Raw genomic sequence first — 59,099 nt, 5'->3', positions numbered from 1 at the left:
TCTGATTTTAACTCATCAAACTCATCATCCTGCTTAATACTATCCGATACTCTCCTCTCCTCGCACTGTGGCCAAGACACCTTTAGCCATCAGTAGATCGGTCTTGTGAGTCTGCTTGACCGGCAGTGAGAATACCATTCCAGTACACATTGCACGACGTGTACTTCCTTACCTCCTTCCAACCTTCCGTTTGTCACCTTAGGTCGCATAGTGACAGACTTATCTTGCATATATATTTCTCCGTTTATGTATTTATGGTTAGGTTAGGCTACACACCGTTAGCTTGTAGGGCTACACTATTAGATAAATTCAATGGAACGATCCTCAAGGTCTCACCGTTGGGGTTAATAGGGTAGTTTATATTTTTATCTTAACTTTATCACAATTTCATGCACAGCAGGCGGTTGGTATTTGCTGCATATAACACGACACACTAATTGTCAGACAAGCACTACCACCACATTACTACCACATTGCTAACTGCAAGCTATTCATTTTTAGTCCTTCGAGTTTTAAATTGAACCTGCCGTGGTCCATTTTGGTTCTTCGAGTTTTAGTTTGAACCTGCCGTGGTCCATTTTGGTCCTTCGAGTTTTTGTTTGAACCTGCCGTGGTTCATTCTGCCGTTGTACACTTTGGTACTTCGAGCTTTAATAGTAACTGGCATTTAAATTCGCAGTCCTCTTTTCTCCCTAGGTAGGAACGATATTGACTGACAGACATTTTGACGTACAGTGGGCTAGCGTAATCAACAAGCGCTATTTTGAATGCACAATGATTGCACATTAAAGTACCATAGCGCTTAACTGACATCGAGCGGTAGCGGTTCGGGCGCCGGCCTCCCACCAGCGGTACTCACCGGCAGCTTGAGAAGTCGCAGTATACCGTTTGGAGGAAATAGAATACAGTTAAGCGTTGATTTATACATAGAATAGGGAAGATAAAGTGATAAAAAAGTACGCCAAAGCTCACAAACAGATTTCACCATCTCGTGAACATAGAGGCTATACAGCTACTAGACAATACAAATATAGTACGTTGACTACAAAAGTAAACCTTTTAAGTTAGTGTAGTTAAGTTGTAGAATAAACTAAATACTAATGCCAGTGTTAATTAGACTATGATACATAAACTAAGTGTCTTTTTCTTAACTAGTTGTATAAGATATTTTGTAGATGGACAATTTTTTTTATAATAGCAAGTGACAGGACGCACAGGTCGTGCATGTGGTGGTAAACGACACACCTATCCATACCAGTTGCAGCGCCATTCAGGGCTTTAAACCGCAAAGATCTTACGTTCACTGCCACTGTGCCCTTCACCCTGAGACATAAGTTGACAAGGCCCATGTGCATGTAATTTCACCAGCACCCTTACCCTTCCAAATCGAAGCGCAGCAAAACTAGAGCTCCTTGTGAGAGAGTTCATCCAGAGACGTACTGCCACCTTATCTATTTCTGCGGCCAAGCCGTAATGTGAGCATTACTACATAAGACTTGTCAACTTATGTCTCAGAGTGATTGTCGAGTGGTACTGCAACTGTTATGGACAGGTGTATCGCTTACAACCAGGCGCACGACTTATTCGTCCTATCACTTGGTATTATAAAAAAAAATGTGCAACCGACCCACACAGTGATTAAATCCTGACGACAAGCCCAATGTCCATAAAACAAACTTACCAACCGAAAATTGCTTGTAACTGTTTGGTAGTCCAGCGGCAGAGTAATTCACCACACTGTTCCTGGATTTGATACAACCCTGACCGCTGTTCATGACAAGACTCGTACAGAAACACCCATCGCACTTGCAGTACAGGACTTGCAGACTGTAGATATTTGCCTCTCTCAATCTCACTCAACTCATCTGACATGGTGCCCTGCCGACTACCATTTTTTCCGCAATTTGGATAATTATCTTGTATACAAATACTCAATTATGAAGTCCCGTGAAGCAGTTCAATATAAAGTCTAAACCAATGTGGATTCTCCTTTTCAATTTTCTTCGAGGATGGGATAAATGAGCTTTCAGCAAGATGACAGATGAGTAAATTTATTAAATAATTATATCTTATATAAAACGACAATATCATTCGTTATTTCCATTATATTTAAGAAAAAAATTGTAGCTTATTTACTATAAAATCGTGAACTTGGCAAGTTTTCGCACATGCGTCATACTTTTATTTGACAATGCTACGGTAAATTTTATCATAATATTAGATTTGTAGATAAATTACGTTCCCATTTATAATAAAATAAATGACATGTATGTGAATCTTGCCAAGCTGTGTTCTCATCTAGTAGAATTAATGAGTAGAATTATAATTGTAAGTCAATGAGTAGAATGCATTTTTCTCGTATCACAATATACTTGTTTTTCTCGGATTTGTATTTAGAATTATTGAGACAATTTAAAAAAGTTTAAGATTTTGCCGTAAGCAAGCAATAACCATAACTTTATTTTTAAACATTTGAAATGATCGAGATATCACGCTTAGAGAAAAAATATTACAGCTTTAAAATCAATAATAATCAAACAAATAAAAAAATGCCTGATTTCCCATGCAATACAAAAAAATGACGGGAAAATAGAAGGAAAAAGAGAGAAACGCGATGAAACCTACTCGTCGAAGACGGATCCCAGCCCTCGGTAAATGTGTAAAGTTCCTAATCCAAATTGAGCAAGTGTGGTCGACTAAACCCTAACCTGGACGCTCGCCTGAGAGGAGGTCCGTGCCCAGCAGTGGGACGTATAAATGGGTTGATGATGGTACATTACCAAACAGTCACACCAATTACTTAGTCTTGAATTACGGAATCCTGTACTATGAGTATTAGAACAACGGATTTTGATCGGAGCACTACCAAGAACACTGACTAGAACCATTTAGATTAAGATTAAGATTAAGATTTTCATTTCCCAAATTCGTGTTTCCGGGAATCGAACCCGAGACCTCGTCAACCTGCGCTCACGGTGTACGACGTTGGGACACTGAAGTCGTCTATTATAAATATTGCTTTCATTTAATCGAAGGCTTCTATCTACTTTTGGTGAACAAACAGTATCCTGTCATACCAACATGCTGCAATTTTCGATTCAATTAATGAAACCAATGTAATTTTTGTTCTCTAAAAATTTAATGTGTCAGCGCCATCTAATTGTGAATCTAATGTACTAAGCGCTTCGAAAGTTTTCGATTGCTCAGTGTACGTGGGGTGTACTTGCATCGGCAAAGGCGAGAGCGAATAAATTCCCCAGCTATTGGATAGATGGAGCTCTACATTTCTCTTACTTGTAAGCAGTAGTATAGACCAAATAAAACAATGTAAAGGAAAGGCTTACCTACATGTGAAAATTTGAGCCTGCTTAGGAAATTAATTAAGTTATAAAAAGCTATTGAAAAACACCATAATTCTTTGGAAGCTCATTGTACTCATGAACACAAACAACTTTCATTCTACATTTGACAACAAATTCAAACAATGCATGTGAAAGAAAGATTTTGATTACCATGAAAAACGTCATTGATATTAAATAGTAGCATGTTTTAAATCAAACGTTCGTTTCAGGTTTACTAATAGAAAATTGTTGCAATGTCTATAAAATTAATTCATTAAATATAAGGGCGAATTTGTAAGTATTATAATGTAGCAAGATGCGTATAATTTGTAATTTCGACATGGTAACAATATTCATTCAATAATAATTTGGAACACATAAAGTATTAACTTGATTTATGATACTGATTTGATATTGAAAAATTTAGATAAAGATAGATTTATTTTATTATAACTTAATCTAGTACAAGTGCAGCAAATCTAAAGGAACATAAGCAATAAAAAAGGATTGTGCAATCTCCATAAAGCTATACAATTAATTCTTAGTACATAATAAATAGTGTATAATCGTTGCAATGCCTTATCTAAGTAAGTGAATAGGTACCCGTATTTTAGGCATTTTGTTTGTGCATACTTTCTGTATATTAAAGCTTAAAAACAGATTTTCTATATTTATTTAACAATAAGTTAAAAAGTAATTTATTATTAAAAGTTTAATTAATTTTTAACAATAAATTTGTTGCATGTAGTGAAACTGGAGAACAACAAACGGCACGGTGCACACGCCGCCTTATATGTCGATGTAACGACGCTAACGGCCAACGAAAATAGCGACCAACTCACGTAACGGTTAACGATTTCGGGCCAACGGCGACGTCGCAATTCTGAAAATAGGCTTCAGCTACGATCTCCCAATTTTTAATAGACGATTGTGCTCAATTTACGCGTAGGTTGGTATAAATAGAGCACTGAGAGACGAAGCCTACTAAACTCAGTCGGCGTAAAGTAGCGGAGGCTTCCACACCGTTATACTGTTGTTAGCCAGATGGCAACAATTTTCCAAAGATTTTTAATTTTCATCGTCACCGTTAGATGGGGTGGTACTGGTACCGTTGCTAGCTGCTATGGTGACAGCGCTCTATAGTTGTACACAACACCGACAGATAGCGCTACCTACATCGAAAAGACTGAAAATTAGGTGAGTCACTGTTTGTTGTTTCTTTCTTCTAGAAAATTATTTGTCCGTTGTGTGCAGTACTAGTTCTTTGTAATTTATTATATTCGGTTTAGCTTTGGTCTATGAAAGCAATTGCTATTCATACAAAATATTTTTTCATGCAGTGTTTTGAAGGTAATAAATCTCACTTAAAATAACGATATTTATAGGTTTTAAAAACAAACTTCGATAGTTTATTTGCAACTCCATTTCTGCATATCGTACTACTATTGTGTTGTCGTATTTTCATTTCAAAGTAATCTAGGGCAAATAATTTTTCATGCTTAGGGAAGTACGAACAATTGGTGTAATAAAACCGCAAGTGATCGTATATTAATACAACTGCTTTTTTCATGTGAAAATCACAAAAACTAACACGGAATAAATGATACGTGATATTTAATAACTCTCCTATTTAAGAATGAAAAAGTTGTCGTCCACATTCGTTCGTTTGTCATTTTGCAGACGTGGCCTTATTATATCAAAAGTACTAATTGCTAAGCATATTTCCATATTTTTTTACATTACTCAATTTTAATGCTGATTTAGTGACTGCTTTTGTATCCTAGATGTTATATTCAGGCAATCTTGATCAATTTTTATCAATATTTATAAGTATTCTTCTTAGTGCGGTTTCCACACAGTTCGTCGAATGGAACTATTTAAACAAATGGTTATTTAATTGAAACTGTTCCGACGAATGTTTCCTTCCTGGAGTTTCGCCACTCCGCGTATAAATAAAGCTAACAAACCATAAAACGGAACGTTTCTAGGAATGTACAGTGTGCATTGTTAAATATAGTTTAGGTTGCGGAACTCATTCTACGTTTAATGGCATTTTTTATATTGTTAGAGGTTGTTTTTGGTTATGTATTGGGATGCATAAGTTAGAAAAGTTGTCTCGAATATATATAAATATGTTTCAATGTTTTGCAAAACTTTAATTTCGTTTGGAAAGCGCTTCCTGAATAGAGGGATGATTTTTGTTATCTGTATAATACTATACATGCCTTTAACCTAGAGGTATACGAGGTTTAAAATAGCATAAGTACCTACTGAGATTTTTTTAGAACGAACGGCCATAGTAGCGGTCGTTCAGTCGCCAGTTTGCCGACCTTAATTAATAAAACTATATTCTGCGACCAAGTCAGTCTGTTGTCACTTCAATTTTCATTTATCACCTCGCTTATAGTCTTGCAACAGATGTTTAGGCATGAGAAATGTCGACTTTGACCAAAAGACTTAAATCCCAACATGTTGGTACATCCAAACCATAACATAACATAATTGTACGTGAGTGTACTTTTAGTCTGGTTATTTATTAGCTAACAATGTGCACGAACTTTTGGCCAACAAAAATCAATATCAACCATTAATCAACTTATAAGTAGCTCATGTTTATTTATTTACAATCTTTTGCATCTTTCGGGTAATTTTAGAATTCACTTTCAACCAGTGCTATCTTATAAAATGCAGATCTAAGTGTCATTTGACGGTCTGTTCGTTATCAAAATCGTGTTTTTTCAAGGAATTTTCTAAAGATTGAAATAAGCAAGTTTTTGTAGCAGTAGAGCTCACACCTTTACGATTTTCCATTTCTAGCGTTTTTCATGAAATATAAAAACTATCCCACCTATTCATGCTGAAAATAACAATAGTCAATAAAATATTTTATATGGAAAAAATATATTTTGTTTAATATCTAATGATATAAACCTCACGGACTTTTACGCCAACCATTATAATTATTATTATTTTCTTGGAGGCATGTTCGTCAATAGTTGTTATCCAGTTGTAATTTGGTTTCATTGTTACATTTCTTGGTCATGTTTATAAAAATAGTTAATTAAAATAACAAATCTAGTACATTCCGGACTAGTGTTTATAAACAATGAGCAGTAGCATCGTTCCTTCGGGAATTTGCGATGAAGTCATACATCGGCTGAACAGAACGCTGATAGGGTTATATTTAGCGCATCTCTCGTGCTTGTGTTACTTATTGCTAGATCAACGGAGAAGTGTCAGGATTAGAGATGTACGTCGATCGTAAAATTGTCTGATGGTTTTTCGACCGGGCTGCGGCAGCGACATGTTTGACGTGAATTATGGCTGTAAGTGGCATACATTTTTCTGATGTTTAAAATAGCACCTAAACATTTTTTTAAATCAAGCTTAGTAATTATGTTGGTATTGTTACTAAAAATAATTAACAGAAAATAATGTTTTAAAGAAATAATAACATAAAAATAATCGCTCTTAATTTGAATCTTGTATGAATAGAATGTACGTAGACTTTTATTAGCAGTAGAGCTCCTTGCGAAAGAGTTCGTCCAGGATACCATTGCCACCTTACCTATTTCTGCCGCCAAGCAGTAATGTCAGTATTATTGTGTTCCGGTTTTGAAAGGTAAGAGTGCTGGCGAAATTACAACCACGTGGGACTTGTCAACTTATGTCTCAGGGTGACGGGCGCAGTGGTAGTGTACTCTTTGCAATTTAAAACTCTGAGTGGCACAGTAACTATTATGGACAGGCCTGTAGCTTACCATCAGGCGCATAACTTGTTCGTCCCGTTACTTGTTGTTATAAAAAAAAGACAGAAACGTATTTAATTTCAATTGTACGAAAATATTGTATTGAAATATATTCACTCAATGACAGAGAAACTTATAGTTTAATATTAAAATAAAATAAATAGTCGTCATGCCGATTTTACGCCGATCGATTTCATCGACGTTTCCTTCCTTTCCATTCCTTCTACCACGAGTTCACGGTGACAATTGTCATTATGGACCAAATATTTTGCACAATTTTGTAAGGCGTAATTTACAGGTATTGGGACCACAAGAAGGAATTGTACTCCTTCTTGTGGTCCCAATACCTGTATGTGTCTGTGTGTTTTACACGGTAGCTAAAGTCCACCTTAGAATTAGGATAATATGGAGTCCATTGACCTACTAAGAGTCAACTGTAAGACTGTCACTATAAACTCGTAGTATTTTTAGTAGGCATTAAATTAATTTTTGAAAATATCATCGTGACAATCACGCACGGAAAAGTAAATCGTTCTGTAAAATCGAACTACCTATATATTTTATAATATTTCCACGTGTACTTTATTTGGTAAAACTATCAACAAGATGTTGTTATTCTCCACAAGTGGGACAATGTAGCCAAAAACAACAGCCGAGCTTTGATATTATTTACTGTTCTTGTGAAGAGTATCTCCGATATGTATTACTAATAAGAAATCAATAGAGACGAAAAACAATCTTGATATCGATTCCTCCTACGTAATCTATCGTAAACAACAAAAATACGTTAATTTTTTCATAAATTTCTTTATTTACAAAACTTTTATAACTCAACTTTTATATACAAAAAAGGAGGAGGTTCTCAATTCGACTGTATGTTTTTTTGTATGTATGTTTCGCGATAACTCCGGTATTTGTGAACCGAGTTTCATGATTCTTTTTTGTTGGAAAGGGGGTACCTCCATTGTGGTCTCATTTAACTTTGAAGAAAATCATCCACCTCTAAGGGTGGCGTTCACACATGAAGATTAATTTTTATAAATAGCGTATAAATTTTATTATAAGGAGCAATTATTTTAATGGTTGATTTTGGTATTCTCCAATTCAAGGCGTTTTTCTCTCTCAATATACTTTGAGTAGTGAGAACCGATTTTTATTATCTCCTGTGTCAAGTCCCGTATAGTGGAGAACTAGGGGATGAATTCGGGTTTGCGCACTTCCCGGTAACCGATTTCAATAAAACTTGGTAATTATATGTAATTCCACGTACTTTTGAGGTCGGTTTTTTAGTACTCTGTACTGAGATTATTATGTAGATGGATGCTCAACCGAAGAAGCTGTGGTAGCCTAATGGTTTGACCTACCGCCTCATAAGCAGAGGCCGTGGGTTCGAATCCAGGCTAGCACCTCGGAGTTTCTAGGAATTTATGAGCGAAGTATAATTTGAAATTTACCATGAGCTTATCAGTGAAGTAAAACATCGTGATGAAACCTGCACGTCGAAGAAGGTTCACAACCTTTGAAAAACGTGTGAAGTCCCCAACCCACGTTGAGCCCACGTGGTGAGAGACGCGTGCCCGGCACTGGAACCTACAAATGAGTTGATAACTATAGTAAAATTATAAGATTTGAAAAATAATGAATATGTATCAAATTTAATTGGAATACCTCAAGAATGGCAGGTGTTATGTTTAGTTCTTTCAATGCTTTAAAACGTTTTCCAGTAAAGAATTTGGGCCTACGATTCTTTTAGAGGGAGGATCGATATTGTTTAAAGAGTTTAAAATACATTAAAGGCCATTAGCTAATTATTCCTACACAGAAAATGAAAGATTTTAGGAACTAAACTCGTTTGTTCCATAGGTCTTTGTTGTAGAGACTGACAATTATTGTGACGAATGACGATTTCTTTTATTTCACCCACGACCTCCAAAACGAGCAAATGACACACAAGCATTCCAAAATATTGTGTCTTCATTGAAATTACTTTTGTAGATAATAATAGTGTTGTATGGTAGTGTATGTTGGCAATGTTCCGCCGCTATGTTGTTCTCATAGTGGTCAGTGGTTGACGCACTCAGCCATCGTTGGTGCGTCATTGATCGCTAAACTCGTCTGTCTCTCTGGATAATTTGACGCCAAAATTTTCCATAGAATACCATATTTGTTTATAATTAAGGGAATAGGAAGATATTAAGAATGCACAGTTTGGGGTGAAAGTTTCCACTAAAGTAGGCATTGCCATCAGCGAAGGAAATTCAATTTCTTTACTTCTTCATTTAAAAATAGTGTAAAGGTTTATTAAAACCAGTGCGTTCTACCAGTTGTGTCCTACGCAGCTGAGACGTGGACATTAACAACAGGCCTCGTCCAGCGTGCGATGGAGCGAGCTATGCTTGGGGTTTCTCTGATGGACCGAATTCCTAACGAGGTCATACGTAAGAGAACTAAAGTGACCGACATAGCTTGCAAAGTCAGTAAGCTTAAGTAGCAGTGGGCCGGGCATGTCCGCGTGTGTTGATCGCCGATGGAGCAGACTTGTCCTGGAATGGTGAGCACGTCAAGGAAAACGTAGTGTGGGACGCCCTGCGGCAAGAGTGACGGACGACCAGAGCAAGGTGGCCGGCAGTGGCTTGATGCGGGCGGCACAAGACCGGGAAAGTTGGCGTGCTCTAGGGGAGGCTTATGTCCAGCAGTGGATGCGTGTAAGCTGATGATGTAAAGGTTTGAAGTTAACGATATAATTCAAGTTATAATGCAATTTTATATATTTGTTTAATATTATGTCGTGTTCTATAATCTTCTCACTTCACACTTCTCATCTCAACGTGACTTCATCTCTATATATGTGGGATGATACAAATAGATTCATCTTTACGACAGGTTATATGTGCCTGAAAGTTTAGAACGATAATGGCGTAAGGTTACCGAATTAAAACGCGGTCTGTGAATTTCTGTAATGTGAACGTTCTGAGAAGCGTCGACTCCAGCCGACACCGCTGTGTGCAGCCGCCCGCGCGCTCCTGCGCACCGAAATAGCTAAGAACATGTGCGTCCGCCTTCCATCCGTGAACGAGGCAGGAAACATGCTTTCATACTTTCTTTTTCTTGGCCTCCCATCTCTCCTACTATGAATGGTAACACCAATCTTTATGTGTTAATTACACTCGCATATAAATTTTAAAAAACTTAATGACAATGAATTTTATTAGGTTTTTAAAATATTTAATCACGTTTTCTGCACTTGTGCGCAGTATCTAACAAGAAATATGATATGCAAAAATATTTTTTTAAATGGGTAACGAAGTTTTTGTTTTTCAATACTGCTATACCCGATATAAATTTGAGCACATGTTCCAATATGAATACGGAACATGTATTTATACTAAAGTAGGGCGAATTAACTATAGAAACAGAAACTATACAACAGCGTGGTACAGTCAAAGCTATCTGGTTTCACATAGTAACAAAATTGTATTCACTAAGCTTAGTACTAAAGTACGTAAAGAAACATTAATTTAGTTGCTGTCTCAACTGAAGGTAACGGCAGTAACATCGGGCACTAAATTGTTTTTATGTGTAAATGAGTACAAGAATGACATGCCAAACTACGGTTAGTAAAATATGCTTTCATCACTATCACTATTACAATAAATCTGACAGTGAACTTTTAATCAGAGTTCGTAGTGAACATTATCACTGATTGTTATCATGAAAATTATCACAATAATTATCTTGATAAATATACCTTGCTAAATTATCTTGATATTTACAAAATTTATCGGAACAAAAAAATGCTACTGCTAGCAATGTCATACCATGTGTTTGTGTCAGAGACATATCCAAAAGTATCAAAAGTCTAAAAAAATTGGTGTTTTGTCATTGTTTGTCATTTTTACTCAGAAAATATAGACTTGATATAGACTAAACTATGAATCAAATAGATAATTACCAGAAAGTTATCAAAGAAAATTAATGTCTTCATAATTTCAAACCATGCTTTTAATCATTATTAATTATGGAATTACTGTAATTGAAAATAAAAATTTTAAACATTGAAACACTTTATTTAAAAAAGCTGTCATGGATAATTTTGCTATATTTTTCAATGTTTTAATGAAATTTTAATTGTTTTTACTATTATAGCTTTTTCTTTAATTGGATCATCTTCACGTTAATGTATATTATTGATCTTGACTTTTTTCCGCTTAGAATGCCAAGTGGGTTATTATTGTAGAGCGGCCGAAGTAAAAGCGGTCATAACGTAAACAACATTATTATAACGCCAACGTTATTTAAATAAGATCAAATTCGCTGTGAAGCCGATGATATCGGCCAATAGATTATAATTTTAGACGCTTGTTGTCTAAGGACATAACGTTAGCCTAGGTTATAATAAGGGGAGTTTAGAACAATGACTTGTTTTATACTGCCGTCCTTATCATAAACAACGTGATCAATATTTTAGCGAAATTTAGTTATTAACATAATTTGGAATCTGCAAAACGAGACTTACAACCCCCTTTAAGCGGTATTTTTGTATGTTATTTAGTTTCAGTTTTGTTATGTATCGTTAATTAAAATGCCAATATGTAAGTGCCAATATCTCGAACGCAATGCTTTGATTATGACAACGAGCGCAGTACCATACTTCCACAATACGTCTAATCGCGTCGAAAGGAAATATTAGTTAAGTCGTATAATGAAAATTTAGAATAGTACCCACCTATATCTAGCGAAGCTTATTACTGAGAAATGACGAATGCTAGGTAATCAAGCGTATTGTAATATTATGTATTTTTTTCTTTTTCTTTTATCTTATTGTTAATATTATTTTCATACTGTGTAAGTAGATTTATTAAAAATAAATAAACGAATTAATAAATTACCCTAGACTTAACTAGGTAGAAGCTATAGTCTTGTAATATTATATTCCAGTATTCGGTATTAAAAAGATAATAATAGATGTTATTGTGTTTTAAAACTGTAGTATCGTTAGTTGCATATAAATATATAATAATAGGTAAATTTTATCGCAAGTATGTGTCAAACAGATATTAATCCTAGTTTACATGCGAGTACAGAGAGCGTGGATTGATTGTTCAAATTTCAACAGTGTATCTAAAAGTGTTGTATGAAATTTTAATATGGCGTGGGTGCGCGGCTGCCCACCGCGGATGAGTAATGCTGGCCGAAGAGTTGGGCTGAGTAACGCCGGTTGCGTGCCGACTCCGGGTTTTCATGTTATTTTAGAGGCTACCCACGCACCAGCCATGGACAGATCCACCACACCTGCGGCTACATACTTATCCAGTCGTAAATACCTGAACTCAACGATTATATAATTCCAGATCCAATGCATTACACCTTTTTGTAAAAAAAACTTTTTTAATCAGTTCCTGATTGCTTGTAACATTTATTTTTCAGTAGTTTCAGGTAAATATTGGTAAATGCCTGAAAATACTCTTCTTTCAAATAATAGGTGAATAATTCTATGTTATGAGCTAAAAGAGCTAAATTGGTCTGAAACATGGTAAAAACATTCTATAATTACAAAAATTTGCTTAATGACAGCGTGTTATTAGGATTTGGCAGTACTTAAGTCGGTAGTGTGGGGAAATTATGCGGTACTACAAAGAGATGAGATCGAGATATGGGTTGGTTTGACAAGATGCCAGATTTCGAAATCCAAAGACATTGTTTGACAATCAAATCACGACCGTAATTTACGTATACTGAACGGTGTAATAAAGTTCAAAACAAAAATAACGCTTCTCATTCTCCACGTAGAAAGTGCGAAGGTTACGTGCGATGGTCTTTCGAAGAGCATAACGCCGCCTTACTTTCGCAAAACAAGTATTTTAAAGCCCAAAGTTACTGAAATGCAAAAAATGGATTGTATGTACAAATTTTGCCTTCATATTCACACACTGGCTTTTACCTATTCTTAAAGTAATGCAACCAAATTAACACCATTGATAAGAAATTTAAAATAAATAGAAAGTTTTTCCATCTCCTGAAAAATCAGTCTTTATAAGATACGAGTTTGAGAAAGTAAGGCATCGAAAGTAGCTTCGGTTTTGTATTCATATTACATTTTTCGTTACTTTGACATTGTTAGCGAATCGTGCCATTAATTTATTTAATTTTGTCAGAAAATTACTATATTTCATTACGAATTATGTTTCATCGAAATAAGAAATTTGAAAAAAAGGTTTGAACGCCGAGAGGTTGCCGCAATTACGAAAAACATCTTCGACGAGAAAGGACGTGGTTTTGTTTGGATTTATAGTGAAAAGATATAATGAAATCTATAACAAGTTTATAACAATTATAACAGTAACTGGAGTCTCTTTTTCATTTTTATAAAAAAGAAATATAAGTAATATGTAATAATAAGAAATATTTTCATACAAATGAAAAAGAGACTCCAGACTCCTTCTTTTTTATGTCTACTATGAAGATCTCTATTACTACAGAATTGTCGAGGTAGAACTAAGTGACTGATATAGAAAAGTATTAAAATTTTGTACGAACTACCTTTTAATATAGTTTCAACACATATATAGATAGATGCTTCTCTCTACATCTTCGATCTACTTTAAAATCATGGTATTATGCATTCTTATTGAACAATCATAATTGCAATAGACTTATAATACAATAAATACACATATTTCAAACGTAGCCTGGAAGAAATTGCTACTTAGCAATAAGGCTGCTGCATAACGTACATTATCTTACTTTGTGATAGTTAAATTACTGTTCTCTGTTGTCATTGTAATTTTTAATATGCAATGAAGAATATTTCATTCATTCATTCATTCATTCATATTTCAGAAGATCTGTTGTTATACTTATTCAACAATCAGTGAAACGTTTTTAGATATCGGTAATCGATAATAAATAGTTTAAGTTTGAAATCTTGAAAATAAATAAAGTTAGATAAGTCTCGTAGAAATCCTTTCAATTCTTACTAATTAGGACCCCAAGTGTGCTAATTTTTTTGAAACCACTGGTCATTGTAATTTCATAGAGACTCCACTGAGATTATATTACAATTATTATTATTCTGCTAAAATCTAGTTGCAATGGCAGTTGAGTCAGTGGAATGGCAGTGATGACATTCATTCACTCAATCAGACCCCCAATCAAAGCCCTGACCATATGGAAGCTCGCATTGTGTTGACCATAACATTTCCTTTTAAGAATTAATCGGTTTTAAGACGGGAAGGACAATCTAAACAAGTTTTGCTGGCACCACCTTCAACTTTCTGAACATGGCGACGTGTTTTTGTCGTAGTTACCTCATATAGTGTACAAACAAGGTCAAAAAAAAATGGACCTACAACAAAGAATGTTAAAAAAAAGATAAAAGACGTAGATTAAGAATATTACGGAATGTTCCCGTCCACTCTTAATATTTAAAAATAAAATCGCATCAGACCAATGAGACGCGTGTTATAAACATTGATGAAGTAACAAAATATAATCGTGTGAAGAAAAACATGCTATACCTATGATTATAGGTATAGCATGTTATATAGGTACTAAGGTCGATACGATTTATTTTTAAGTTTGCTTACATTTATCATTCAGTTATTTTTACAAAAATATTAATAGATGGTCAGGTGTGCACAACTTGGCAAGAAGAGCAGCTATGCTGAGATTCTATTTCATGATTCATGTCACACGGTACTGGACTAATTGTAAACGTAATAATGAATATATTTTGTTGCTTATTCTTCAGATGATGAGTTCATGTGCCTTTATATTATTTGCATTAAATGTTGTGCCCAGTTTAGTTCGGACAGTTTAGTTGTTCTCGACATCTTCCGCGAGAAGTCAACTACATAATCGACCTTACTTCTACAGACAGATTGCATACAAAACAATCGATATTTATCAATCTAGACTTAAATTATCATCGTGCTGCAACAAAAAAATGTGCATGTAAAACAATCGTACATTTACCAAGTTGTGGAAGTGCCCCTCAGATCTTTACGATTTAAAGCTCTGAGGGGCACTATAACTGCTATGGACAGGCGTACCATCAGGTACACGAGTCGTTCGTCCCCTCACTTGATATTATAAACAAACAAACAAACAGACCAAGCTGTAAAAGAAATAAAAACAAATTGTAGCATCCCATTAGACCCTCTTCAAAGGATGTTATGAAAAAAATATACATGTTTTATTATTGAAAAATTGTTAAGAATGTTAAATTTCCTATTTGTTATCCTATTAAGGAATATAATTTTCTCATACAAAGTCTGAAACATACTTTCTTACTCTGTGCTTACTTCACAAAAGGAAACTATAGTTGTAATTTCATGTTTCTAGCTTCAGTAATACTATATGTATATATGAATCTTTTTTTTAAATAAAATAGCTGTATAAGTGCCCATCTCACCTGGTGGAAAGTGATGATAAGGTCGACGACGGGGCATGCACACCTAAATAATGCCTATTCACTTTCGCCTTGACAAGACCCAAGTTACAACGTTCAGGGAATAAGTCTGCAGGTAGGGAATTTCCCTACGAGTACATAGCCGTTCGCCATATAAATGTGGAAGCGTAACGCTTCGTGCGAATCTTTGGAGTATCCACAACATAAGGGTGGAACCCAGGCCTATGTCTACTCCCCCGGTATTGGTTGAACATAGAACTGCTGCTAATTGACCGATAGTTGTTGTGGCAACTTTTCACAACAGCAAGGATAATAGTAAAATATTTATAGTTATTTATAGTAAATTTATATTGTAATCTCAAAATTGTATAGAACATGACTTCTTGTTTGCTATAAAATAAACAAAAGAAGTATAAACGTCTGTTTGTCTAAATGAAAACTAGTTGTTGCCCGCGACATCGTCCGTGTAAAATTTTTAGATGCATTACATACTAATAACACACAAAACATACAAAATTAAAAATATTCAAGTTTGCAAATGTAAGGAATATGATCTTCCATGGAAAAGGTTTACTGGTAAGCAACATACCTGACCATAACAGTTGTAGTGCCACTCAGTGCTTTAAATCTCAAAGTTCTGAATAGTACTGCCACTACGCGTGTCACTCTGAGACATACACACATCAAAAAAAGTTTGCGATCACTTCGAAAAACTGAAATCTTTTTTGTTACTGTAGATTATATTATGATTTTTTCTTCTTTTTAGATTCTTTATTTAAAAATAAATTAGAACATAAAACAATGACCCCGTTCAATTGTTTTTTCGTATAAAAAGGCTTTCAGTCCTAGCTTACGCTCATTCAGAAATCTGATTTAGTCAATTATAAGCGATTCAAGATATTTTTCGCGGAAAGTTGTGATTGAAAAAATGCCAAGAGGATTATCAGAGGTTTTACGAGCTAGAATAGTAACTTTGAGGGAAGAAGGATACACCACGAGAGTAATAGTACGCAGACTTGCTATATCCCAATCCTGTGTCGTGGCTACGTTGCAGAGGTATCACGGAATGGGGAATTTAGCTGACCGACCCCGCAGCGGTCGCCCAACTGTTTTGACAGCTGCCCAAAAGCGCTATATTAGATTGCTGGCAGCCCGTGATCCAACAATCAACGCCACTAAAATAAAAGCAGAAGTCAGGGCCGCCTCTGGGCTTGAAGTTAGCACGCACACCGTTCGCAATTGCTTGCACCAGGCTGGATTACGAGCACGGAGGTCTTGGCGAGCTCCGCTCGATTCCCGGCAACGTCAACAACGAAGATTGCAGTGGGCTAGACTTCGGCAAAATGAAGAAGGTGAGGACGAAAACATTTGGCAAAACTGTCTCTTCGTTGACGAATCCCGAATCAGCACTCATCCAGATAACCGACGTGTCCGTGTCTGGAGAAGACCAGGCGACCGTGAAAGACAAAGAACTGCCACTGGAACAGTTCAGCAAGGCGGAAAATCGGTGTCCTTTTGGGGTGGCATTATGATTGGAGCTAGAACGCCTTTGATCCCGTATCGGGGCTTCATGACAGCAGACATGTACAAAGCAGTTGCTATTGATGATATCGTCAGACCATTCCGAGTAAACCATGGGTACCAATATGTACTGGTCGATGATAATGCGCCCGCACATCGAGCTCAACGAGTCAATGCTGCTCTTCAAGAATACGATATCACACGATTAGACTGGCCTGCCGGCTCGCCCGACTTAAACCCAATAGAGCACGCGTGGGATGCTCTTAAACGAGCAGTATGGAACCGTAAGCCACGTCCCCAGACAGTTCCAGAGCTCAGGGAAGCCGCTATTGAAGAATGGGATAGGTTACCCCAGGAAATGCTGGATAACTTGATCCTCAGCATGCCCAGGAGGATCTTCGCATGTATTCGAGCCAGGGGAGGAGTTATTTTATATTGAATTCACACCTTTTAATAATAAATTGTTGTTTAAGTTTAATTAAACAGTCTTTTTCTTTCTATGAAATTTCTATCACTATTACATTATGATTAATGGCTCAATTTTTTAAAATAAATAATAAAAAATAGTTTTATATTTTAATTTCAAACAGGGTATTCCTATTTAAAGAAAGCATACAACATAGATTTTTTCTTGATAAAGTTAAATTTAAAGAATTATAGGAGCTTATGCTATTGATCGCAAACTTTTTTGATGTGTGTAAATTGTCAAGTTCCATTTGCCTGTAATTTCACTAGCACCCTTACCTTACCCTTCTAAACCGGAACGCAATAATGCTCACTTTACTATTTGGCTCTAGAATAGTTAAGGCAAATTTCCCTGGACGAACTCTTTCACAAGGAGCTCTACTAAATATACTTCGACATCCCACAAACTTACCCCTTTTTAGAGGTTGTTTTAAAAACCCTGATACACGTTTTGTTTATTTCATATTTGAAGTATCCAAACCAAGTTCGAAGCAAATCGCTCCACACGTTAAAAAGTTACCATACAAACTTTAATACCTTATTTCATTCTGTAGTGATAATTTTGAAAAAAAAAAAGTCCATATATTCCATTTGCATTATGGAATATTAATACTAAGTTCATCTTTTTTACCTCATTTCACCCTTTTAGGGGTTGAATTGCGAAAAGATCCGTTCTTAGTACGCCTCAACACTAAATAAAAGTTACATACTCTCAAGTTTTCATGATTCTAGGGCTTACAGTTATTGCTGTGTATACTTCTAGCAGGGAAATACTCCGGACCGTACTTCTTTATATATATATATATATACATATGTATTATCGTATCGTATATAGTATCGAAAATTATCGTACATTTATTACTTAATTTTTTGTTTTGTTCTGATGCTTTTAGAATTATTGGTTAATTATGTTCTTAGCGTAATATTCAAATCATAATGTTGTGTTAATATTTGTATTACTACTAAGTTACTAAGGTTTAATATAACCTATAATATGTTTTTTTTTTTATAAAATTTGTGCGCATATGACCTCCACCTCATCTGATGGAAAGTGACGATGAGATTAACTATGAAGTATGTACACCTAAGTAATGCCTATTCACTCTCGGCTTGAAAAGGTCCAAGTTATGTTAAAAGTACGTCGATTAAAAAGGTACATATACATTGAAAGTGCCTGAAATGTATTGGGCCAAGAGGTAGCTGGCTTTCTGTATGAGTAGAGCAAAAACTGGGACACGAGCGTGACGCAGGTATCAACAATCTACTCGATACAAATAAAGTGCAACTCAGAAGTATTTCGATACCTCCCTCGTAAGTTGTTGTAAGTCAAAATACCATTTCTTGCTTTTTAACTGCATTATATCCTTTTTATGGTCCTATATTATAGGTTACATGTTTGAAAGTAAATATAACACTAAGTGATTTCTTTACTTTTCGTTGTTGTTAGATCGATTTTAGAAGTCATTTAGCAAAATGGGGTTTTGCAAAGAAAAATAGTCTCTACTTCTGAGAAACATGCTTGAACTAGGTCGAGACAATAAACTCTAGACGGGTTTTTACAAATGATATCAATATATAGTTCGAACAGTTTTCAGCATTAATTGACACAGTTATGGACAATACTCAACCACAAACTGAAATTGCGCATATCTCGCAAGAACTACCGATGTCACCGCCCGCACCGCAAAAGGAAAAACGTTAAAAACTGAAGGAGAAAGCGGTAATTTGATCAAAATTGTTCTCGTTAAATCATAACCAAAATCAAGTTAAAGTCATAAGTCAACGTTCTAACTATCTAAACATGAACACTATTGTAAACAGAGATAGATTCCATAAATATGTACTTATTTATTAGCTGTTACAGTACATGTACAATAATGTATTATTATTTTATCTATATGTAGGTGTAAGAATTATGACCTTTTTATTACTGCAACTTTAGTATAGGTACTCTAATGGACCCATGGGGTAAATTTTAATTAAGTGCTGCATATAGGATAACATCTTCTATCTCACAACAATGGTATTCTAGTCTAATCAGACTAGAAATGAGAGTTGTGCGTTACAGTCAGTGCACATTGTTTACGGACGTTGTACACGTTGTAACTACTTTTCATGGTTAATAAACCAACGTTTCTGTCAAGTTGGTAATTTTTATAGAACCGGTGCTGTGGTTCTAATGCTCACAGCTATTAAACTCAGACTTAGCTTCCACAGTTGTTGGTCAATACAGAGCAAATTTGAGTAGTTTAGAATAGTCTAAAATTTTTGTGGTTTATCACGACTCACGTTTGCGATCAGGTCAGATTGGTGACGGGCGATCTTCTGGACCAAAGTCTGTCTGTCCTTATTCACTTTTCCGCAGGTGAGATTATGAACAATCATGAGCCTATTTCTAACAACAACAAAAAAAAAACAATGCTGTTTCTTGGACGTAGTTTACGTTAAGCATTGCATTAGTACGGACTATAAAGGTATTTTTACAGATTTGTTTTTTAGACTATTAAAAAAGTGATTGTTTTAGCAGTTAATAAATAAATACTTAAACGTTTAATTAGTATTTAATAATAATGGAAAAAGTGGATTTATGTAAACGTAAGCGAAAACCTCGACTTTCTGTAGGTACCAAAGTCAAAGGCCAGGCCAAAGTACTCATAATTTAAAAGCATCTATAACCATGTAAATGATTACCGTATAGTACGAATGCCTTTTCAAACAGCGCCATTATTAGCGAGTATGTAAGTAAGTAGGCATCCGTGTCCTCTAACAAAAGTATTAAAACATTGTTTACAACTGTTACTTGTTGCAAAACATTCTTTTACTTCGGAGTGTTTACACATTGTGTTACGACAAGTCTTGAACTTGGCACTATAAAACAGGGTGCTAATCAACCAACTTACAATGTACGGTGGTGTTTTACTGCCGCGTGTGGTAGGCCGTAAGAATGTGCAACGGGGAGTCTAGGTAGGTTTGTGGCAGGACAGTTGGGGTGGTGGTGAGGGCGGCGGCTCCACGCCCCTCCACTGGGGCCGTGTGCAACTCGCGCATAGACTACGGTCGCGCTGTGCCCTCGCGCATCATTCGACCTCCGCGTACCGCAGTCTTGGCAACTCAGCCCTGCACTGTACACGCGTTCGGGAGCTCGACTCTCGTAGCGACTCGACGAACAGGTCCGTGCTTCAGTGAAAGTGACATCATTCTGTCATATTGTAATCGCAACACGACATAATCGCGAGTGATTCTGGAGTTTCCTCCCAGTGCAGCCTATTATTAGCGGTGCATCGCCGCGATCCAGCAACGTAACTTTACCTGAACGATCCCAAATTAGGTGCGCCGGAGAAGCGATCCACGCGCCGCCCGCCCTACCTCGCGTAAATTCTTGACGTCTAAGGCTCATAGTACTCGGAGGAAGCTCGCGAAGCTAACACATCGTCGGTATACATACATGTGCTTGTTGAGCAATAAAGTGTCCGTTTGGATGGGATTGAACTGGTGCAGGCGACTTGGGTTTCAGCCAACCTGCGATGCACTAAACTAGAACACATTCTAATGATGAATACAATATTTCATTATAAGTGTTAAAAGTACAATACTGTTACATTTTTTTGCATTGCAGCTGTTGCTACCGCAGCAACAGCTGAAGACTGGCGTAACATAATCATAATATAACGTATACCTAAGCAATATCATACTCGGTCCCAAATGGTGCAAGTTTTGACTCAGAAAATATTGAGGACGTGCGAAGTCGCCTGCACCAGTGTTTAGTTAAATCTGATTGGTAGTAAGTTTAATATTGCATTGAACTTGTGACGTGTTTTGTTGCAGGATAAGTTAAGCGAGCACAATGCCTTTCAAACCAGCAGATAACCCCAAATGTCCGAAATGCGGCAAGTCCGTATACGCCGCGGAAGAACGCGTTGCCGGTGGCCTCAAATGGCACAAAATGTGTTTCAAATGCGGTAAGTACTTCGAAAGTGATTTAAACAATCATAAATAAGTAAACAATCGTTTTCTGCAGTTTAAAAAAATTAATACTCACTACGTTGCTCCTATTAGGGATGTTATTGCATATGTAATGGCACAGTAAAATAAATTCATTACTCCAGTTACTTTGATTTTCAAGGGCATAAAATCACGTTTGAATAACAATTGAATTGGTTTTTTCAAACGTGACTATAAAATCATTAAATTGGGCTTATTTAAACGCCAAATAAAATAAAAAGTACCTCTTGAAACGAACTTAAAATGATTGTAGTACCTAAACGTTTCTTCGCGAAAAAAACTATATATTTACCATTGACTTTTTATTTGTAAGTCAATGATATTTACCATTATAATAAGATAATAGACTACTTTCAACATTCTTACACTATCGATTATCAGGCATTAACATTTCAATCAGAAACAATCACAACCGATGAATTGAAGGTTTTTAAAACAAAATTAACGTCTCTACGTACTTATAACCAAACCCCTACAAGATCCCCACAAAATTATACCATGGTAGGAAAACAAACTTTTGCAATACGTCTAACACATACAAAGTTTGAATCAAACCAAGATTGCTTATAACATTCACAGGCCTTTGCCAGAAGTTACTGGACTCGACCAACTGCTCAGAACACGAAGGTGAACTGTACTGCAAAGTGTGCCACGCGCGTAAATTCGGACCTAAGGGCTACGGTTTCGGTGGTGGCGCTGGCTGCCTATCTATGGACACCGGCGAACACCTTAAGGATGGGTAAGTAACAGCCCTCTCCGCACTCCCTGCCGCCCGCGTCATTGAGGGTCTTTCCTTATCTGTGGTCGCATAGATGACCGGCCATCTGGCCCGTACGTAACAAAATTAACCGCGTGTACATAAACGATGCAACCTACTTAGTAGACAGCGCGCGCTGGCTGTACATTACGCGCCCCGCTGACACGTGCATGACCACTCTCCGTTTATGTCGCAACAGGGAATGATTGCAAGCAGCCATCCAGCAGAGCTAGCGGGCTGCCGACACACGTCTCGGCCATCCAGCGGCGCCTCGCAAACGCACGCCATACCATACTTTAAATTATTCTAGTTAGGATTATTTATTATTCGCTATGCTTAATTTATTTTGTTTATCGGACTATTATTAATAATTTATACAAAAATAAATAAAGAGTCGACCACCATTCACGAGTTAGATGTCTGAGAAAGCGGTCGAGGCTGCGCACACGTCGGGTAAGGGCGTGCGTCGCCGGCTCGAGCGCGCTCGCTCCCTTCCTCCTTTCCCTTCCAAGCGGGCCGACCCGAACCAGCGGAGCAACGGTGAGAAACCATGTTATAAGCCTCAGCACGGCTTAGCAATGCTCCTGACGCACCTAGATGGCATGCGCCGACAGCTACCTATTGTTATCTAACTTTCTATGCTACTGACTCTCTCTCTAACCCTAAGCTAACGCTTCCGTCTAAGCTGTAACTGTAGCCTATGTATGTGATGGGATAAGGAAAGCGCCCTCTATGTCGATATTTATAGTGCTATAGAAAGGCCGTAACACGGGCCGAAGCGGAGCGGGCGGCCGGGAGTCCTTACCTTCTCCCATTACGGCGGAGGTGCGCCGTCGGTATCAACTGCTTCGCCGCGATCCGTTTGGACGATGTTAGCGTAGAAGCAGCAGGAGGCTATTAACAACTCTTCCGTCACCGTTGTTAAGTTAAACGATAAGTGGAATGAATCTCACAAGTGTTTTACGTGCAGGGTACAGACTGTCCGTACCAACGGCGCTTGCTTGGAGCCCCGCGTGATAGCGAAGGCGCCGCCCGGCGAAGGATGTCCGCGATGCGGAGGCTACGTGTATGCTGCCGAGCAGATGTTGGCCCGCGGAAAAGTGAGTTGTACTGTTTTCAGTCTGTTCTCCTCCAAAAGTACCACTTTCGTAGCTTTGCCACCATTGAATGAATATTTAATTCTTTGTGCACGATTTAACTTTAGAGCTATCTCAAGGAGAAATTTCTTGGGAACCTGTTCAAGATGACGTTTCAAACTCAAGTACATCAGTGGAAATTATGGATATGAAAATAATAAGTTTATTCTTATACCGTAGGGGTATCACAGGCGTTGCTTCAAATGCTTAAATTGCAACAGGACACTAGATTCAATGATGCATTGTGACGGACCAGACAAAGAGATATATTGTCGAGGTATCGGAATGTTTCGTTTGTTACTCAGAAGTTATTTCCCTGGTCCTGTGCAGAATCATCATGAGTAATTGTAATAACGGCGTGTACCTGTAGGCTAGTGTCATTGTTTCTTGCATGCGGCCTCACACACCCTGATAGTTCGTTGTATGTTCAGGCGTGGCACAGGGAGTGTTTCAAATGTGGCGACTGCATGAAACGACTGGACTCCACGAACTGTTGCGAGGGCCCTGACAAAGACATTTACTGCAAAGGTTCGTTTTCTTCCTTCTGTAACCATTTTCAGCTTCCATATTGTTGCTACTTAAGCTGTTCAATATTTCTATCATTGTGTATTAATAATTTTCCTTCCTGGTTTTAATAATTGTTTTGTCTGTAGTTTGTTATGCCAAGAAGTTTGGTCCTAAGGGATACGGTTACGGAAAGGGAGCCGGTGTTCTGCAGAGTGACCCTTACGCCAATGGGTAAGAACCACTTGAGAAATAAGTCAACTTGTACTCATCTGGCGAGGGCACAGCTGTTATATTGCTGTTATATTATAATATTTACTTATATAAGTATATATGCTGTGTACTCCTCAGATGTAATGTATAAATAATGCTTCTTTGCTTTCGCTGTAGGATGCTACGCACAAAGATTTGGCCCTAGAGGTATTGGTCACGGGGGGATGTCAACCCTGGGGCTTATGTGTGATGTAAAGGATTTGGAGTGGCAAAGGTACTTGAATGGTGTTACACTCAGGACCCCAGAACAACGCAGTCTGTAGTACTGTGGATTTGTGATCATGTACACGTAAACTAGCTTAATCGACTAACGTAATATTTGCTTATAGAAATGCTTTAGCAAATGATTTTTCTTTTAATTCCAAAATGTGTTAACATTACCGATTTACATGATCACTACACCCTTTACTAATACCGCATATCAAAAAATAAAGGAACATCGCGAGCCCTCAGCAACATATTACGTGTCTCAGGTTACAAGACAGGTTCAGGTTATTTCCATCACATAGTCACTTTCATAAAAACAGCTTATAATACAAACAAGAGATGGCAGCATGCCAACGTGAAAATAGAACGCGCACTCCGGTCTCGAACGGACTAATTTTAATATCGGCGAGACTTGCCCCACGCGAGTTTTCAGCTTACAGCATGTAATAAGCCGTAAATCCCACCCACACCTCATCTTCATTGGGTCACGCACTTACCCACGACAATTCATTCGGAAAATGCAATTAGAACACTTTGATGCATATAATATACTCCTACCTATCTCTTTTGCACGGTATTAAATAAGAATGTAAATTTCATGTTCGTTAGCAGCAGTACGTGATATTTAATTACTCAATTGCAATGTGTTTCACTTTCTGATGAAAACATTGAGTTCGTGATGCGTGTTTTCAGTTTTTTTTAGCATGAGATACGGTTGTTAATTTTATGATTTGAAATATTTAGTAATTAAATTCTTAGTTTAGTTATGTCTTTACTCAGTTCTTCGTTATCATAATGGTTTTTAGTAAATCTTCTAATTTTATTGAACAGTGATCAAGCTCCGAGAACCACAGTGATCGACACCGCAGCTATCCAAGCGCCCCCTGGCAAGGGCTGTCCTCGATGCGGCGGTGTAGTCTTTGCCGCAGAACAGGTGTTGGCCAAAGGTCGTGAATGGCATCGCAAGTGCTTCAAGTGCCGAGATTGCACTAAGACCTTAGACTCCATCATCGCTTGTGACGGACCTGATTCTGAAGTCTACTGCAAGACCTGCTACGGCAAGAAATGGGGACCCCACGGCTATGGCTTTGCCTGTGGCTCCGGTTTCCTGCAGACGGACGGCTTAACGTAAGTTTCTAATTACTTTCTAGCATTCTTTAGCTCTATAATCTTGTGAAGAGTAAATAAAAGTTGATTGTTATCAATATTTTGTATTAATTCAAAGTTTGTTCTTTCGAAGTTCTGTAAGTTGTCAATTTACAGTGAGGACGAAATCTCGGCGAACCGTCCTTACTACAACCCGGACACCACGTCCATCAAGGCGCCAAAGGGCCAGGGTTGCCCGCGCTGCGGTGGCATGGTGTTTGCTGCGGAACAACAACTGGCTAAGGGAACTGTGAGTATTCTATTGGGGGTTCATTGAAGTATATCTAGGTCAGTTGGCCCATAAATAATTTGATGATAATATTGACGATATATCAACAATAAAATGTTCCAATTTAATTTGCTATACAACAATCCTGTCTGAAGGATTTCTGAGTACAAATAATTTCTAATATTGTACAAAATATGTAGGTTCTGTATAGTGTTAGGTAATGATGCAGCTGGAAAATGTAAATAATACTTTTTAAGTATCCTGTTACTTTTTATTTAGATGTGGCACAAGAAATGCTTCAACTGCGCCGAGTGCCATCGGCCTTTGGACTCAATGCTGGCGTGTGACGGACCTGATAAAGAGATCCACTGCCGTGCTTGCTATGCAAAACTTTTTGGCCCGAAAGGTTTTGGCTACGGCCACACCCCCACCCTCGTCTCCACTGATGCTGAGCCCACAGTTACGTAGTTAGTAAATATTATTATAAAAATTATTACAAAAAGCTAATCTTAAAACAGTTGTTTCAAAAGACTCTTTTGAAGTACATATTTCAGAAATTTGCTTTACCGTGTGAATATCAGATGCAATAATATGATTTGAAAATATGTTAAGTATGACGTAGCAACTTGTCATACTTTTTAATGATTTAAATAAATAATGAAGAGAAGTTTTGGATTAAAGACACCACATGTATTGAGTACCATTAATACCAGTTGTATTTAATGACACAAGAATTTTCTTCAGCATACAATTAGAAAATACGAGTCAAATATTATAATAAAATGGAATTTAATTAATTTTTTAGCACTGAACAGCTTCCCTTCACTGGTCAGAAAGCAGCCAAAGGCATGGGCTGTCCAAGATGTGGTTTTCCTGTCTATGCTGCGGAACAGATGAACTCCAAGAATGGCACATGGCACAGAAGGTGCTTCACATGTGCGGATTGCCACAGATCTCTTGTGAGTATATTTCTATATATCTGTGTGAATTTCATTTTCCGTACTATTTGTTTCATATATTAAACGGGTAAGGTAGGTGCTGTGGTACCACATGCAAAATAGACGCCATGACTTCGAGCTGCGGAAACCAGCATCTTATAACATACCATGGATCCTGGAATATAACTAGCTAGATGTAGAAATATATGCATAGGTGGAAATCTGTAATTGGCTTTATGTTTCTTTGCCTGTTTTTATTAAATAGTTGAAGCTGTTGGTTTTCCATGAATAAATAAATATCACACGGATTAAAATTAATACAGATTACGTCAATAAAAAATAGTATTAATGTTGTATTTAGGCCGGTTCATATTTAACACAGACACTGAATTAAGAACTTAAAATCACTTTATTTACTTTATAATGCAAAGTATAATTTACACATTAAATTTGATTCGTCTTCAGGTAACTACGGTCTTCGTCTTCTTCCTTTTCTAAATGCGTGTTCAGGAACTCTTCCACAGAATCAGTGTTCCATTTTTCAATGGCCACTGTGTCTTTTACTATTCCGTCTTTGTCTAGGAGTTTGATGATAGGGTCTAGCCCGCGTACATATTTGATTTGCAGGTTAGGGAATTTAGCTGGTCGCTCACTCTTCACGAAAGCCTGTATCTGAGGATACGCCGGAAACTTACAAGTACAAACTTCTAGAATAGCTCTAGCGTATTTCTTCTCAGTCGGTGCTGTATCGTCATTATGACAACACTCTTTACAATGTTCTATTAACGGTTCTAGACTGAAATCCTTTAATTGATCGCAAGATGAACATAAAAGGTTGGCCTTTATGAAACCTAGTGAAGCGCAATCTTCTGTTGATAACTCTGTTAAACTGCTCCTAGCAAGTAACGTCACAAGTAGGAATGTTAAAAAAATAGCCATCGCTATAATAATTTTACGTGATTATGGACCACGTAATTCCTTCAATAAATTGTCGTGTGTACGATGCGGTCTTGTAAATCTCGAATTTTATGTTGTCTGTCAAATTGGGCTGTTTGTTCTAAACGGTAAAATAGTATTAAACATTTGCGCAACGAGCGCATTACATAGTTCTTTCTATCTCTATCTTTTTTCCTCCGCAATGTTGCCGCAAATATGACATTAAAGAAACGAATAAAATATCGTTCAGAAAGAAAAATGGGTAGTAAGTTTCAATTTGTTCATAATCATTTTCATTAATTTTTAGTTTATGTATATTACGTTGTGCGTTTCTTGATTATTTGTTACCACTAGGCTGATGGATCTGAAGCCAATGCCTTTTATATCAATAAATAAATAAAATCGTTCAGAAATTGCAATTACTTTTTAATTCTTTGAATATGTATATAATTATATATATATATATATATAAATTAAATAATTATTATCATAAATTTAACCGATGTTAAAAGTTCTAACCTCGGTTAAATTTTCGATATATAATCGCAAAATATTTAAAAAATTTTTTAGTGTTTATTGCATATAATTATTGTTATAAGCTTAAATTAACTGCAAACGTTTGTATTTAGTTTATGGAACTTATTTATTTATGTTTTACTTCAGGATTCCACCAACTTAAATGATGGACCCAACGGCGAGATTTACTGCCGCGGTTGCTACGGCAGGAACTTCGGGCCCAAAGGTGTAGGTTTTGGTTTGGGTGCAGGCACATTGACGATGGCATAAGACTATGAAGCTGGACTTTATAGGAACCATTTCGTTTGAGTGGTAGCTTGAAAGGAATATAATCTGACGCAGACCACGCTACCAAAAGATCATACCATTAATTAAACTGGTTTTAATAATGGTTGATACAATCCTATGAGACTAATGAAAGTAGAATATTAAATAATTGTATTATAAGTGCAAATATTTTATGATATATAAACATTACATAAATTAAAGGTTACATTCCTTTCATATATGTACAAAACGTGATTGGTGAATGTGTCTGGGCCCTTGGTTTATAAATTCGTCATAAAATATTATAGTATGTAAGAAATATAGACTTAATTGTAGATAAGTAAGAATAAATTAATAAATTAAAAAAAAAAAGAAAAAAAAATTATATGGCATTGTGATGAGTCGTGCCTTTATACATCACCCTGTGATGTAGAGGTAAATGCAAGACTATCCTGTAATCACGGACAAGATTGCAATAAAGCAATCGTTTCGACCGACCAGGTCTTACTTTGAAGATCTGAAGCGTCTATTCTATACATATTTTTATACACCAAAGATTTTGTATATAGTTATATTTGAGACAGCAATAGCTGTGCTAGTGTAAATTAAATTCTAACTATGTATATGCTTTTAGAGCTTTTGCTATATAACATTATCCAAATTAAAGTAATGATAAATTTACGGCAGCTTATTGCATTATTTGACAATAATCGACGATAATATTGTTTAAACTTATTTTTTTTTTAATAAATACGAATTAATTTAAATAAATTTTGTTTTATTTTGGGAGATTTTAAGTTAAAGTCGAATTCATGCTTTAAACATTTTATTAAAAAAAAATATATTGCTAAGCACTAGAATATTTTAAAGAAATTGTTGATGCAAATAGTATGTTAATAATAAAATTATGGTTTCATAATAAAAAGTCACAAAAGATTGTTCGAGCAAAATATTACTTCGTAAGATTCAACACTAAAAATATTTTTAACAACATGATAGCAACTAAAACTGTATAACTCTTTAAATTTCACATGCAAAATATAATTATTATTCCATCACAAAAGTTGATGATCAAAAGAACACAAAATCAGAACTATACATTATGATTTACTGAAAGCTGAGTATGGAGCTGTGTTTCAGCAACCAATAATATCTACGCTGTAATTTTCTCCATACTTATTTGGCATACAGGGTGAAAAAAATCAATGGGACATGAAGGGTAAGTACCTTAAATGCTTAAGATAGCTAATTTTACCTAAAGGAAACATTGTTCTATTTTTCTTAATATGAATAAATGTATTCACAGAATTTTTGAAATGCTTGACTGAACCGGGAATGAACCAAGTAAAACTGCAAAAAAAAAAACTCTTTATTTTATTGTACTAACGGATAATATCAATAATAAGGAAAATATCAATAAACATTCGGTCTTACACTTAAAGATTACCGTGAAATCTAGCATTAATGTAATAATAATATCGACTCTATCGTGAAGTACACGAAGATATTAATAATTAACTCACTACTAAAGAATTTTAGTAGCAGCAGAGCTCCTTGTGAGTGTTCGTCCAGGAAAGTACTGCTATCTTACCTATTTCTGCCGTCAAGCAGTAATATGAGCATTGCTGCGTTCCAGTTTGAAAGGGGGAGGGTATTGGTGAAATTACAGACACATGGGACTTGTCAATTTATGTCTCAGGGTGACGAGAGCAGTGGCGGCTCCTAAGATCTTTGCGATTTAAAGCTCTCTAATAATCATATTAAGAAAAATAAAACAATATTTCCTTTAGGGAAAATTAGCTATTTTAAGGCATTTCATGTCGCATTCATTTTTTTCACCCTGTATAATGGTCCTCGTCAACAAAACCTTTTAAAAATAGGCTCTATTTATATTGTAGCTAAGAGTTGTGTTTTACTAACATATATTTCGGTACCTATTTTGAGTAAAGAGGCAACGGCGTAAAAATGTCTAAATAATGAAATTCCATTGGATAAAATACAATTATTTCGCTTCGTTTTCGGAACAGGCCCATTTTTTCACTTAACTTAATTTCAGTGAGGTAGAAAAATTAAAACGAAAATAACACAACTGGTAACACTTGCAAACTTATAATTAAAACAATAACGTAGGTTTTAAACCACCACATGGCACTTAAAGTTGCCAAACCTAGTCTAGGACTTATCTTGTACAAAGATGCTCTTACAACAACAAAAATAACTTTACTTCTTTTTAACGACCAGTCGAGGACCTTTCTTATTCTTTTCTTGTGATGTGGAGGGCGTAGGCTCCTGAAAGCCATATTTGTTCTTCAACCGCTCGCGTATAAAGAGACCTTTTATCAATCGTTTCCAGTTGCCGTAGACTCTATTTTCTATTTTCTCTCGTTCTCTGCGCTCCTGGTCCTCTTGATCCTAAAATATTTAAAGTAATTTTTGTTGATAAATAGTTGCTTTAGGTTCACACTGTTTCTTGTGTAACTGTGATAGTTTCTGTAAAGTAGTATTGACACATTTAATAGGATCAAGATGCTTTTTAACTTTATGCAAAAAATTATAAAAACACTACTGTTTAAAAAAACAAATAGGTTGAAACCTACAAATGTTACCTTGTAACATTGTTTTGTTAAAGGTAACTTATATTTTTAACAAATGAAACTCAAGTGTTTATAACAGTCTGTCATTTGTAATTTATAATCCGCCTGTGTAAATCGGAACGAATCGAGCATAGCTAAGCGTACTTTGAATTTTTGAATTTGAATATTTTGTGTCACAGTTTGCTTTGAAACAAGATAATATTAATAGGTTTGGCACATTTTCTACTTCGTAACAAGTGAGTACTCTGTAGTGCATATAAAATAAATTATCGCTTTTATCAGTATGCGGGAATTAGTCGCAGTAGCGTATACAACTTGACTTTAATGATATGCCACCTTGATGGTCGGATAAGCTTAATTTATAATAGTCGTTTATTTGCTTTGAATTTTTTTAGTTTTAATGGTAGACATTAATTGGCACAGGTATCATGCTTGAGAGAAAATGCATAATAGCTTAGGCATTTTAAATGAAACATAGTATAAATAGACTAATCTCTCTTAATCATAATAACAACCATTGTACATGATTGTGTGGCTGTAGAGATGTTGTGGTGTACAAGTATGTAAAGTATTGAATAGGACTTGCATCCCGGGAATACTCGATCTCGAAAATTTCGATTCTCGGCAGGTTTTTGGTACTTCCGAGACTTGCGACTGATGTACTCGGGAATATCGGGACTTGTAAGGTTTAAGGTAATTAATAATAAAAAATGTACTGGTTTTTTCAATATGTTTTAATAAGTGACGTGAAACCAACTGTAATTTTTTATTCTAGTTGGTCGGCCTATGTAGGACATGCCCACACTGTAGAATGGAGCTTAGTATAATCTGTGGACATTCAAGAACGATAGTAATAAACTCAGGGCCTCTCTATCTGAAACTATTTGTTTCATTCGTGCCCACTATAAAAATGAGGAAAACTTTTATAAATAATTTTTGATTTCATAATTTGATTAAAATATTGTTTAGCTTTTTGTAAGTCAATGTTTAGCTTTAATTGCTTAGCTTATAAATATGGAAACCTACTTTTGAAATATTCTGAAAAGTCTCGTTTTTACCGGGATTTTCGAGACCGCATGAAGTCTCAATTTTTTATTCCTGGGATGCGAACATGCAGCTAGTCCGAAATCCTAGTAATGTAACTTACGAACAGAAAAACAGTAAACAATAATAATACTGCCCTTATTAATAACCAACGCCTTTCGTCGGGGATAGATCAAATCCGCGTTTGTATGTAGTATTAGTAAAAAGCGCGTATCTGCACCAAACCAAATTTCACAGGAGGGGAATTTAACGTTATTACTTTGTTATTTAAATGGCTAAGACTTTCATTTTTGCACAGTAAGCATTAATTTATGTTATCTACGGATTGATAACAATAGATTCCTGTAAATCACGCTAATTTGGTTACCACGACATTTACGCTGATTTGATTTGGCGATTAAATTGCCGAAATGGAGACTCATAATCAAATGCTTGTTACGCGTAATTTCACTATCCCCGACGATTTGCATTTTGAAAACTTTTACAATATTGGCACCTAAAGCTTTTTTCTTTGAAATCATTTCCGCTGATTCTACTAACAATAAAGCTGAAACTAAATAATATATATAAAAAAAACCGCTTACAGAGGGTTGTAGATCTCGTATCGCTGATTCCAAATATTATGTTAATAATATATTACGTTACTTATGATAAGGAGGCAGGGCAGAATAATGTGCGAGACAATCATACCAATTACCTGGTCTCAAACCAGGGAATTCCTCGTACTGTGAGTACCAGAGCAACGGTAGCAGTAGAGCTGCTTGTGAGAGTTCATCCAGGGAAGTACCGCCACCTTACCTATTTCTGCCGCCAAACGGTAATGTGAGCATTACTGCGTTCCGGTTTAGAAGGGAAAGGGTGCTGGTGAAATTACAGGCACATAAGACTTTTCAACTTATGTCTCAGTTGATGGACGCAGAGGCAGTGCACCACAGATCTTTGTGATTTAAACCTATGAGTGGCACTGCAACTGTTATAGGCGTGTCGTTTACCATCAGGCACGCGGCTTGTTCGTCCCATCACTTAGTGTCATAAAAAAAATGGGCTACTTCCTAGAACACCCAGAACAGAGTGCAAACCGTTGGGCTACGGAGGTCATCGAAACAATGAGAGCGGTTTTCAAATTCAAAACAGCTTACCTTTAGCCATGCCTCAGTAATGACTTCCTCGTACTCCTTGCAGACCACGAACCCGTCAAAGACTGGATGAGTCCATCCGCCGTTAAAGTCGAATCCAGTCATGGCTGGCGCGCAGTCAATGTTCAGCTTTTTAGCTACTCTATTGAGCCCCGGTACTGGAATATTTTTTAAATTTTAATATTCCATTCAAATAAGCCATATCTGTAGGTCAGAGATTCGTTTTTACTACTGAGCGTTTTAAAGAGAATGAAGCTCTTAATTAGGCATTTAAAATCAATCTTAATGTCTTTTACCATTGCGTGATTTTAGCATTATAATAGCAATGTTTGTAAATACATCCAAATTTCAAAATATTAATAATAACGCGTGCACACACACACACACGCACACGCACACGCACACACACACACACACACACACACACACACACACAAATTACACTCTACGGCCCGGGAATCGAACCCAGAAACTTTGCGTGGTAGTCCAATATGGTAACCGTTCGGCCACAGGCAGTTAGAGTATAAAATATAGACTTAAGGCCCTTTACGTTTCAACTACAGACATGTGATTAAACATGTACAAATGTCGTTGATTCATTTGAATTACCTTCAGTTCACGTGATAATAAAGCCATGTAATTGTTCAGTTTGAATTTGCTACAGTATTCTTAACAAACGAATTCTGACTGTAATTGTTATTCTATTTAAAGAAAAAGAAACTATAAACAAAATAATGTTCGTAACTAATTGGTATAATGAATAGACACCAATTAATTAGATCCGTGAAGTTCTCTTACTAAAACGAATAAAAGATATAGCCATAGAAGACTATATGTATGGCTTAACGAAATCTTTTTCAATCCTACATAATAAAAACTCATCACCATAATCCTAGAGATGTTAATTAAGTAATTGGTAAATGCCTTACATTTAATATGAACAGTGCCTTTAGGAAGCATACAGTCTTTGAATAGCTCGACGTTGCCGTACGCGTTGCGCGGGACTATACCATTTTCGGCAACTGGAGGCTCATAGTCTTGCACTTGCCACGGCCCGAATATTTCCAGAGGCTTATCCGTTATCAATTTGTTTGAAAGCTGGAAAAAATATTACAAATATGAATAGTATGCAATATAAAATAGTATGAAAACGGGTATAAAGATACCTAAACTATACCCAACAATAATGACTTATATGGCTTAATACAATACAAGATGTCTTAGGTGGTATAACATAATGTCAGGTCAGTGATATTGTGCAATTTTCACCTCCTATATCGTGGAGGATAGTACAAATCCGCGTATGTAGTATTGGTAAAAATACGCGTATCTGCACCAAACCAAATTTCACAGGAGAGGGATTTAACGTTATTACTTTGTTATTTAAATGGCTACGACTTTCATTTTTGCACAGTAAGTATTAATTTATGTTATCCACAGACTGACAACAATAGATTCCCGTAAATCACACTAATTTGGTTGTCACGACATTTACGCGGATCTGATTTAGCGATTAAGTTACCAAAATGAAGACTCATAATCAAATGCTAGTTACGCGTAATTTAACTATCCACGACGATATACCAAATTGACTACTATACTGACGAGCCATAATTAAATTTTGGGCCCATTAAATGTTGGAGATCACTTCTCCGCGCGGATCCGTTATTTCGATGCTGCATTTCGTTAGAGAATACCAAACTCCATACAAAACTGTCAAAGCTCAGCGTGAAAGTAGTTTCATCAGTCAGTTAGCGTTAATGCACTTTTTCATACGAATGTACCAATTTTGTAAACATTTATGCCAATCCGCCATGACAATCTTTGAAACATATTTTCAAACTCTCCGACAGCCTCTTCAGGTGATGTAAATCAAATTTTTGGAAATAAATAAAAGTCACAAGGTGACAGGTCGGGACTGTACGCGAGATGCCTCATAAGGTCACCGTTTTCACCTTAATAAATTCATTTGTCTGTTTGGCCGTGTGAGAACTGGCATTATCGTGGAGCAAGATGATACGGTGTTTACTTTTAACGGTGGTTATTTTTACGAAGTTTGTCAAAAACTTCCGGCAAAACTAATGGTCGTGTACCAATCACTATTCACGGTACAAAGATTCTCCAAAGCAACAGTAGCCACGTGTCCAGTTTTATTAAAAATAGAAGCAGTCATCTGCTTAGAGGCACTTTGCACGCGCGCAACTTTGGTTGGTTTCGGCTCATCTCGAGAGACCCATACGCTCGATTGCTGCTTTGTTTTGGGATCGTAACTATAAATCCATGTTTCGTTACCTGTTACTATGTCCCACAACAAATTTGACGCCCCTTCGTTGAATCTGGTAAGCATGGCATTGCACCAAGTGACGAGATCCGTTTTTTGAGCCTCAGTCAAATTGTGTGGGATCCACCGAAAGCACAGCTTTTTCACATATAAATGTTTGCGTAGTATTTATTGATTGCATTTGACTCATGCCTATGCCTAAAGATCTCATGGTATGTCACATGCCTGTCTGTTTTGATCGCCGTATGATCAAAACAGACACATCGCACAGCATCGACGTATTTGTTGTTCACAGCAGTGGACTGGCGATCATCACGAAATTCGTCACTGAGATTCACACGACCGCGTTTGAATTCTGCAAACCAGCTATAATTAGTCTTGCATGGTGCTTTATCGCCAAAAGCAGTTTGAAACCGAGCGAAGCTCCGTTGAGCTGTTAAATTACACTTAAAGTCGTAGAAAATTATACTACAAAAATTATCACGAGTTAAATCCATGGTGATGTAGACAACCAACTTCTAAAATGCCACCACAATATAAAAACAAGTAACAGTCAGATGAAACAAACTGTATTCTACAGCCAAAGAGTTTCATTTTCAAATGTTGTAATTACTTTTAAATATTGTTTATGTAAGTGGCTAGTTCCGGAAACTTATAGTGCGCCTTATGTACAGCGCTGGCGCAGCGTCGACCGCAGCGCTGTCACCTTAGACATTGCAGCTCTGACTGCACGACTGAACTTTTGTGCACGTATACGTACAATCGTATGAGCAAGCTCGCTGTCGAGCGTGTATGCGTTCAATCACTTTCTGAAGTACACTTGCGCAGTCAGAATAGTAGCATGTTAAGGCGTCACAGAACCAATGCATACAGTAACCAAAATATTATCATAGTTTTACAACCAACTAATTTCAGAATGCTACATTACAACGCTACAACGGCTATAACGGTAAGATTTGACGACATGGAAATAAAAAATAAAATGTTTTGCTATTTTCGTAAATATGTAAATTATTATTTTGCCATTATTTTCGTAATTTTAATAAAATATACTTCCTGAGTATCTATACTAATTAAATAAAAATAAATGACATTGACTGCAGAAACTCTATACTTATTATTGTATTCTATTTTTTATCGAGTAACTCCTAAAAGGTAGTAAAGGTATCACTGTAAAAAAGGGTTTGAATTGGTTATGGAGTCTAGTCTCGCTGGTATTTGTAGTTATTTAGATATACTTTCAAAATACGCGCGCAGCTACGCATACATCCTATTTTTTGTCATACATGGTTGTCACTAAAATATTTGAAAATAAAGAAACGGTTTAAGCCAAAAGCATGCTTAATTTTGTTACCATACTTGTCGAAGCATGCTTAAGCCTTCAACAATATTGGCGTTGAAGCTGACGAGTACGATGCCGTGTGTACAGTGAGGGTGATATCGATTGCCAAAATGCGAATTGTAGACAAGTGGTGTAAACCCCTAACACGTATTAATGTATTATAATCGGCTCGTACATTCTGCAGCTGCGATGCCAAAGTTATGTAGGATTATACAAAAGTTTTGAAATTAAGGAAATCTTACCCTATCCCATTTAGGTCGGGCCTTTACGACCTTATAAGGTTGCTCCCCAAGTCGCACCACTTTCGCTTCTTTTAGCCAGGTGTCTCTTGACCGACACACGTAGACGCATTCACGTGCGTAGACTGCTTCGCCGCGCACGAATCCTAACGTCGCTGCGTCGGGTGGGTAGATTGCTTCGAACTTTAGTAGGTGTCTTTTCAAGGCGTACAAGGGGTGGTTTTTATATCTGAAATTTTGTAGACGATAACAGGTGTACTAAATAATCAGTATAAACTGAAGCAAAAATTACATTGGTACAAATGACACAGTGAAAACTGAAGACAAATATTGACATAAATAGCGTTTACAATTTCAATTATTACTATGAGACATTGGTAGGTCAATGCTATGAAGCAACTTATAGGTGGTTAAAAGTTAAGTGTTGCAAAAAGCTAACTATTGCATAGGAAACGCAGTCAAGTGATCGTACTTACTCTGCGATACTTTTTGGTAAGGGTGCTTCCAACTGCATCCTATTGAGTTGTTCATCTTCTTCCTTATCTCTTGCGGATTTAGGGCCCAACCAGGGGCGTACTGCGACTTCCCACCAAGAGGACTCCACTCGTTGCTTGCGAGTTACCGTGTTCCAATGCGGTGCGTAGCGACGAGTAAGGTCTTTTATGTAGTTGTTGTTATCCCAGCCCACTACGTAGTTCACAGGATGCGTTGCTCGATTCTGCAAAAGCTACTCTAAGTCACACACATATTTATTGGAACCAAATTCAAACTTGGTTTGGATACTTCATATATAAAATAAACAAACACGTGTATTGTTTGTATTTGTGTTTTTAAAACAACCCCTTAAAAGGGTTAAGTTTAGTGTTGAAACTTGAAAAAAGAAACCAAATGTTTTCTTTCACATTTTTGAAAAAAAAAATAACATAAAAAAGAACACAGCAACCTGGTTTTCTTTCTAAATTTGTTTTTTTTTATTTCAGAAAAAGTAAAATGGAATAACTGAAATAAAATAAGACACTAACTTTTGTTATATATAAATCAATTATCATGATAATTATAACAAAAATTTAATCTTCATTTGTGGTGTTACTAGTGTTACTACTGTTACAGGTGTTAACCACACTTGTAATGTCATCAACATTTTCTGTGTCTTCGTTTCCTTCATTCAAATAATACAGAATAATTTTATACAGGGTGGAACGGAACGACCGCCAAAGCCGAAAATATCACTTTAAAACCCTACATACATATACATGAGTTTTATTTACTTTAAATGTAAAATCAGAGCAGTTGAAAAATGTTCGTCCAGATTTAAACGTTTCGCGATGCAACAACCCTAAGCGAATCAATCGTGTTAGTACATCTACTGCTGCACAGGCGGCGTTTTCGTGTCATTGGCACTCGCAGAAGAAATAAGTGTTCTCACTTGAATAGGTAATTAAAAAACATAGGTAATTGAACTTACTTTAAATTAAAAGGATGTTCGATTTGTCCACGTTCCCTTTACTCTTGTAGGCATTCCAGACACATTCCTGGGTGTGCCGGTCACACGCCGATGTGGTTTTCCCCATAAACACACTAATACACTTTACTTGCTTAACACAAACACTACTTAATAACGGCACTATTCCAATAACCCAAAAATTAATAAGGAAACCTTGTTTTGTGCTGTAAACACGAGAAAAACATGAGACCACGAGTTACCACACAACCAGGCATTTTGAACTAATTTATGAATGAAAACGTGTTGCCAACTAGACTAAATCAAATATCATTAAACAGAAGGTCCATTTAATTGGCCAGAACTGTATGGTCACAGTACAGGCAAAAGACTTAAACGATTAAACCTAAAAAAATAGCAATATTTTTGTCTCTAGAAATAAAAGACGCTTTTGATGTCAAAATGTCACATAAAGGGACAAAGTCGTTTAGTTGGCAACTCTGCATAGAGATGCCAACAAAAACGCGGCGGCGTCGGACCGCCGATTATTAAATATGTAAATGTTAATTTTAAAAAGACAATTATGATAAAGAAATAGGTTTCGCAATAATCGTATTGTCTGGCATAAGTACCATGAGCAATTCAAAAGTAAAAGTATGTTAAATGCAGGTCGTTTAATGTATTGTAATAAATAATCAAATTTAGCAATGTGATAATTGATACTCAATAATAAGAAAACAAACCGTGGCCGTGGTCTGCAGACCTCCAAGAACCGATTTATTTATTTTTACATTACATTTGTTAAAATTTTAACTACTCAGCTCAAGTTAACACAAAATTTTGTTATAAATGTTGATCTCATTAAAATGAACTCTTCGTTTTAAAGTTAGTAAATTCTTGTAGTGTAAATTAAAAGTATTTCCAAAAGCATTGAAAAACAGACCAGTAAAAAAAACGATCTCCCGATTATGCTACCAAAAACAGATAACAGGTATCAAGTGTGCATCTCTAAGCAGAGATGTGACATGATTGGCTGCCTTAATTTACTATTTTACGTTAGGGCCGGATTAAGGGTTACGAGACTATTGTAATTTGAATTACTTGACGCGTGTTGTAGAACGTGTTTACTTAATTTAGTTATGTTTATTTAACTTAAGTCTTATCTTATGACGCAGACAATATGAGTTGAACTCCTGACAGGGTCATTTAGAAAACTTTACTTTTCTTAAACTGTTGTAGGTACTTTATGGCTACGCATAGTTTAGAAACAACATGTCTCCCGAAGGTTCTATGAGATGTGCATATTTTTGGTAAACGCAAATTTGGGTCGTCAAACACGGAATTTAGGGGAGTTAATTAATCTCACATTAATACAATAAAATAACCGCATAATTAATCATCATTCACATGATGATTGATCATAGAAAGTGATTAATCAAAGAAAGTGACTGATGGGGTGCTGATCAACGACCGAGGTCAACGACATATTAAATTTTAAAAGTTTTTTGCTCTGAGTACGTCCTGGTAGATGGCTCCTAAAAACTGTGTTTTACGATGTAGGGTTGACAACACAGACTTTTCAAGCAAATCATTATCACTGAATAACTCTGAAACTATTGCACTTAGAGCCAAAAGACTTTCAGTGCAATTAAGTACATATTTAAAACTTCATAGTTTTCGGCTTTGTCAGTCGTTCTGTTCCACCCTGTATAAGCGGCTTGCTAATAATTCTATGTAAATGTTGCTATATAAGGGTTATGCGCGATGTGGAAAAAAATATTGATATCGCTCTTAAATAAATAAATAAGTAGTGTTTTTATCAGTAATCATCAAAGTAACGATGCAACAGCAATCGATAGATTTAAAAAAAGGTAAACTGTTGGAATCCTCGTATTTTCCCCAAATAGCGTCAATCGCACAAAATGCCCAATCGAGTTAAAATTCCCCGCAATTTTGGGAATTCACCACAAATTGACAACACTTTGAGGATTGCCCATTTATTTTGAGCGATTTATCTATGAAGAATAATATTAACAACAAAAAAGGAAATATAGTAAAAAAATACAATTATCATATTGTCATATTATTACATAGATAACCTCCTAATAGATGCCGCCTGTTGAAAATTTGTACTGAACCGAGCTCACCAAATTCGGAGGAAAGCAAGAGACGTGGGGAATGCAATTAAGACGTTCTGATTCGCTAGTTCAAGGTCGAACTAGGAATGCACTCAAATTGCACTTATAGCTAGTGATGGACAACCTTTACCAGTCTGCATCTAATTAGTCAATAAAAACGATAATATTGTAACACAAATTATTAAATTCTTCCATGCTGATTTGGAAGCAAAAGAAAAGCATAGAATGTATCAGTTACTTATGATTCCGCGGAAATCGTAAAAGCCGACTGAGGGCCTGGGTTTAATGGTGTCCTAAAGGCGACATATATATATGTAGGCGACATGCTGGCAACCTGTCACTATTTAGTGCACTAAGTTATATTAAAACTTTAATAAAAAACTTTGCTAAACGTGGCTAAAGTTTGCGTGGCTAAAGCTTGTCTTACTCAAAGCTCTGCCTACCCCTATGGGAGACAAGTGTGACGGTAGTATGTATGTAAATTGTTGAATGACTTACGGCAGCAGGATGATATTTAGATACAGGAAAAAAGGAATTGTAAGAAAACAAGGTACTTAAATTTTATAACGTATTAACAAAATCATAACTAATGAAATTAATTATGGCGTTAAGTATGTATAACGTCATAATTGAAGGTTTAGGTCATACAATGTAAGGTGATAAGATAAAACATGAATTTGTTATTTATTGTATCACGTTACAATAATAACTATTAATATAATCAAAGAAGACATAAAATAATATATTACTAAAACTAATTTATGTAACCAATTTCACACGAAACATAATCGAAAAATAATAAACAATAAGTGCTATCTATAAACGTAGTTAAAAAAGTAATATACTCATAATATTTGTTATATTGATTAAGATGACGATCTCAAATCTTCCCAACCCTAGTGTTACACGTGTTTTCGACAAAAAGAGACGCTTAATTGTAAGAACATAATAAAAGAAAGAGACCTCTCAGAAAGACATCAACGAAAGATCAGTTTCCTTCGTAATCTTTTAGTGGAAGCCATTTGAATTTGCGCTATGCCAAACTTGTAAATAACGTAGTTATAACTTACCGGTGACACGTGATTCTATCTTTTTGGAAGTTTGAGGTCCTGGTTGTTTTTCCACATCATTTCACCGCACAGATAGTCATTTTTATAGTTCGTTTTACCAAAACCAGCGTAACAATACAAGAATATCAGGACATGCGCACGGGTCTGATACTTCGTCGAAACTAAGTGATGAATTTTTGCAAAATTTTATATATGATCAATTACACGGATGTGTCGTGCGCGTCAGTTGCCCAGTATGCGGCATCTATTAGGAGGTTATCTATGTATTTTTATTTTCATACTTATAGAAAAAAACGTACTCCAGAAAAAAAAATGGTTTCTTTTCATGTTTTTTTTCATTGTTTTTTTTTTCACCTCGGTAACAAAACGGTTTTTTAACAACACTAGGCAAGTTGGTATATCGAAGTATATTTAGTAGAGCTCCTTGTGAAACAGTTCGTTCAGGGAAATACTGCCACCTTACCTATTTCTGGAGTCAAGCAGTAATGAGAGCTTTAGTGCGTTTCGGTTTTAAAGGGTAAGGGTGCTGGAGAAATTTCAGGCACATAAGACTTGTCAATTTGTGTCTCGGGTGACAGGTGCAGTGGCAGTTCCCCTCAGATCTTTGCAATTTCAACCTCTTGAGTGGCACTGCAACTGTTACGGGCAGAAGTGTTGCTTAGCACCACGAACACGACTTGTTACCCGTCACTTGACATTATAAAAATAAAAGTCATCATCAAACAAAAATGTATGACCCGTTAATGAATAGTGACGCTTAGTGACAGTTTTTACTTACGTAAATCTCATTGATACAATGCACTTTTCCTTTAATGACATCCACACATATCCACTGTTCTAGTTCCTCAACGTAAATTTCACACCAAATGTCAGATTTAATGCTCGGAGTCTCTTCATCAGAAGATAAGACTCGACGATCTATTTTGCGACCACCACTAGTACTTGGCCTCGGACTAATTTTGGTTGGTTTGAAGTCTTCGTCGCTCTCCGAATCTCGGTGTTTCGGTGATTCTACAGGTAAATAGTCGCTGTCTTCATCATGTTCCTCTTTCACTTTCCCTGTAAAATCAAAGAACAGAATTGGAGATTAATGATTAGGGCTCTACAAATCTGTATTATCTTTATTTTTGCTTTAATACCTTTCACTTTACCCCTTTTCGAGTTTTGAAATGCTTCTTTCACTCTTGATTTCATAATACCTATTAAGTCTTCTCTTACATCGTTTTTAGATTTAGGTTTGTTTTTTGCAAGTAAATCTTTGTGGCTAACTCGCTGTGTATCTTCTTTAGCTACTTCTTGTTTAGTCTGTCTTGTGGTTTTAGGTCTGGTTGATTTTTCTTCATTTTTGATAAAGTATTTACTTTCCTCGACAGTGTTTCCTGGTGTACTACGCGTACGTAATTTGGTTTTCTTTTTTGCATCCATCTCAGTTTTTTGTGAAGTTGACGGCAAAGCCGTTTGTGATCGTTTCCTGCTTAAGCTAAGTTTCTTAGCTGGTGGTGTTTCTCTGTCAAAATATTTACTTGCGACTTTGTTTTCATCAGTAACAATTATTTCTGGTGCATTCGTTTTATTTTCTGTAACTTTCACTTTCTGTTCTGATTTAGTTTTGTCTGCTTTTTTATTATCCTTTCTTGCATTTCGTGTTTTTCTTGAACTAATAGAAGGTATATTATTTGTTTCCACTGGCATTTTTGCAGTTTCACTCTTTGATATTTCTTTTTTTATATTTATTTCTGTTGAGGTTTGTTGGCGGAGACTTGGAGACCTTTTGCGGACTTGCTTATTTTGAATACTGCTACTGCTTCTGTTATAATAATTTTCAAGTTCTTCTTGATGCTTTTTCTTATTACTTGTTTTCTGTGGCAAATCAACAACCATTTTATCAACTTGCTTAGTTGCAGTTTGCGTAGATATAGGTCTTGGACTTCTGCTCTTTCTCGCTCTCTTAGGTGGAGAAACATCTTCATTTACTTCTGATGTGGAACTGGTTTTAGAATTTTTTGTAGCTCTTGTGGACCTTGTACTAGGTATGCCTACTAAGACATCATCATTTCCATCAAGTTGCATAATATTTTCAATATCGCTTTCACTGTTATCATAATTTCCATCTACTTGAGGAATTTTATTTATAGATTTGCTCATAGAAGTACTAGGTCTTTTCTTGGGTTCCTTCTTCTCTTTGTCTTTATTTTTATTCGAAGGTTTATCTCCTTTTGGCTTGGTTGACAGTGAACAAAGTTCTGAAGGGAGAGGTCTAATTGGTAATGTTACAAAGTTAAACATGATACGGCATTGTAAGCCTAGCGCTCGTAGCATGCTGACAAAAATAAACACAAGATATTTTTTGGCAGTCACTACTCTACTTTTCATTTGTTTTAATAATATATCTTTCAAAGGTGGGGCTTTAGGCCTAAATTTATTCTCATATTTATCCTGTTTCAAAGTAAGTTTATCTTTGTACCACAATGTTATTTGTTCCACATATTTCATATCGACTCTGTCTCCTGGATAGCATTCTTTAGATGGGACTAAAGACAAGGCAGCTGCTAAAAGTTCTTGATCATTTAAAACTCGACTAACAAAGTTGCCATGGCCCAACCAGCATAGAACATGTACTTTATGCATATAAACTTGGTTTTCCTTTTTAACTCTGTTGATCTTCCTTTTCATCATCATTTCTATATCTAATTTTTTACTTCTTTTGCAAACCGCATCAGGGATTCCTACCACTAACTGCAAACCTTGCTGAGGTATGCCTTTGGCTTCTGAAATGATTTAACACTATTTAACTTTTAATGAAATTTAGAATATAACATAAAATAATAATTGATATTATGTCAGTAATATCTTCCCTTTCAGCTCAGTACAGTACAGCTATGTCTTAATATCTCTTGGTAATCTTCATACTTCTGAATGCACAATTGTTCTTGAGTAGGGAATGCAATCCGGATAATCCGTAATTTAAAAAATCTGGATTTTCTGGGATTTTCACTAATTTTGAAATCCGGATTTTAAAATTGGATCCGGATTTTAAAATTAGACCCAGATTTTGTTAACGCTTTTATTCACGCTCACGCAATAGAATTTTGAAATTTTGTGCAACAGAATCCTCATCAGGTTAAATGATAAAACAATTGTCTATCAATGAATCTATGATCTATTTTATTTTAGAGAAAAAATAATAGTTTATTTCTTGCTTTTTACTTTTTGAAAGAGAATGGGGGATATCTCGTGTATTTTGTGACCCAGTGTTTTTGACGACGTGCATTAAGGAGACCTATCAATACTTCTGATTCATTATCAAAGCATCAAAAAAGCTAATTGAGTACAGCCTGTAGAAGCTGGGGTTAGTTGGTATAGGATATGTTTAGAACGTTGTCTTGTATTTCGCTTCAGATGTTTGTTCGTAGTAGCAGAAAACAACAAGTTTTCAGTTTGTTCCCAAAAATAATAAAGAACTTCCGGAATATTCCCAAATCTGCCAAACTAAGCCACATTTAATATAACTTATCATGTTCTGCAGCAATGAAAATGAATAAAAATTAAATCTGCCCAAATGCAGAAATCTGTCACAAATGGTCACACTGTTCGCAATATCAATGTGACATTGACTTTCATTATCTCTAATTTAAATATTGTCTAAATATTTTTGTCACATTGTTTTATTTTTTGCTTTATAAAATAATCAATTAAACAATAATGACTTACTGTTTAATTGATTATTTCATTAGGTATTTTATAGCTTTAATGTTTTATGTGTGTACTATAAAATAACCAATACTTCAGGTAGGTAAACATTCAATCATGCTTAAAATAAAACGTGCGTACAAGAACGTTACCTAATCTATGGTCGAACTGAATCAATTGAGTTGTGTTCTAGCATTTATTCTAAAATACAATGTTTTATAATTTTTTTATTCCCGACTTCTAAAAATATATAAAAATATATTGAAATATAGCGAAGTCCATGAACGGCACTTCGTCGTTATTGGGGCAGCTTTCGCCATTCTTCCTTAAGTTACGAAGTGGTATTTATTTTAAACTGTTGTTTTATATTTTTTATGTTAATTTTGAAAACAGATGCTGCCCAAGACAGAAAATATTGGGAAAAAAGAGGGAGGTCTTTGCCCAGCAGTGGGATAGAACGGGTTAAAAAAAACAAAATTTACACTGAGTTCAGAGACAGAAGTTTTTGAAGAACCAAAACTTGGAATGTATTCCCTGGACATCTGTTACAATAAAGAAACCAAGAGCAGTTCCTATGATTACCAACTCTCTTAGAAACTGCACTATTTATGTTATCAAAAGATTATACTGGTTTCTATAAGCACATACAGACGGTTCTAAGTCAGTACATGGTGTTGGAGCTGCCCTCTGGATGCTCAGTCTAATACATCTTTATGTGGTGGGCACACAATGACATATGCATTATGAGAGCAGAGATTATTGCCATCAAAGAAGCGTTACAGTATGTAGTGGATCAATTGTCAAATGAGCAGTTAGTCGTTATAATAATAATAATAACGCACACACTCAACATAGCCCCGCACTAGGGAAACCCTGTGTCGCGGGTACCATGAACACACATATAGACAACCAAAAATTACACCCAAACTCACGAGATTAACAAATGTAGGCCAAACAAATATTTCTCCCGGCCCGGGAATCGAACCTGGGACCTCTGCGTGGCAGTCCGGCAAATTGGCACCCATTCAGCCACAGAGGCAGTTATTCTAACTAACTCAAAGAGTGCTCTGCAACACTTGGCTCGGTTTGTCTCGGGTCATCGAGGTACACACATCAAAAAAAGTTTGCGATCACTTCGAAAAACTGAAATCTTTTTTGTTACTGTAGATTATATTATGATTTTTTCTTCTTTTTAGATTCTTTATTTAAAAATAAATTAGAACATAAAACAATGACCTCGTGCAATTGTTTTTTCATATAAAAAGGCTTTCAGTCCTAGCTTACGCTCATTCAGAAATCTGATTTAGTCAATTATAAGCGATTCAAGATATTTTTCGCGGAAAGTTGTGATTGAAAAAATGCCAAGAGGATTATCAGAGGTTTTACGAGCTAGAATAGTAACTTTGAGGGAAGAAGGATACACCACGAGAGTAATAGCACGCAGACTTGCTATATCCCAATCCTGTGTCGTGGCTACGTTGCAGAGGTATCACGGAATGGGGAATTTAGCTGACCGACCCCGCAGCGGTCGCCCAACTGTTTTGACAGCTGCCCAAAAGCGCTATATTAGATTGCTGGCAGCCCGTGATCCAACAATCAACGCCACTAAAATAAAAGCAGAAGTCAGGGCCGCCTCTGGGCTTGAAGTTAGCACGCAGACCGTTCGCAATTGCTTGCACCAGGCTGGATTACGAGCACGGAGGTCTTGGCGAGCTCCGCTCAATTCCCGGCAACGTCAACAACGAAGATTGCAGTGGGCTAGACTTCGGCAAAATGAAGAAGGTGAGGACGAAAACATTTGGCAAAACTGTCTCTTCGTTGACGAATCCCGAATCAGCACTCATCCAGATAACCGACGTGTCCGTGTCTGGAGAAGACCAGGCGACCGTGAAAGACAAAGAACTGCCACTGGAACAGTTCAGCAAGGCGGAAAATCGGTGTCCTTTTGGGGTGGCATTATGATTGGAGCTAGAACGCCTTTGATCCCGTATCGGGGCTTCATGATAGCAGACATGTACAAAGCAGTTGCTATTGATGATATCGTCAGACCATTCCGAGTAAACCATGGGCACCAATTTGTACTGGTCGATGATAATGCGCCCGCACATCGAGCTCAACGAGTCAATGCTGCTCTTCAAGAATACGATATCACACGATTAGACTCGCCCGACTTAAACCCAATAGAGCACGCGTGGGATGCTCTTAAACGAGCAGTATGGAACCGTGAGCCACGTCCCCAGACAGTTCCAGAGCTCAGGGAAGCCGCTATTGAAGAATGGGATAGGTTACCCCAGGAAATGCTGGATAACTTGATCCTCAGCATGCCCAGGAGGATCTTCGCATGTATTCGAGCCAGGGGAGGAGTTATTTTATATTGAATTCACACCTTTTAATAATAAATTGTTGTTTAAGTTTAATTAAACAGTCTTTTTCTTTCTATGAAATTTCTATCACTATTACATTATGATTAATGGCTCAATTTTTTAAAATAAATAATAAAAAATAGTTTTATATTTTAATTTCAAACAGGGTATTCCTATTTAAAGAAAGCATACAACATAGATTTTTTCTTGATAAAGTTAAATTTAAAGAATTATAGGAGCTTATGCTATTGATCGCAAACTTTTTTTGATGTGTGTATATCGATAGCCTATGACTCTCCAGTTGATCCACAACATACACTACAGAAGTGTGTCTAAAGCTTCAATGGCTCAAATTCCCACTCATGTGGGATTGCGTGGAAACGAAGCAGTTGATGTCCTTGCAAAATCAGCTACTGAAAATGGTATGTACTCGATAGTAAGCCTTATGCCACCAATATTATTCCACTAATTAAGAAAAGAAGTCTAGTAAAATGGGAATATCATTTCGGAGAACGGTCGGTGGATAAAGGTCTCGGAATATGGTACAGAACCAATCAAAGTAATCCACAGTGGGTACCCTGATTTGATTCTGTCAATATAGCAAACAAATACCTTGTATTGGCTTTTAGACAGCATTCTAGTCACATTCCAACTAATAAATTCTGTCATGTGATGGGTTTTAAACCATCCCCATTGTGCAGTACTTGCAATAAAATAGAGGATCTGTTTCATGTATTGGTGGAATGTAACCATGACATAACCTACAAGAGAGCTACAATGTTTGGGAATGCATGTTTACGAAATGGACAAATTAATTGTTGGCTCAGAGAGCCTATATGTAGGCGCTCTAAACTTGTACAAGTTCTTGAATATGTTCCTTGAGTAGGGAACCCAGTATTCCTCCCATGAGACTGACATAGTCACACAAGGTGGCTAAAGCCTCAATAAAAAATAGATTAAAAAAAATAGTTTTTCCAAAAAATCTGTCACTTGGTAAACTAGACCTCTTACAAAATAAAGCCTTACGTATCAGTGGGGGTTTCATTAGAACTAGAACGATACATGTAATGGAATGTGAGTTGGCTAACCACCTTGGGCTGTGTGTAGATACTGGTTGGCACATAAATTTTGGTTATCCATGGTATCTCTCACTAATACAGTAAGTGTACAAAGTATTCAAGATTTTACCGCAGAAAGTAACATAAATAGTTACTGGAATAATAAGGCAAAACCGGCTTTAACTGAAGCTTGTAACAATTTAGAAAATAGAGATGTATACAACAATAACAAATTGGAAATGCTTTATATGGAAATTTGGATGTCGTACATAGATATAAATAACTGCATAAAAGACAGGATACCCAACCTGACCACTCCCAGGGGACAATGTAACACGGTGTATTTAAATAATTGTGTAAATAGCTACTATAGGATTTTTACTGATGGTTCCAAGGACATCAATGGTGTTGACGCGGCCTTTTACGACCCGCAACATCATATCATTCATACTTAAATTGTGTGTATAATTGTGTGTAATGAAGCATGCATAATGAGAGCGGAGTTATTTGCCATAGTCGAAGCATTATCCTTTGTTAGTTCTGTGGATTCAAACAAAATCGTTATTCTCACTGACTCTAAAAGTGCACTTCAGCACTTGGTTCGATGTGTCTTTGGAGGTCGAGGCATGCCGATAGCATATGAGGCATTAAAATTAATGACTAACCTATTGTCCAATAATATTAACATAACACTTCAATGCATACCTTCTAGGAAACGAAGTAGCAGACAGACTAGCAAGGGTGGCTACTTCTGAGTCGTTGGAACCATCAGGTATATTTTTTATATTTGCCACAGAACTTATTCCATTTGTAAGGGACCTAACTATGGATCAATGGGCTAAGAGCTATGATGAGATATCTGTGACTAGAGGTATATGGTACAAAACTATCCAATTGCGTCCTCCAAGTAAGTCCTGGTTTGAGGAGGGTAGACTATCCAAGTCACTGTTAATAATTGCTCTTAGACTGCGTTCTGGTCACATTCCATTAAATAAGTTTTACTATTTCATGAGAAGGGCAGAATCCCCTCAATGTCAATTCTGTAACAAGTTGGAGGACATGCTTCATTTAATGGAATGTGATCGGTATGCGGGCTGTCGAGCCCAATATCAATTGAAGGACATTGGTCAGGTGGGTGGATTGATCAGGTCAGGTTGTTTAGGTGGGAGCTAAATTTAATGCTGAGTAACCCATTGACGAAGAGTGCTGAAGCTCTATACTCCTATGTGAAGTCTTGTCTTTTCTGATGAGGAGCAATACCTCACATGGGAGTAGTAAGAGATAAAATAGGAGACATATTTATATGTATATATACATTATGAGGCCGATATAAACGCCCGAACGTTTCAGGATTCTTAAAACTAGATTTAAAAAAAATCTGGATTAAGTATTTGGATACGCTGTGAAATATGTATTCAAAATCCGAATTTCAAATATGGTATGGATTTGCATTCCCTATTCTTGAGTACTCAGTAAGTGTCAAGAACAGCAATTCTTCTCAAAAAAATTATTTTTGTTTTAGTTAGTCAAGTAACTTTTTACTTTATATAGTTAAATATATTTCAGTTTATTTTCATAAATATTGATTAATTAGTAGTCTATCACTCGGTCGCGGCATGAACGGATCTGAGACCGACCCAATAAAGGTGAGCCGATGAAGAGTTAAACGACATTGTATTATTGTTTAAATTGTTCATTTTAGTTTCCACATTATATTACAAAATTGTTTTTACTCTTCAAGATCGAGATATTTAAGTGTAATTTATGTTAAGTGGACTTAAAGAAGTCATTATCTAAGTTAGTGAAGTCGTTGATCTTTTTCAGTTTATGTTGATAAATATTGATGTTTCGTTTTAATATTCAGTAGCCATTATTATGTTTTATTGCATAAAATGGTTTTTTTTTGTTTCTATATTACAAAATTGTTTTGTGTATAAAGTAGCAAATATGTAACTATTTGGCAACATTGATATAAAGTCGAACTGACAGAAACCTGACAACAGTTAAAACACAAACAATATAGAGAGATATTAGGAACATAGTTGTACAGCTTTAAAAAGTATATTATAATTTCTACTTGTTTGTAAACATTGCTCACCTTTAACCTCTTCCCAATCTTCCATGTCGGAATCACTAACATTCATAGCTTTCTTTGACTTCTTATTTTTATTTTCACTTCCTTGTGGGTGAGGCGCTTTCTCCTCACCCTGAGCAAGCAAGTCTTTTACATCAAGGTCTTCTTTATCATAAAACTTTGCTGTGTAATTAAGTAGAGTAGCCTTTGTTTCTTCAATCTTTGCTTTGTGATGTTCAAGTTCCATGAATGTTTTCTGGGCAACCTCTTCGCTATTGTCTGGCATATTGTATGACCAAACCTGGAAACATTCAATGATCATATAAATACCAATACTGAGGTAGTTCAGTTGGGCTAGCATGACAGGGTGCAACTTGCACGATATATGTATATAAATAGCTCCTGCTTTTAATTCATTCTTGCACAAGTTGCTGCTTGTTGTGCTAGCCTTATAGGAATATGCGCAATATCCAAGACTCTAGTAAGGCCAAGAGCTGGGCTGCTGTGCTAATGTTTTCACAAAGCATAGATGCATGCAAGAGGGAATTCAGAGGTATTGCAGACACTTCAATTTCAGCTTATAAAAACCTACAGCTTACATCTTTGTACTCTTGTCTAGATTCTGTTTCACTGTCAGAGTCTTCATTATGTCCCAATTTAATAGGCACTGCAGTGATTTGTTTCTTGACAGGTTTAGGAGATTCGTCTTCACTGCTGTCTGCAATTTTTTGTAGGTACTTAAACAAAGAAAACTGGTATTCCACTCTAAGAAATGATTTGTAAAATATCAAAGAATTCTATATACAAATACAAAAGATATTTTGAAATTACATATCCGCCATTAGTAGAGGGTCTTCTTTTTTTAGAATATACATACAATGCCCACTTATCTATAAAAATGGAAGGTTTACATACCACTTTCAGACAAATTGAGTACTGGAGGTAAAAGTTTATCAGCATCAGTGAGATCTTTAACAGAGAAAAATGCTGGAGCAACATCAGCCTCATTGTCGCTGCCTGTAGACACTTGTTTGTTTAATTTGCTTACAAATTGCTTTGCAAACTTTGATCTTTTTTGTACTGGTTTTGATTTTGCAAGTTTCTTCTTTGATTTTTCGTCGAGCTCGTCTGCAGAAGACACTTCAGGCTCCATATCATCTTCTGAGCTTGATTGTTCAGATATTTGAGCTTCGGAACCCGAATCGCTGAAATCACCGGCAGCTTTTTCAGCTTCACTGTCGTCCTCGTCTTCGTACACTGTTTTTATGACTTTTTTGCGAGTAGTTGGCATTTTGGGAACTTCTTTTACTTTCACACTTTAGACAAATACGAAATTATTGATTAAATTATGGTATTCCGTAGACTTTTCAATACAAAACCACACAAATAGAAAATATTGTGAAATAATCAGAGCGCGCGAGAAAGACGCACCAGTGTTGCCGTTGCACATAATTGAAAATCCCTAGATGGTCAGAGATTTTCCGCTAGATTTGGGTAAAATAAATTTACTAAAATCCGCTACATGTCTCTAGACTTGGCGGTACTTCCATGCTTATTTGAAAATCGAATTTGATTCACAAACAGTAAATAAAATTGCAAATAATCACGACAATATGAACCAAAAAGCACTTATTTTAATTTAGTTTTGAACACAACAAACAAAAAATAATTATATTCATCTGTCATCTGAAAAAATTTCAATCATAAAGTTTGTCTTTCCCATTCCTAATCGTAACTAGCGAGAAAGGTATCAAAGGAACGAATGGGTGTGGTTTTGTTTATTAAAACCGTTACCGTTCAATTCGATTCTACGTTAGTGTTACCAGCGTTAGACTAGAAACTTAGCCGAATATTACTATTTTACTGTATTTGATTGACAGGTTATATTGTTTCTGAAAAGAGCCTAGCGGTCAAAAAAACGCTAGAAGTAGTTAAATATTTTTTTCTCGCTAAATCCAAATTTTTACCCGCTAAACATGCATAAAATCGCCTAGATCTAGCGACAAAGGTGCTACAATGGCAACACTGAAACGCACCTAAGCAGGGGATTCGCTTTGGACCTTTTGGAGGGAAAAGTGTCGTTTTTATTTTGACTTTCAATTATTTTGTGAAATCTAGTTCAAAGTGGAATAGGATAGTGCCTTAATCGAAGATTAAAACGCGAAATTATACGAATCTCGAACTAAAATACCCGTATCGGCCCGTTCTAAGGAATCCCGAGTCAATCCAAGCACGCTGCCTCAAATTGCCTATCCTCTATGTGGTGGCCATATTTACAGAAATATAATTAAACGTTTATATTTTCGGCTAAATTACTTTGTTTCCATGGCCAGAAATAATTTAAAAAAAAACCTAAGCAGGGGGTCTACTCTCGATCTCAACAATGCTTGACCAAATGAAAAGACGCGTGATGCGAATGAATCTTCATACTTGATACTTGTCTTTAAATTTTGTCGAATATTATTTATTTGACAGTAATTGTTTCGGACGGATGTCGGACGGAGATCGAGAGTAGACCCCCCCCCCAGACACCATGTGCGGCCACAGAGTGCCACAGACATAGGATATGTCTGTGGGTGAGACTGAGGGTCGTATTCTAGAACTGTACTCAATGCTCAACTCAGGATTTGAGTATGGTTTAAAGCACTCGAAATCATACTCAAGTCCTTCCCATTAGGGTTGTATTTCCAGTGCTTCAAATCATACTCAAGTCTGCTCAAGTCAGGACTTGAGTATGATATATAGCACTATAAATCATACTCAAGTTCTTGCCATTAGGGTCGTATTTCAAGTGCTTGAAATCATACTCAAGTCCTAACTTGAGCATTGAGTAGAGTTCTGGAATACGACCCCTAGACTATGGAAAAAAAAGTTTTCCGTCCTTTAAGGGTGAGGCCATTGAGGCACAGGCTTTTTTTTTTCCATCGTCTAAGGCACAGGCACACACACGACAACAGCCAAAAACAAAAACATTTTTGGCTTGGCTACAAGTCCTTAAAACTAGGTCTTCATTTTAGATTTCGGGATCCTCATTAAATACTTTCTATTGTGTTTTTAATGGCGAAAAGAACTGGATTTTTTTAAACAGTTATCTTAAGCGACGGGAGTCATTATTTTTGTTTTCATTTTCACTTAAATCATTTATTTTTGCTTCACACTCCCTATTATAAGACGTTGAATTTTGAATACGGCTTATTAAATAGATTTTGCTGCCATACCATTTGCCTTCTCCTTCTTGATTTTGATCCTAGTTCCAAAAACTTTTACCATGCTGTCATATTTTACTCAAAATCACCAATCCATATTTGGCAGCAAAATCACTAAAGAATAATTGATTTTTGCAGCCAAAGTCATTAATAAAACTGCATAAAATAGTCACAAAAGTATACACTTTTTAAAATAATATTATTATAATACGAGGCCTGTATCCCACCTACGGTGGGGTCGGGCTCGGCCTGCAGCGCGTGGTCGGTTTCAGTTTACGGGGTGTGCTCATGCTCTTCGGTGGCACAGCGGTTAGTATTATGGGCACTTGATGAGGAGGTCGATTCCCGATTTATGCCGATTTAAGAAACGAACATTTCTAAGTTGGTTTTGGTCTGAGTATTCTGGGTTATCGTTGGTTTGGTATTCATAGTAATAGTACAGGAAATTCGGCAGTAGTTTGCCATTTTTTCCCCTAAATACTTCTCTTTCGCATAGCTTTCAAGAAAATGAAATCTCACATAGAGACGGTTGAGATACAACAACACTATAATAAGTATCTCATTTCCACTACATCGGGAAGCATGCTTTACATTTTTACAATTGTGAGATCTTTTATTCGTAATCTATTACGTCTCCGTATGTTATCTCCATTTGATGGCGTGAGGACGCTTCGGGCTTTGCCCTCCGCGGACCTCGGCCTCCGGCCTCGGCTCTTATGGCTTTGTTTTAAAAAAATTGAAAATGCTCTTTAATGACGGCCATATTTAAAAATTGCAAAAATATATTTTGACCACTAATTATCATCAAACAATCTTAAAAATCATTTCGTGCCAATTTTCAGTCCGAAAAAGCAAGATTTTTCAATAGCCATTTACATAAAAAATTACGGCTATATCGAAACGGCAGAAACAAAACTTTTACCTCAAATTGTGATTGAAGCCATGCCATTTTAAGAAATTTTTATCTACCGCCAAAAAAGTTTGTATGGCAGCCATAATGAAAAATGGCGACAAATAATTTTTGACCGCTAATTATTATTAAACATTCATAGAGAACCCGACATGTCCACTTTCAATCGAATTAGAGCAAACTTTTATCTGGCGCTAAAAAAGTTTGTATGGCAGCCATATTGAAAAACGGCGAAAAATAAATTTCGTCCGCGAATTATTATCAAACACGTATAGAGATCCCCACATATCGATTTTCAGTTGAATCTAATTCAATATTTATTAGTTGTTGAATGGCAGCCATATTAAAAAATATCGTAAAACCATTTTTGAACACAAATTATTATCAAGCATTCCTAGAAACCCACACATGCCAATTTTCAAAGGGATCAGAGCATTTTTTTCTGGGGCCAACAAACGCTTCTATGGCGGCCATATTTGAAAATGGCGAAAAACCAATTTTAACCACAAATTATTATCCGGCACTTCTAGAGGCCTCCGCATGCCAATTTTCAGCCGAATCAGAGCAAGTCCGTTTCGCAGCACTTTTGACGAAAACAACGCTTATATGACAGCCATATTAAAAAAAGGCGAAAAGAAACTTTTAACCCCAAATTATGGTTAAGGACTCCTAGAGACCCCCGCATACGAATTTTCAGCCGGATCAAAGCAAGTTTTTCTTCAGCCGCCATTTTGAATTCGCAATCTTGTTTTTTTAACCCAGGCAGTTGACGACTATTAATCTCTATGACATTCCTTCGAGCACCTCCTACCTATCTCTAATAGTTTCCGTGATAGGAGACTTTGAAATTTGTATGGCGGCTATCTTATTTATTTGAATTTCGAAAAATTTTTACTTCCGGCGAAAATTGACCAGGGTGTACCTCATAAAAGTGCACAAATATTCCCTCCATATATTATAGGTTTTGCAGGCCGTTGATCACTCTTTCCTATTTTCCACATTTAGGTCTTCCCATATTTGATTCTTTGCTTTGGAATCTATCTGCGTACAACGGTATAAATATCTTTTTTCCACCATATCGGGAAGTATGTGTTCTATTTCTATCAGTGAGTAAGAACTTGTAGCTTTATATATTATATATATAATAATAATAATTAGAGCTTAAAATAAAAATAATAATAATAAAATAATAATAATGTATTCTTCTTTTTCGTTGTGCTTACTGGCGGTGCTGTTTTTAATGTTTCGCCCATTGACTTATTGTAAGTCAATGGTTTCGCCAGTAGTGTTATTCTGTAAAAATAATATAAAAATTATGGCGATCGTCGCCAATGTCAGTTCAATAAATTAATAAATTATTTATTATGCTCAATGGATATCCATGTATCGCATACCTATTAATAAATACTATTATTATAATCATCAAAATGTTACCATATTGACTAGCGACATCCTATGATTACTGCTCGCACCAAAAAGGCGGAGATACACAATGACATGTTATTTTCTTTCAACAGATGGCGGAATGTTTGTGTTTTATCGCAAACCACCTAAAAAAATATTTCACAAAAAACATTTATAAATGTAAACGTTTGCATTGCAGTGACAGGTTTTAATACATACAATATATATAAATCAATTTATATATGGTATTACTGGCGTAGAAAGCAGCGTAAATATTTTAACGGATATATTTCTTATTTATAAATGGTATTTATGTATAAGTAATCAGTAAATAATTATTTACACCTAATTAAAATTTATGTGGACAGTCAATACTACAAGTTTTTATTTGTTCAGAGTATACAAATTGACATAAAACACAAGCAAAAGTATATTTTACATAATTTGTGGTACCTAATTAGAGTAGGTAAATAAATTTACTAGAGGGTCGCACATAGATCTAGTTATGTTAGTTTGAAGAGGGTACCTATGTATATACATACGTTCATAATGTAAGTTATACTTGTGATGTTTGGGTATATTATGTAACCAAATATTGTAAGGGGCCTTAATCACAGCCCGAAATAAATATAACAGATTCAATTTATACGTCAGTTAGGAATAAGGTCATAACTAAATTTGGCTAACCACACATACTGGCAGGTATTTAATGGATTCACTAAAAGGTTTTATAATTTACCACAATGGAAAGGTTTTGTATTTGTTTAAAGAATGGTAAATGGTCTGAATCAATCCCGGTAAGTGCTTTTCAGCAGAGCTTTATTGCCTGTACTGCATTAGAGTAGAGCGACAGAGTTGAGTGGAAGTAGATAAGTGCGCAAGTCGCTGCTACTTTCTCACTTTTTTCGATTGCCATTTACAAAAGTTCTCTGAGGATATAAAATGAGGGATTTTAAAAATTGCATGCTTTAAAAATGTTGCAAAAACAATTTTATTCGCTATTCAGAGATGAAACTTAGATAACTCGTTAGGCGCCAAAAGTTATACATAGTAGTTGTAAATACATTATAAGCCGCATGGTTGGGTTAGGTTAGGTTAGCACTTGCATTCTACGTAGGAAGAGGAATAGCAATATGGAGAAGGTTCAAAACTGAGAAAGTCCACAACTCACATTCCGGCCTAGGTTGATGGATTAAAGACCCTTTCCAGATCTTTATTTGTGGGATAATGGTAATATACACTAAATAAGGTTTTTGTTATATATTTTCAGATAGTTATGTAATATATAAATAAGCCTAATAATACTGGTCTTTCAGAAAAATGAACAAATGCAAAAAGGTTATTATACTACTTAGATACTTTTAGTATTGAAATGTTCTGGGAGCTATTAGCAGGCTGACATAGTCAAATTGATCGCTCTCTTATAAAAGCTTTTAGAGCGTCGCGGCACTCTCGCATTGACGATGACGCGGTAATGGTTCGCTAATTGTCCAAGAGAATGGACCGCATCACCACATCACCGCGTTCATACTCGCTCGAGTGTGCTCTTGCTCTAATTCCACCATGTAATAAGGTGCGCTATTTATGTACTCCATCATTCGGCGTTGAAAGCAAAGAACATAACTATAGTTTTTAATAACTCTCTTTTGATCCAAATTATTCTTTGATTGAAAACGAACGCCGAGTAGATATGTGAAATGTAATACGTACGTACTTAAGTAATACGTGTGTACAGCTCTACTTACCTATAATAAAGTTAGACCTTAAAGACAACGACGCCACATCACGTCTACGCGCAGCTAAATCGCATTTCCAACGAAGCACAGTTCACCATAAAGCATAAACTAACATAAATAACTTCAATTGTTTGCTGCTTTATTGTTAACTTTAATTACATTTTGAATTAATTTTGTAATTAAAACGGAAGCTAGAGCGCGCCGCGTGAAGTTTAAGTGGCTGGAAACAGATCGACCCCGGGCGGGGAGGGGACACCGGGGCTTTTAGATGCAATCTCTGAGTGGATTAATTAATTCTGAGGTGCTGGTTATCTCCTGTTATCATTTAATAAAGTTACGTAAGGATGTAGAAATTTCGCTTTACGGCTGATGATGATTTCTCGGCTCTAATATAATACCCAACAGAACGCTTTGTTAATCAAGTCACTGTTGGATTAGAGCTTTGGAAAGATTACACTGATTAATAATAGAAAATGCGGTCAAGATAGGTAAGGGCTACTATGTAACTTATTTCGGTTTTTCTATACGATAAATTTTATAATATTTAAATTCAATTATAGGAAAAAGATATTCACATACCAAAACGTATCTTTTGGTGATAACATAATACACATACCGTTTGGTAAGTACCTAAGGACATTATTATAGAACTTGTGAAAAATTTTGTTGAAAATGTTTACTTTGTTTCAATCTGGCAGTTTAGAAAATTGATAGCTGAGTGTGCCTACCTGTATTGACAATTTGAATTGTCGAATTGATATTGTTAAATGTTTCATGAGACGCTCGGGCATCACCTGGTGTGACGAAAATAACAAATTCAGAACGCTTTTCAAAACAACACTCAGCCTGCGCTACATTATGCATGAAGCACTCCATTTGCTGATCCGCTCAGGAGTCCCGCTCGCGGCTCGTTAAGCGCTTACATTAGCTACAAATACTTATTGATTTTGAGAGATTGATGTAATTTGTAAAGAAG

At 36.2% G+C, this 59,099-nt stretch overlaps 3 protein-coding genes across 8 annotated transcripts; 1 reads left to right on the top strand and 2 right to left on the bottom strand.

Moving 5' to 3' along the window:
• Positions 1 to 20,508: 20,508 nt before the first annotated feature.
• LOC113235448 (muscle LIM protein 1) lies at positions 20,509 to 28,808 on the top strand. 5 transcript variants are annotated; one of them, XM_026471135.1, is made up of 12 exons: positions 20,509 to 20,656; positions 21,312 to 21,445; positions 22,068 to 22,227; positions 23,216 to 23,345; positions 23,813 to 23,909; positions 24,035 to 24,119; positions 24,304 to 24,372; positions 25,197 to 25,493; positions 25,629 to 25,761; positions 26,020 to 26,207; positions 26,546 to 26,699; positions 28,278 to 28,808. In XM_026471135.1, the coding sequence occupies exons 2-12, from the start codon at positions 21,331 to 21,333 to the stop codon at positions 28,398 to 28,400; spliced, it is 1,551 nt and encodes a 516-aa protein (XP_026326920.1). In that variant the 5' UTR covers positions 20,509 to 20,656; positions 21,312 to 21,330; the 3' UTR covers positions 28,401 to 28,808. The 5 variants fall into 5 exon arrangements, with proteins under 5 accessions (XP_026326920.1, XP_026326917.1, XP_026326915.1 ...); XM_026471132.1 differs by lacking the exon at positions 24,304 to 24,372; XM_026471130.1 differs by lacking the exons at positions 23,813 to 23,909; positions 24,035 to 24,119 and adding an exon at positions 23,562 to 23,658 and having other exon boundaries at positions 24,276 to 24,372.
• On the bottom strand, positions 26,711 to 27,822 carry LOC113235450 (selenoprotein F). Its single transcript, XM_026471137.1, has one exon. It carries the CDS (start codon positions 27,615 to 27,617, stop codon positions 27,123 to 27,125), a length of 495 nt encoding a protein of 164 aa, XP_026326922.1. The 5' UTR covers positions 27,618 to 27,822; the 3' UTR covers positions 26,711 to 27,122.
• A 1,249-nt stretch (positions 28,809 to 30,057) lies between the features above and the next one.
• Positions 30,058 to 52,158, bottom strand: LOC113235277 (DNA repair protein complementing XP-C cells homolog). Of its 2 annotated transcripts, XM_026470929.1 has the most exons (11): positions 51,783 to 52,158; positions 51,467 to 51,585; positions 50,892 to 51,168; positions 44,190 to 44,450; positions 42,822 to 43,658; positions 42,461 to 42,741; positions 37,510 to 37,751; positions 37,037 to 37,262; positions 34,101 to 34,269; positions 33,175 to 33,329; positions 30,058 to 30,809 (listed from the first exon to the last, which is right to left on the bottom strand). In XM_026470929.1, the coding sequence occupies exons 1-11, from the start codon at positions 52,156 to 52,158 to the stop codon at positions 30,618 to 30,620; spliced, it is 3,135 nt and encodes a 1,044-aa protein (XP_026326714.1). In that variant the 3' UTR covers positions 30,058 to 30,617. The 2 variants fall into 2 exon arrangements, with proteins under 2 accessions (XP_026326714.1, XP_026326715.1); XM_026470930.1 differs by lacking the exon at positions 51,467 to 51,585 and having other exon boundaries at positions 51,783 to 51,947.
• Positions 52,159 to 59,099: the final 6,941 nt, after the last annotated feature.

The sequence above is a fragment of the Hyposmocoma kahamanoa genome, unplaced genomic scaffold (assembly GCF_003589595.1).
Source record: "Hyposmocoma kahamanoa isolate Upper Pololo Valley unplaced genomic scaffold, ASM358959v1 87, whole genome shotgun sequence".
Lineage (NCBI taxonomy): Eukaryota > Metazoa > Arthropoda > Insecta > Lepidoptera > Cosmopterigidae > Hyposmocoma > Hyposmocoma kahamanoa.
Note: the sequence above shows the minus strand (reverse complement) of the source record. Positions and strands in the feature narration are given on the sequence as shown.

Coding starts and splice junctions, on each gene's coding strand:
- LOC113235448 (XM_026471135.1), top strand. CDS start 21,331: ATGCCTTTCAAACCAGCAGATAACCCCAAATGTCCGAAATGCGGCAAG. Junction 25,762..26,019: donor AACAACTGGCTAAGGGAACT/GTGAGTATTCTA, acceptor CTTTTTATTTAG/ATGTGGCACAAGAAATGCTT. Junction 26,208..26,545: donor GCTGAGCCCACAGTTACGTA/GTTAGTAAATAT, acceptor TTAATTTTTTAG/CACTGAACAGCTTCCCTTCA.
- LOC113235450 (XM_026471137.1), bottom strand. CDS start 27,617: ATGGCTATTTTTTTAACATTCCTACTTGTGACGTTACTTGCTAGGAGC.
- LOC113235277 (XM_026470929.1), bottom strand. CDS start 52,158: ATGCCAACTACTCGCAAAAAAGTCATAAAAACAGTGTACGAAGACGAG. Junction 44,451..50,891: donor AGATTGGGAAGAGGTTAAAG/GTGAGCAATGTT, acceptor AAATCATTTCAG/AAGCCAAAGGCATACCTCAG. Junction 34,270..37,036: donor CCCGACCTAAATGGGATAGG/GTAAGATTTCCT, acceptor TATTTTTTCCAG/CTTTCAAACAAATTGATAAC.